The sequence below is a fragment of the Acipenser ruthenus genome, unplaced genomic scaffold (genome assembly GCF_902713425.1).
Source record: "Acipenser ruthenus unplaced genomic scaffold, fAciRut3.2 maternal haplotype, whole genome shotgun sequence".
In the NCBI taxonomy this organism is placed as follows: domain Eukaryota; kingdom Metazoa; phylum Chordata; class Actinopteri; order Acipenseriformes; family Acipenseridae; genus Acipenser; species Acipenser ruthenus.
In genome coordinates, this window is record NW_026708155.1 from 2,323 (window position 1) to 74,186 (window position 71,864).

A 71,864-nucleotide genomic window follows, 5' to 3' on the forward strand; every position below is an offset into this window, starting at 1 on the left:
CCATTTAGCAGATGCTTTTATCCAAAGCGTCTTACAGACGCTGAATGGGTTAACCCACTCTCTGATGCAAATTGTGAAAGGGTTAAAGACGCGTGCGCTCCGGCAAGCCCAAACCAAGACTACTCTCCTGTCTCCTCCTCCTCCTCTCCCCTTCTCTTTCCTCTTTTGAATCGATATTATTATTATTATTATTCCTTGAAGTTTTGAAGCTTTCGTCAGGTCTGGTTTCTATAAAGATATTGAATTCTGATTCTGATGATAATAATTCTATTGGTCTATTCTAGGATGTGTTATGTTGTGTAATTCTCTCACTTAAGGAAATGTGTTAATAAAAATTAATTCAATAAAAATAATGACTTCAACAGACTGTGTGTGTGTGTGTGTGTGTGTGTGTGAGGCTATGCTTTGAACCCGTGCTTTTAGGACCTCATCAGTCACTGCCGGTGCAGTGTCCTGCACAAACCCAGGCCAGCTGAGCACAATGTTATCAGACCCAAACTCTTCACTAGAAATGGGGAGCAGTTCAAGGGGTCCAGATCCGGTACCTGTCTGTCTGACAGCTGAGAGAGAAGTATACAGTTTGCAAATGATTATGAATGAGACATTTAGCAGACGCTTTTATCCAAAGCGACTTAGAGAGACTAGATCAACAACTGCTGCTGCTGCTGCTGCAGAGTCACTTCCAATAGGAGCTCGTTTGTTTTACATCTCATCCGAAGGACGGAGCACAAGGAGGTTCAGTGACTTGCTCAGGGTCACAGGCAGTGAGTCAGTGGGATTTGAACCTCCTGGTATCAACTTCTATTTAACCACTGGACCACCAAGACTCCCAAAATGCTGTCTGTATAAATAGAGTGGGTGGGTGAGCTGCTGAGTGCGACCCCCCCCCCCCCCACGCGCACATCACAGAGGGTCTCGCTCACGTGAACTCTCTGCTGTGGATGTATTGTGTGGCTCAGGTTGCATGGAAGAGCCCTTGCAGTGCTTCAGCAGTGTCTCTGCTGCGCGAGTCCGCGGAGTCCATTGCTGATGGAGAAGCTAGAGAGAGCCGGCTCAGCAGGGTGTGTGATGCACGTCAGGACACACACACACACGCACACGCACGCCAGGACACACACGCACGTCAGGACACACACACGCACGCACACAGTGACACACACACACACACTGACACACACACACACAGTGATACACTCACACACAGTGACACACACACACACACACTGACACACACACACATTGACACACACACACACACAGTGATACTCACACACAGTGACACACACACACAGTGACACACACACACACAGTGATACTCACACACAGTGACACACACACAGTGACACACACACACACTGACACACACACACACAGTGACACACACACACACTGACACACACACACACAGTGACACACACACACACACACACTCACACACACACAGTGATACTCACACACAGTGACACACACACACAGTGACACACACACACACAGTGATACTCACACACAGTGACACACACACACACACTGACACACACACACACAGTGATACACACACACTCACACACAGTGACACACACACACACACACACGACTGTTTATAGTGTTTATGAGGACTTCTCATCGACTATATATTTTTTATTTACTATTCCTAATTCCAGTCAAACAAAACTCCACACAGGGTGAAAGTCAATAAACAGTCATTGTTTATTTCCACAAGGACACACCGCACTGCTGTTCACTTTGAAACAAATAAAACATGATGCTGACTGTGCCGTCCAATCACAGAGCACCCCACGCACCGCCACCCCCCGCTGACCCCCCGCTGACCTCTCACCCCTGACCCCAGGGCATGGACGCTGCGTGGGGGCGGTGGGGGGAGCTGCACACCCACACCGCTTCAACAGAGTTTCCGTTAGCTCTTAATTAAGGATTAATTAAACCCACTTCCCCATTTCAATTCCCAATCCCATTCCTTCGAAGGGATCGGAGCTGGAATTGATATTTTTCCAGAAATCGGAAATTGTGCAGATTATTTCCACTGCTTTCGTTTTGAAGCCCCAGTTTAATTGAAACAGACAGAGACTTCGATTGGAGTCATTTGCTTCCACTGTTGTGAGAATCTCATTTTATTATTAATTATTATTATTATTATTATTATTATTTATTTATTTATTTATTTCTTAGCAGACGCCCTTATCCAGGGCGACTTACAGTCGTAAACAAAAATACATTTCAAGAATCACAGTACAAGTAATAATACAATTAAGAGCAAGATAAATACAGTGACTTTGGTTCTAGCAAGTACAAGTGTGACAAAATACGATTCAATATCGGAGCAGATAACAGTGTCAGTGATAGTTACATCAGGATATAATTAAATACAAAATACTACAGATTAAATAACACTTGTGACAGATTACAGTACTCTAAAGTACAGGATTAAATGCAGAAAAATCATTTCAAACAGAATGCTGCAGATTGCAATTTCGATCAATGATGTTTGGATCAATGCTATGGGACTGTGCTTGGGATTGATTAAAAGGAAACTGGAATTGATTTTAAAAAGGATTTGGAAATGGAATTAGAATGGCAAACTGGATTTAATGAACCCTTAAATAAGAGCTAATTGGACCAAACTGACAAACAGGGGCACAGCAGTGTGATCCATTCCAGGTTTCACTGTGAGTTTAATAATCAGACACACCAGAGCTTGTTGCCTAGACACACTGGGGCTGATCAAGCTGCTAGTAAAACCTGGGATGGATCACACTGCTGTGCAATAGGAGTCTGATTCCCAAGCCTGATCCCTGACACAGGGCTGCTGTTCCAATTTGGGTTTTAATTTACTTTTAAGAAATGTGTTGTTGAGGATTTCAGGGTTTAATGAAGGATTGAATTTGCAATTAAACAAAATTGAATTACTATAAACACTCTTTATTAACAAAACAACGACTGTGCGTCCTGAACGCTTTCACGCAGGGTGACTTTACACAAGGGTCTCTGGAAGACTAGCAAGCAGAGTCTTCCTGCTCCGAGAGCATTTTAAACAATCATTAATCGGACCTACATTATTAAAAATGACATTTCAAGTCAATAAAAGACTTCACTACAGCTTCTGTGTTATACAGAACCTGGGAGACCTGTATTCATGAACACAATAGTACTATGCGGAGAAATTATACCAACTAGCCTTTAGCTGTACATTTTAATGAATAAAAAACACATTTCATATCTGATCTGGTATTTTGGACTCTGGAAACAGTCGAAATTGGCTTTAGAGGTGGCTCAGTTGGCTAGTAACAGCTTTTGAGAAAGGAAGGGAGGACACTTTTTTATACTAATAACAAAAATACTTAACGCATGCGTTTCAAAGTCACGCCTGCAACGTAAGGGCGCGGTCGCTCCTCCCCCCCCCCCCTGCGGATGACGTCAGAGCGCCGTGACGCAACAGGCCCCGTCCTCGCTCTCCTCACGTCGGTGTCTCGAGCTGTTCGGAGCGTCTCTCGCTTTGCTCGCGCTGTCATCGTTTCCAGTCAGAAGAGAGAAACGGCGAAGCTTCGCGGCTGTACTTAAATTTTATAGACTTGTTTTAAATAAAAATAAAAAAAAAAAAGACGAAAAAGTTATATTATTTGTGATTTATTTTCTTTTTTTTTTTTTTTTTTTTTTTTTTAAATAAAGCGTTACCTTGCTCGCGGGAGTTGCCGGAGACATAAAGAGGTAAGCTTCGTTTGTGTTTTTTTTTTTTTTTTTTTTTTTGTGGAGTGAACGTGGTGGGCTGTTTTATAAACCCAGTCGCAAACATAAACAGCATAATAATTACACGTTTTTTGTGTAAATAACTAGATAGGTTTTTACGTCGGACGGCCGTGTGTGCATATAACTTAGCAGAAACTGTTTTATATAACTACATATCGCTCGTTAGAGACAGAGAGGGGAAGTTTACCTCACGTTTGCATTAAACATAATTATGTTTTTTTTTAGCGGCCGATAAAAATGAGCAGCGCTGTTTTTTTGTACAGTAATCAATGTACGCTTCGTACTGCCGGCTTCATGGAAAGGACAAACTGACGGGCAGCGGGGTTACCCAATAGCAAAGCAAGGACGTTTAGATTTGTGGGCGTTGCCGTCGGGTTACGCCCAATCATTGTCGGGATTCTGGTCGGGAATAGGCGAGGCGAGCGGCGTTGCTGTGCTTGGTTGAAGTCACACAAGGTCAAAACCGCAGCTGTGTCTCCGAAAAACTGCGAAACAAGACGAGAAAACCAACTACGAAACAAGACGAGAAAATGTTTTTGTGTAGCCGCTGTGCAGTAGCAAGCTGCAGTTGATTTTACACGCCCATATTTACGAATCAATCGATCAGTTTTTATTTTATATAGCGCCTTTCATAGCGGACCACCATCACAAAGCGCTTTACAAGATGCAGTAACAACAAGAAGATATAATACTTGAAATACAGAGAAATGCATCATACATGATATACAGTAAACAAACAAAAAATGCATAATACATGAAACAGTAGCAGCATCACAGCAGCTAATATTATTATTATTTATTTCTTAGCAGACTTACAATTGTTACAAGATATCACATTATTTTTACATACAATTACCCATTTATACAGTTGGGTTTTTTACTGGAGCAATCTAGGTAAAGTACCTTGCTCAAGGGTACATTTAGTGTAACGTGATCGTTACGGATCCTGTCCCCCACCCCGTCGGTGAGAAGAGCGTAAAAGCTCTAAAAACCACGAATGCAGTCGAGACCGGCTGTCTCGTGTTGCGGTTTAAGACGCTCGCTGTTAGTTTACACATCAGGGATGGCAAGAAGACTCCTGTTGCATGGCAGTGCGATCCATTCCTGGTTTCCCTGTGAGTTTAAGATGTCGCACCTGAGCTTGTTGGTTGTTGGTTGTGTGTGTGTGTGTTGATTTGTGCATTCTGCACAGAACAAGGAGTTTCGGGAGGGGATCCACACCCCTGGGGCCTGTGCAAACAGTGATAACAACTCAAATATTCAGACAGTAACAGATTCTGGTATAGTAAGCAAACTTGCTAAATTTGCAGACTACACAAAAATAGGAGAAGTGGCAAACACTGTTGCAACAGCAAAGGTCATTCAAAATGATCTAGACAGCATTCAGAACCTGGCAGACACATGACAAATGACATTTAATAGAGACAAGTGTAAAGTACTGCACGCAGGCAATAAAAATGTGCATTATAAATATCATATGGGAGATACTGAAATTGAAGAAGGGAACTATGGAAAAGACAGGAGTTTATGCTGACTCAGTAATGTCTTCATCTAGACAATGTGGGGAAGCTATAAAAAAGGCCAACAAGATGCTCGGATATATTGTGAGAAGTGTTGAATTTAAATCAAGGGAAGTAATGTTAAAACTCTACAATGCATTAGTAAGACCTCACCTAGAATATTGTGTTCAGTTCTGGTCACCTCGTTACAAAAAGAATATTGCTGCTCTAGAAAGAGTGCAAAGAAGAGCGACCAGAATTATCCCGGGTTTAAAAGGCATGTTGTATGCAGACAGGCTAAAAGAATTTAATCTATTCAGTCTTGAACAAAGAAGACTACGCGGCGATCTGATTCAAGCATTCAAAATTCTAAAAGGTATAGACATTGTCCACCCAGGGGACTTTTTTGACCTGAAAAAGAAACAAGGACCAGGGGTCACAAATGGAGATTAGATAAAGGGGCATTCAGAACAGAAAATAGGAGGCACTTTTTTTACACAGAATTGTGAGGGTATGGAACCAACTCCCCAGGAATGTTGTTGAAGCTGACACCCTGGGATCCTTCAAGGAGCTGCTTGATGAGATTCTGGGATCAATAAGCTACTAACTACCTAACGAGCAAGATGGGCTGAATGGCCTCCTCTCGTTTGTAAACTTTCTTATGTTCTTATGTTCTAAACCTAATAAGTTTCATGACCAACTTTTTGACTAGAAGCCTTTATCTAGGAGGCCTGGTGATCCAGTGGTTTAAAAAAGGCTTGTCACCAGGAGGTTCCAGGTTCAAATCCCAGCCACTGACTCCCTGTGTGTGTGTGTGTGACCCTGAGCAAGTCACTGAACCTCCTTGTGTTCCGTCCTTCGAATGAGACGTAAAACAAACGAGCTCCTATTGGAAGTGACTCTGCAGCAGCAGCAGCAGCAGCAGTTGTTGATGAAGCAGAATTCACCCTCCCTAGTCTCTGTAAGTCGCTTTGGATAAAAGCGTCTGCTAAATTACTAAATAATAATTTAAATACATACACACAATAACAAAAGTAACACATTTTTAATTAAGATAATATTATACAAAGCTAATTTATTTTTCTTGGTTACAGGAGAAAAAAGAGGACGGATCTTGGTGGAACGAGAGACTGCTGGCAGAGGGAGAGACGCATTTTTCTTTTTTTTCTGAAGAGAGGAAGAAACGCAAAGAGCGTTATCAGCGCGGTTTCAAAAGCATGCACCGCTTAAGGACTTGTGCAGCAAGGCTGAGGCCCCTGGCGGCCTCGCGGACTGTTCAGAATTATTCACACAAACAGCCGGCCGCGCCCAGGACGTTTCAGCCAATCAGGTGCTTCACCGCACCGGTAGCGGCCGAGCCATTCCTCAGCGGGACTAGTTCGAACTATGTCGAGGAGATGTACTTTGCCTGGCTGGAAAACCCCAAAAGTGTACATAAGGTAAGGAGAGAGGGGGAAAAAAAAATAATATAACGAATAAAGCAAACAGATTAGCAGTGCTGTTGTCAATTGTAGTAAATCACATTTTCCAAAAATAAAAAAACAAACGAAAGGATACTTCTGCTTTAGGACAAGGTAAGTCGCTACAGTCAAACTGTTAATAAAGGCCGCTCTGAATACTGGGCCTAGGTATTCCCCCAACATGAAAAACTGTACTACTGTCATGGCTTCTGGTAGACTTTTGCAGTATCATTGTGTAGTTTCTTTATTATTATTTATTTATTTATTTATTTATTTATTTATTTATTTATTTATTAAGAGACGCCCTTATTCAGGGCAACTTACAATTGTTACAAGATATCACATTATTTTTACATACAATGGCATGTATGTAAAAATAATTTAATTACATGATGTTAATAAAAAGATCTAAATTATGTTCCTATAGTTTTTTTTTTTTTTTTTTTTTTTGTCTCAGTTCTAAAATTCTAAGTGATGCCAAACTTTTGGCCACAGCTGTACAGTATACAGATGGTCTTTTATAGAGGTTTGACTGTGTAGCGTTTTAAAAGCCAACTAACCCAACCAACCGAGCTGCAAACCAAAAACGAAATAAATAAATGAATAAAAAAAAAAAAAAAAAAAGAAACGAAGCCCACGACCTGATCAAGAGGACAGACCTGTCTGGCTTTGCTTTACTTTTACTTGGGGGGGGGGGGGGGGGGGGGGGGGGGATTGTCGTTTTTTTATTTTTTTCCAACTTCTCTACGAGGACAAAAAGGAGGGAGACGCACACACAGACCCACACTCACGATTCTGGAATTAATCTGCGTTTCTGCGGCTCCTGGAACAGACAAACTGGTGTTTTTTTTTTTTTTTCGCATTGACTTCTGGTTTTTCAGCTGAATAGGAAAGAGAAAGGAAGGAAGGAAAATGAAAATCTGTACAGAGTGGCCAGTGAGCTGGCTGTCGACCGCAGGAAGCAGCACACGGTGGGGTGCTGAATTTTTAGAGGATACAAGCTGCAGCTTGGTGTTGGTGTTCTTGAAACTCGGGTGCTAATCCCGATGGTTTCCTGTTGTTGCCGTTTTAGGTAGAAACCATTTAAAAACAAAACAACAAATCTGTGTAGAGTTGTGTGAAATATACAGCATGTGAAATGAGGGGCCTGTTCACAAAACCACATGGATGGTTTTTAATTTTTTTTCTATTTTTTGGGAAAGTTTGTGGTGGTTTGATTCACTTTTTTTCAAAAGCGCTGTTTTAACCTCTCCTAGGGGAGGGGAAAAAAATAAATAAATAATTCCTTAAAAACCACCCTTGAAGTTTTGTGAGTAGAGCCCTAGATCCTCAAACTGTGTAGAGTTAAAATAAAAAAGACCAACCCAGCAAGGCTGTACTGATACCGTAATGTTAAAAATGAGACCAGGAGAGTGTGTATTCATAACAGCTATAAAACTTAAAACACACTGGTTCTTCATTCAAGGACCGCTCTGTGATCTACAGCGTGCTGTGCTGTGGTCTTGTGTTACAATACAAACGATACCGACCTCTGTTATAATACGCTGCATCATGTAAAGAAAGCATCGCGATTCATCCATACACAGCTGTGACTACAGTTCCCAGCATGCCTCCTGACCTGTGTCAGTGGCGAGGGATGCTGGGAGCTGTAGTTCTTTAACTACAATGCGCTGGGCTGTGGTCGTGTATTTCAATACAAACGATACAGACCTGTGTTACAACACGATACATCATGTAAAGAAAGTAACACGATTCACCAACACACAGTGAGTCAGTACAGCCCTGTAACTCAACAGGGAGCGTCAAATACGTTGTGATGTTTAGCTCAGTAGAAGAACCGTTTACTACAAACCAGGGCTGCCTAATGAGCACCTCTTGTGCCATAAGACTCCTATTGCACAGCAGTGTCACCCATTCCAGGTTTTACTACCAGCTTGATCAGCCACAGTGTGTCTAAGTAACAAGCTCAGGTGCATCTTATTATTAAACTGTTTGAATGGATCAAACTGCTATACAACGGGGAGTCTTATTTCCAACCCTGGGCTTATTGAAGTATTACCATGTAAGTTTTTTTTTTTTTTTTTTTTTTTTTATGATTTTGAATAGGCTGCAATCTGTATTTAGACAGGAGTACAGCCAAAATGAAGCAAAAACTGAGATTTAAACATGTGTTGTGTTGAATGAGTAGAAAACTACTTAAGCTATGTCAAAGTGTAGTGGCTTCTATCAGAGAGATGTTTTAGTGAATTATATATATATATATATATATATATATTGGTCAAATTATTTGATTAATTGGACACAGTTTAACACTTCTCTCCAGGACTCAACGTTTTTATCGGAAGTGTACCTTGAATCAAGTGCATTTTCTAAATCCTCAGCTGTAAAAGACCTTTTAAATACGTGTCCGATTTGAACAAACAGTGACATCCAGTAAGTTTTAATTGAGAGCTGAAGTTCAGGGATGAAAACCACAAGACCCTGCCTTCCCTGGAGGACTGGAGTTTGGCACCCCTGCTCTGTAAGGACTGCTTGGCAACGTACGACCCTTTCAGACAAAACGCCTCTCTGTTTCAAACCATCGTCCTCTCCCTATGCGACCACAGATCGTGCTGCCAGCCTAACAATTTAATGTGAACACGCAGCCAGAGAGAGGCAGTCTTTTTTTTTTTTTTTTTTTTTTTTGAAGAGGCTGCAGCAGCACCTGTTTTCAGAGGTCACGTTTTTGAAGTCCCCCGTGATTCCTCTTATTTATAGTGCACAAAAGAAAGCAGCAGGTCACAACATTTTTAGTTGTGTCTCTTTCTGTGTTTTCCGATGTGACTAGCTTAAGTAATTATTCATTGTCAACAACGTTTTTATAAAGAAAATGATGTATTAATAATATAGTGAGATGTTTTTTTTTTTCTATTCAGAAAAAAAGTGGTGAACTTTGCTCTCCACTAAACTTTGCTCCCTATGACATCTGATTAAAGATAAACGTATCAGTACAGTTAAATTAACTGCGATTACGAACCTGTAAAGCAACGTGGCAGAGAGTGACCTTAGTCAAGTCATGAAATGCAGGACTGGGTGCAGCACTAGTGGACTTTTTGTAACTCTTCAGACCCAGAGGGGGGTCAAACTCTGTTCCTGGACGGCCACAGTGTCTAATGGCTTTCGTTCCGCCCCGAGCTCTCACTTACTTAATTGGTCTAATTGTTTGATTAATTGGGACACATTTTAACACATCTCTCCAGGCCTCAGGATGTTTTATAGGCAGCGGAACTTGAATCAATTTTTTTTTTCTAATCATGAACTGTAAAAATGTCCAACTGAACGAATAATTAGATAAATTCTGTTTATTGAGAGCTTAACTTGGAATGAAAACGGCGCTGGTTTAGATAAAGCGGTCAGAAAAAAAAATAAATAAAACACACACATTGCTCTTTGACTAGTCGTTTTTATTTATTTATTTATTTATTTATTTATTTATTTATTTTTTTGGTCTGTTTTTCTGAATGTGCCAGCAGAGATGTCTTGCCAATTTCAGTTCCAACTCTCTAACTTGGACAGTGTGTGTGTGTGTGTGTGTGTGTGTGTGTGTGTGTGTCACTATTTTGAATTGGCCAAGTACTGAACGTTCTCTCTAGAGAAGAGTAACTATAAATAGTCACAGACAGCTGATCGCTCTCTCTCTCTGTTCTAGAATGAGGGCCCTGTGCCCTCGTAGTAATTCACTAAGAGTGTTCGACTCTGTGACACCTGAACAATCCCTGTTTGTCATCTCTGCTGTGAATAATGAATGCAGCTGTTTTTTTTTATATATGTGTATATGTTATGGAGAGCAGGATTCTAGTTAACTTCACCTGCTAATTTCATCCCATTGCTTTATGCGTTAGTCTTTTTTTTTTTTTTTCTCGTCCTGCGACGGGATAAAAATCTACCGAGTGAAACGTTGCTGCTGAAAATAAACTGCAGAGGATCGTCATGTGACGTGACATGTGATCAGAGAAGACCGCAGAGCAGTAAAAAGGGAGGGGGAGAGGAATGTAAACCATGTAAAAACCTGGACTGGCTGAAACCTGTCTGCAATGGGAGTATTTCACATTAGTAAGGTCACAGAATGATTATAAAACCTGGACTGGCTCACACTGCTCTGCAATGGGTGTGTAATTATTATTATTATTATTATTATTATTATTATTATTATTATTATTATTATTATTATTATTATTATTATTATCAAGTTCACAGAATTATTGTAAAGCCTGGACCAGCTCAAAAACATAAAGCAGCCACTAGACTAGAAAAAATATTTAGATCTTTTTTTTTTTTTGACGTGGTACAGATTGCAATACGAACAAGAGTCTGCTGTGCAAGTCCATAGTCCTCACTGCTTCTGTAACATGAGGGAGTGCTGTGTACTGTTAGTGTTTTATTCACCCTGTGTGTGTAACAATACACGGGATTAACAAGAAAATAGGATTAATAAAACTCAAGAACCCCCTGTTTATAGAAGTAATTAGCTGGATTGTACAGCAGTGTGTAAAAAAAAAAAAAAAAAAAAAGGCTGTTTGTTATTATTAATAATAATTTAGCAGACTCTTGTATCCAAAGCGACTTACAGAGACTAGGGGGGTGAACTCTGCTTCATCAACAACAGAGTCACTTCCAGTAGGACCTTGTTTGTTTGACGTCTCATCCAAAGGACGGAGCACAAGGAGGTTCAGTGACTTGCTCAGGGTCACAGGCAGCGAGTCAGTGGCTGAGCTGGGATTTGAACCGGGGACCTCCTGGTAACAAGAAGCCCCTTTTCTTTAACCGCTGGACCGCCAATCCTCCTGATTTAAAACTTGGTTGTAACAAGTAAATAAGAGTTAATAATAAAACTTGAAAACCCCCTGTTTTTAAAAAGTCATTCGCTGGAGTAGGGGGGGGGGGGTGGGGGCGGAGCTGTTTGTTGCACAGACAGGAGAGTGCTTAAGAAATTCCAAAACGATAAAAGGCCATTCGGCCCACCGATGCTCGCTTTTGTGCCAGCGTGGTCCGTTCGCACTCAGGAGAGGAACCCCCCCCACAACCAGGTTATTAGGGGAAATGAAAGCTCTGGGAATCCGTGGCTAGACGGACCGACCGTCCTTCCTCCAGGCGGCTAGCTAGTTTGAAGCTTACAGTCCATGTGAATCTAGTTGTAACTGTACACAGGGGTCCCCGTTGTTCCAAGATCTAGCAGGGCTTTTGTTTCAGAACCACACAGTTGACATCAACATTGAGTGAGTGGGTGCAGTGGCATTCTCTCCTGGCTCTGATCTAGCATTCATTACTGGAGGAATACAGTAGAGAGCTATTGGCTATGGACGTGGGCTTTTTTTGTATAATTAACTGGAAGGGTGTGCACATTCTTAAATGATTTATGTTTCTAGATCTATTAAAATAATAATAATTTTGGGGAGAGGGAGGCTGGATTATGCAATGACCACATCTTTTTATAATTGTTATTTTGGTAGTTTTAACCAGATGTGATCAGACAAGCCATGATGGGCTGCAATGGGTGTTTATTGCTTATATATTATGATTATGATTATTATTATTTATTTGGCAGACTTTATCCAAGGCGACTCACAGGTGTTACAGGGCACTACAGGGTTACAATGCAAGCTTCATATTTAAACACAGTGTAGTTTACAGTCAGTGCAAATAATACTACTAGAATACAATATGCATGGTTAGGATTATACATATACATTACAGGTGAAAACAAACTGTCATTGTTGATGTAATTTGTTGTAATCCTAACTTGCTGCATATTGTGCTCTAGTATTATTTTTTGTACTGACTGTCAGCTACACTGTGTTTAAATATGAAGCTTGCATTGTAACACTGTACTGCCCTGGAACACCTGTGAGTTGCCTTGGATAAAGATGTCTGCCTGATAAAATAATAATAAAAATAAATGTTTGTACAGCAGTACAAACACTGTGTTCTGGTTTGCATTCCGACCTGAGCTCTCAATTACTTGACTAGACCCTTAATTGAACCTTTTTAATTGTTTTCAGCTGTTAACAGCTGTCAAGTTAGCGATTAGCATTGTGTAAGTAACTTGAAGTCTGCAACTGTTTAACAGCTGAAAACAATTTAAAAAGTCTAATTAAGCAACTTATCAGTTCAATTAAGGGTCTAGTTAAGTAACTGAGAGCTCAGTTGGAAGGAAACCCAGCAAACACAGGGGGTCCCCAGGACAGGGGGTCCCCAGGCAGGACCAGGAACATAACAAGTGCTGTGGCTTTTCTGTTCCGTACCACATCATGGATCGTTATCGCTGTGTCGCCTGTTTGACAATGTGTGCAATAATCCTGACGCTATCGGTGCACTAGAGCAGACATCTTGAAAAGAGCTTTGAAACAGACTGTAAAGTTACAAGCGTAAAAAGTTGTCAGGATGTTAATGAAAAGAAAAGGTTGGTTATTTAAACAGTTTTAGCAACATGTGGGGGCATGCCACGCTGTATATATTTGAACCCTGTTACTCTCTAAGCAGGTTTACTAAATCTAAATAGAAGTGCAAGTAAAGTTTAATCTAATTAAGCAAAGAAACTGCTTTGGGTATTTTTATGTTTTAACATGTTAGTTGTAATTGTTGGACTGTACTCAGTTTCTTCCTAAAACAGCCATTTGTTAGTCAAGCTGCAGATATAATATTATGTACTGTTCAGAAACTAGGGTTTGCCTTTCTGTAAAGACAGCTCTGCACACAACTTGATGGGACATATTTCCAGCCTTTAACTTGGGTTTTTATTTTTTTGAAAGTGGAGAAGAAAAAAAAATCACCTGTTTACAAAACCAGTATCAAATGTCTTACAGTAATTTTAAATGTAGGGAATCTTAACCACTCTGTAATCTCTGTGAAGTGTTTCGGACAAAAAAAAAAGAAATCTAGTTCCATATACAAAGTAGCTTGTCTCATTTTTGAAAATGCTCGAGGCGTTTAGCCCCCAAGTTGCTTGTCTCTCAGACTTGGTACATTTTCCTGTGAATGTAAACATCAGTCTCTCTTATCTACTTTCAGGCGAAGAAGAGCCCTTTTGAGGTCTTGAGAGCTTGTGATTAATTATTGTTTAGTTAGTGCAGTAAAAGGCATCGCCTCTCCTTTGTCTAATATTTCAAAACAAACACAATAGGAGGGAATTAAAAAGACTGAAGTAAAAGCTTTGAAAATATGTCCTGTTTAACTTTTAAACTCGCAATAGTCGAGATACAAGAGGTGTAAATACACATGATCTGATGATTTGTTTCTTTTTGTTTGTTTGTTTGTTTGTTTGTTTGTGTGTGTTCGTTTGGTTCTCTTTCTTTCAGTCATGGGATGTTTTCTTCCGCAACGCGAATGCAGGCGCCCCTCCAGGCATGGCCTACCAGAGCCCTCCCCCGCTGGGCATGAGTCTGTCCGGCCTGGCTTCGGCACAGTCCCTGGTCTCGGCCCAGCCCAACGTGGAGAAGCTGGTGGAGGATCACCTCGCTGTGCAGTCACTCATCCGGGCTTATCAGGTGAGCTCCCAGCTCAGGGGTGTGAATCAAACTCCTGCTGCAGAGCTGTTTCACCCATTCCAGGTGTTTCAAATGATTAGCCCCAGTGTGTCTAGGTAACAAGGTCAGGTGTGTGTTTTATTATTAAACTCCTAGTGAAAACAGGAATGAATCAAACTACTGTGCAATACACAAAACGCAGGTTGCCTTGCTGTAAGAGCCCAGGCACCTGTAGAGCCTTTTTTTAAAGTCCTGCAGCCTTTTCTCGCACGTCTGCCACCTGAGATCGCATGGGGTCTGAGAACGTTGAAAAATGTCCACGTTCGCGGCGTTGTTGGAGTGAAGCTGCGCCGCTTTTTACAGCTGCCTGCTGGCCTGACGTGTCGCAGTCATCAGCGACTGCAGCGTGAACCAGCCCTTCTGAGCCAGCGTTTTGAAGGAGCTGCAGAGCCTGATAGAAACGAGATGCCCAAACCCTCCCTGTTTGGAGCAACGATGGCTTCAAATGACTTCTCAAATTTAACTACTACACTTTTTTTTGTTTTTTAATATGTTAGAAAAGCTTTATTTTTGTTTTTTCATGTTACTGCTTTGCTTTCTTGATTTTAAAGCCATGCCCTTGTATTAACTGCACTGAAGGTTTGAAAACTGAAGTTGTATACATGTGAAAAAAAAAAAGAAATCTATTTTTTTTTTTTGACCAAATCTACATGATTAATTCATTACACGACAATAGTAATTTTTTTTCGTTATAATTTTTTTAATTGCCTATAAAATAATTAAAAAAAAAAAAATATCAAATGCATATTTTTATATATATATATATACATAATAAAAAATTATATATATATATATATATATATATATATATAATTTTTTTTTTTTAATTAATAATAACAAGACAGAGAACTTTCCACCAACTTTGTCATTGTCGCTTTGCTTCTAGGTGAGAGGTCACCACATTGCAAAGCTCGACCCTCTGGGGATTAATATTGTAAATGTTGACGATGCCCCAGTAACATTCGGTGAGGAATTGTATTGAACTTCACTCAGCGATGAACATGTCTGTGTTAATGTTGTGTTTCCCCCACCCTCTTCTCTTCCTTTTTCTGTCTCCTCCCCCACCCCCCCCCCCCCCCAAAAAAAAAAAAAACTTCCTCTTTTGCTGTTTGTTCTTTTCCTGGTGGATCCGCATTCCCGTTTTTCCCCCTGTAGATTCGTGGGCACCACGTAGCTCAGCTGGATCCTTTGGGAATCATGGATGCCGATCTGGACTCGTTCGTCCCAGCAGATATAATCACGTCCTCCGACAAACTCGGTGAGGGACAGACAGACAGACAGACGAGTGTAAACTCTGCTTGAGCGTTCTGTCTCTGCCGTCGAGCTGCTGTCATTATTTGTCACCCCTTTCAGCCGGAATGAAAACTCTTTTTAGAGAATTCCTTCATTTCTGCCTCTCCGTGGTTTTGTTGGGTTGCTGCAGTACAGCGTTACAGTACAGTATTATTACAGCTCTGGCCAAAAGTTTTGCATCACCTAGAATTTTAAAATTGAAACGTAATAAAAAAAAAAAAAAGAAAGATAAAAAAAAAACAAAAAAAAACTATATGAACACAATTTTAGATATTAGATATTTTTCTCCCGGAAGCCATAATAGTAGTACAGTTGTATTTCGTGTTTAGATTTTGAAAGGTCACATTTTTCAAATTTCTTTTTTTTCAGTTTTTCGTTAAGTATGTGGGGAAACTACAAAGGGGTGTGCAATTCAATATGTTAACGTAAAATTATTCAGCAGGTTTAATTCGACTTTATGAATCAAAATTTGTTAATTCTCTTTTGGGAGTGCAATGCTTTTGGCCAGAGCTGTGCAGTGCAGCGCTCTGTTATTTCCACTGAATTCGATTCAGCCAAAGATAAGCCCCATCCCTTAAAGTACCCAGAATTACTGAATTGAATTGAATGTTCTTCATCATTAAATAACATCATTAAATAACTAGTCGGTTATTTAATGATGCCTATAAACCCTGGAGGACTCCGAGACTCATGGGCTGGCTTTGTGTACCCCTGGGGTGCAGTGCTGTACGTTCACTGCAGGGTTTGAAACCTCCCCGGAGCCTCCTTCAGAACTCCCCTGCCCTGAACGAACTGACCTCGCGTCTCATTGCAGCTTCAACAAGCCTCAGCTGCAAGTCTGTAGGAACTGTTTATTTAACTGGGGGCCTGATTGCTCAAACTCCTGGATCCTGATCACTTCAGTAACAGACTGAACCCCAGGGCTGGGTGCAGCAGCAGGGCTAGTGTGAGTTTAGAACCCTGCTCAAACTCCTGGCTCCAGATCATTGCAATATTAATAATAAAAATAGACTTCATTGAGGGGAGTTCTGAACCTCAGGACTTGGTGTGTACAATACATCATGCTTTTTTAAAAATAATTTTCAAATATATTGGAAATAACGAGAGCTGTGTGTTTCGTTTCGCGGTGCCTGCTGTCTGCTGTGTGCTTCTAAACAAATCTAGACTTTCAGTGAGGAAAGCATAGCTGTTGATCCAGCATTTCTGTCAGATAACATTACATTAAATAAAATAAAATTGACGTTAGTACTTGCATGCTGTATTAAGCCTTGTTAGGAAGTGGCCTTCAGGGGTTAATAAAAAAAAAAAAACATGGGATGGTTCATCTTAAAAATCTCAGTCCTGCCTGCACCTTCTTGCTTATTTGTTGCTCTGCATTTTTTTTTTTTTTTGCATTGTAAATGTATAGCACCTCTTGCTAAATGTTTGTTTAGCCAATATTTTATTTATATTTTCACCACACTGTTCCCCCTGATGTGAGTTTGAATTAGTTATTGTGCGATGGCCGTTAAATCATATTTTAGTTTTTTTATTTTCTATTATTTTTTTTCTATAACTCTCAATTTTTGTTGTTTTGTGACAAGTAGTAGACGTGTAAAATGCACAGTTTGGTTCACAGACCGCCTCGCTGAAGCAGCCATATTACTTTACATAGAATAGAGAGAGAATAGATATTTTCAAGACATCCAGACCCTGTGCACTGGATTGTGCTTCACCTGAAATACGATTTAAAAGCTTTCAATACAGCATGCATTCACGGCATCATGCATAGCTAATCTTGTTGCTTTTTCATAAAAAATAATACAATTCCTCTTATTTAAATTTTTGTATTATTTAATTGTAATGAGTGGTTGTTTTTTTTTTACCCATTGTAAAATACCACTGACCCTGAAGGCAGCCTCACAGTAGATTGCACAGTCATGTCATTTTGTAGCAGGGTTTTGTCATATCCCCCCGAATCCTTTCACTGGTTGAAGGTCTGCAATGAATGCAAATGCTGACTGCTTGGGCTTTTGTTGGCAGTAATTGGTCATTTAGAGACGCTTTTATCCAAAGCGCCTCACACAGACTAAGTGACTTGCTCGGGGTCACACACAGCGAGTCTGAGCCGAGATTGCAACCTCATGGTATGAAGCCCCTTTTCTATTAACTACTGGACCTCCAAGCCTAATTTCCAGTTAAATCTCCCAGTTTGCAGGATGAAAAATGCATGTTCTTTAAGAGTATAGGGGTCGCTTATAACTGTTAAACACACAACAGGGCTGAATTAAAAACTACTTAAACGCAATAAATTCAACGAGAAACGTAACAACGAGGGAGCAAATACAACTTGTAGTCGAAAGGTTTGTCATTTTGAATTTATTAGGTTTCTTTTTTAGCTGTCTCTATGGAGTAACAGACGTTGTTAAAGAGAGTGAAGTTCTAGTATAATTGTTTGACCAAGTTTTATATAAGTCATGATTTATCATTGCAGCGCATTGGGGAAAAAAAGTCCCTTATCACTAGCAACATTCCCCCCCCCCCTCCCCCTGTTTTTGTTTTTTATTTTAGCAGATGCCTTTATCCAAGGCGACTTACAGAGACTAGGGTGTGTGAACTATGCATCAGCTGCAGAGTCACTTACAACTACGTCTCACCCGAAAGACGGAGCACAAGGAGGTTAAGTGACTTGCTCAGGGTCACACAATGAGTCAGTGGCTGAGGTGGGATTTGAACCGTGGACCTCCTGGTTACAAGCCCTTTTCTTTAACCACTGGACCACACAGCCTCCTTAGGAGTGTGTGTTTTCCTTTCCTCTTCCCGGCACTTGCTGAAACGTTTTTAAACAAGTTCCCATCCAGCTCTCTGCACAGGGGAGCTGGGAACCAGCTTTTGCAAGTGAAAATGAGTACTAACATGTGACTGGTTATGCAAAAGTAATCTGATACCTAACTCTGAGATGAAGTGAGTGAGAGTGTGTGTGTGTGTGTGTGTGTGTGTGTGCTTGTTGCGCTGTACTCGCTACAAAGCATAGACCTGCAGATATTTCCACGATGTAAAAGAAAAAACGCCTGCAAAACTACATTTTATTCTTTTTCTTTCAAAAAAACAAGAAGAAAACAGTATTCAGACTTTGAAAACCTATTTTGTGTGGGGGGGGGGGGGGGCAGGGGAAGGATGATCCATGTCTTTTAACAGCCCAGTGCAAACGTTGTTGTTGTTGTTGTTATTATCACATAGTTGGCTCGCTCCCGGACTGAACTTCCCATTTCGACATTCTGCAGTTCACTGGGTCCGTGTTTGTTTGGCTGCTTCCTCTGTTGTTGGTTTTGTATTCTGCACTGTGCGGATGTTGTGCTATACTTTTATGGCCCTTTGCTCAGATTAACCTTGGCGACCAAGGAGGTTAGGAAAGGGAACTTTTAATAAGTAAGCAATCCTAGATGTGAGGCTGTTTTTATCATTTGTATTTAATTCTACAGCTGCATTTGGGGGAATTCAAAGAAAGGTTAAGTTTAAAAAAAAAAAAAAAAAAAACTGCATGCGATTTCCCATAATTGTACAAGCAGTCCTAACTTGCCTTAAGTACTTAACTCCCCTATTGTATTAAGATTTGATCATTCACAGATGTGCATGTCAACAGTGAGTATCTACATGTGCTGTACTGCGTGAAGACCATTAACTAATACACTGCTGTCTGCGTGTGTGTGTGTGTGTGTGTGTGTGTTTTATTTGCGAAAGTCACAGAGCGAAACTAGAAAGGGGTTTGGCTGATTTGCAGTGTTAGGCAATGTATGATCGCAAATCCTTCTGCTTGTACAGCGATAGCCAAGAGCTACTCATCACCCTGTAGAATTAACTGATTCTGCTTCATGAAGTGGAATGAAACCTGCTGAATAATGTTACGTTAACATGTTGAATTGCACACCGCTTTGGAGTTTTCCCCACACACTTAACAGAAAACTGACAAAAATTGAAAAATGTGACGTGTCGAAATCTAACATGAAATACTTACTATGGCTTCCGGTAGACTTTTTTTTTTTTTTAAATATATAAAGAGATCATTTTGTAGTTATTTTTGATTACGTGATAAGTAAAAGATCAAAATTATGTTCATATAGTTAGTTATTTATTTTATGGATGAGGTGTAAAAAAAGCGAGGTCCTATTGGAAGTGACTCAACAACAGCAGCAGCAGTTGTTGATGAAGCATAGTTCACCCCCCTAGTCTCTAAGTCCCTTTGGAGAAAAGTGTCTGCCAAATTACTAATTATTATTATTAATAATAGTAATAATAATAATAATAATTGTCTCAATCCTAAAATTCTAGGTGATGCAAAAGTTTTGGCTGTAGCTGTAGTTTGTGTTTCTAATCGCCAGGGTAGGATAGAGTTCTCTGTGTTCTCTGCAGGGTTGCCAGATTTCTGACAGAAAAATAACGACCTCGTTCATCAAAACAAGCCCAAAACAAACGCAACCCATGTTAGAGTATGGGCATTTATGCAAATTCCAACCCGCGACTCCAAAAAAAACAAGCCCAGTCCCACTTATTATAAGCGGACTTGGCAACTGTGGTTCTCTGTGTTTTGAGGTAGAACGCTTTGTTATATCAGTTGTGCTTACAGCCTTAGTGTTTCCACCTCCCGCCATCTCGAATGCGAGTACGAAGTTAAAATTAATCCAACAAGCCTTCACAAGTTAGTCCCAAGCTTTACAGCAACACACAAAAAAACAAAACAATATATACAGCGAATGTATCGGAACACCTCCCGATCTGCCATCGATATCCTTCATATACCCGCCTGCATGGAAACCTGGGTGTGAGAATTTCAATCTCCGCTCAGTAATCAGTGATATAGAAACACACTCGTGTGTGAAAATGTCAGACCGCTTTGTGCTTTAATCAGGCGTCTTAAACAACTTCTAAAAAGTCTCCTGCGTTTTATCGCATGTGGCTCTGTGTTCCTTTTCTCGTGACTATTTTAAATGAATCGCACGTGTGGTCTGTTAAAATCATCCATTAAATGAGACAATCGCTCACTTGCCTGTTTTGGAGTTTCATCTCCAGCGGTTTGATTTCAGACGCACAGCAAATCAGAACTACAGAAGCGATGGGGTGTTCTAATACACGGGCACGCTGCTGTGTAGAAGTGCTGTGAGCCCGCGCACACAGTACAATGTGGGAGCTTGCTTGCTTGCTTGTTTGTTTGAACCATGTGTTCTTCCGCATGTATTTCTATCTCCTTCCTCTCCTTCACTTCCTCCTCCTCCTCCTCCTCCTCCTGTTCCTCACACTGGTGGCACTAACTGTCCCTCTCCCTCACTGCTGCCTCCTCAGACCTTTCCCTGTTCAAGAATCGGCTGGGGATGTTAACCGTAGGAGGTACGCACCTACCTGCTCGCACCTCTCTGTCTCTATCTCGGTCTCTCTCTGTCTTTATCTCTCTCTGTCTGTATCTCACTATCTCCTATCTCTGTCTCTATATATCTCTCTCTGTATCTCTCTGTATCTCTCTCTCTCTCTCTCTCTCTCTCTCTCTCTCTCAAGTTCAATTTAAGTTTAAGAGGCTCCTGACACTAATCGACGACGCTGAAATGACGATGCTTTGCCTGGCTGTAGTAAACTTGATACCTGGTGATAGTAGTGTTCCGTTAGCCTCACCAAATCCGGAGTTCAATTTTAGTTTTGTGTTCTGTGTTTTTCTTTCTTTTTTTTTTTTAATCTTACAAATATATATATATATATATATATATATATATATATATATATATATATATATATATAATTTCCACCCCTTTTTTAAGTTCAAAATTTTGAAAATTAAAAAAACACTGCAGGCTTCGATCAAGGCCAGCCCTTTTATTTTATTTTATTTACCTGGGTCTGTCACTTTTTCATTCATTTGTTTTGTATATTATTTCTCTCTCTCTCTCTCTCTCTCTCTCTCTCTCTCTCTCTCTCTCTCTCTCTCCTGCCACATGTATCCCTTCACCCTCCCTCGTGTCTCCCTCGTTTTTTTTTCCAGCAGACATGTTCTGTGTCTTCCCTGCATCATCCCCTTCTTAGCTGATTCCACTTTCATGTGTTTGTCTTTAGTACTGCAGTGCTGAAGCAGAATAATCCAGAGATGCTGCTATTCAGTAGCAACAGGATCAGGGTCAATTCCTGTTTTATTACCCCATTTCTAATTCCTTTTTAAAATCAATTTCCAATTCCTTCGAAAGAACTGGCATTTGATATTTCAGAGACATAACAATTGCTGTCGCGATCGTGCAACTCCTTTCGTTTGAAGCCAGTTTAATTGACTAACAAACAAACAACCAATCGAAGTCATTTGTCGGCACTGTTGTGAGAAGCTCATTTTAGCAGAACGCTTTCAGATTTGCAGTTTCTGAACAATGATGTGCTGGAATTGATTTATTATTATTTTATTATTAATTTATTTAGCAGACGTCTTTATCCAAGGCGACTTACAGAGACTAGGGGTGTGTGAACTATGCATCAGCTGCAGAGTCACTTACAACTACGTCTCACCCGAAAGACGGAGCACAAGGAGGTCAAGTGACTTGCTCAGGGTCACACAATGAGTCAGTGGCTGAGGTGGGATTTGAACCGGGGACCTCCTGGTTACAAGCCCTTTTCTTTAACCACTGGACCACACACAGCCTCCTAAAAGGGAATTGGAATTGGGAATCGATTTTTAAAAAGGAATTGGAAAAACAGGGATTGATCCCGACCCTGAGTGTCAATAGTGTAATGTTGTTGAAGCTGACACCCTGGGATCCTTCAAGAAGCTGCTTGATGAGATTCTGGGATCAATAAGCTACTAACAACCAAACGAGGAAGATGGGCTGAATGGGGCCGCCTCTCGTTTGTAAACTTTCTTATGTTCTAGTGTTAAGCTGAGTGCGTGTTTGTGTTCTGTGGTACAGTGGGGGTAGACCTAGCTGCCTGGTGGTGTTGTAAAGTCTTTACGAAATGAACTAGAGATCCATTCAGTGTCCTGTACAGCTCGCTCGGGACAGGAGAATCAGATTATGCGCAGCAAAACCAGAAGCCCTCTGCGCATTTACAGTGAAATGCAATAATACAGCATGTGGACTTGGTGCTTAAGAAGTGGATTTTAACATCAATGATTATGTTTTTTTTATTTTTTTTTATTTTATCCTCTTTTTACAAAACCCAATGCCTCTGATATTTCCCTCTCTGTGCTGTGTGTGTGTGTGCAGACAGGTATTACTATCAATGTGCGGAGAAAAATTTGAGAAAATGTCCCCACAAAGATAGTAACTCCTGAAAAAGCTAGGGCTTGTTTGTTAATCAATTAAACTGGTTAGGGCTCTGGACTCTTGACCGGAGGGTCGTGGGTTCAATCCCAGGTGGGGGGACACTGCTGCTGTACCCTTGAGCAAGGTACTTTACCTAGATTTCTCCAGTAAAAACCCAACTGTATAAATGGGTAATTGTATGTAAAAAATAATGTGATATCTTGTAACAATTGTAAGTCGTTCTGGATAAGGGCGTCTGCTAAGAAATAAATAATAAAAAGCGATGTTTTGGGGAGTTGGAAAAACACCTTTGAGAACTAAATATGCCTTCCAAAAAAAAAAAAAGTTCCAAAATATTTAGTTTGTTGTCGACTTTCACCCTATGTGGAGTTTTGTCTGACTGGAGTTAAAATATATAGTGAGAAGTCCCCACAAATATAGGACTGTGTGTGTGCGTGTGTACTGACCCCTCTTTCTTCTAACACTTTGTGCCCCCCCCCACCCCCCCCTTTCTGTGTCTGCACGGATTTGCCTTTTATAATTAAAACCATCCCAAATTAAAACCATTCCACATTACTCAATTGCATTTTCTACTGCTGCTGTGCAATAATGTGGCAATGCAAATCCAATATGGACTTTTTATATGTAAATACTGTGTGTGTGTGTGTGATTTTATATAATATATATATATATATATATATATATATATCACATTTTATCATTTCAATGCCATTTAATTGTTACCTTGATCATTATTATTTTTTATTTATGCATGTGTTACTGTGTTTGCTAACCTTGTGTTTTTTATTTTTTTGTTTTTTTCTTTAAATCTTTTTTTTATTATTATTATTTTATTCTTCCGGTTCCCTGCTCCGTGTGTAATTTGTTTTTTGGTCTGGCTTTGCCTTGGTCCCTTCTGCTGCCCTTCCTCCACTGCCCCTCCCACACACCTGCTGTCCCTGCTCCCGTGGCCCACCTGTCCACGTCCACGCAGGGTTCTACGGGCTGGACGAGTCGGATTTGGACAAAGTGTTCCGGCTGCCGACCACCACGTTCATCGGTGGCAGCGAGAGCGCCCTGCCTCTGAGGGAGATCATCCGCAGGCTGGAGGTAGAGCTGGCTGTCTGTACCCTTAGAAAAGCAAACTCCTGCCCCTTCGCATCCAACATCCTGCCACATGCCCCTACAGAATGAACTAATGTTGCTTCATAAAGTGGAATGAAACCTGCTGAATAATGTTTAGGTTAACATCTTGAATCGCACACCGCTTTTGTAGTTTTGCAGATACTTAAAGAAAACTGACAAAAAATGTGACATTTCAAAATCTAACATGAAATACTACTGTACTACTATTATGGCTTCTGGTAGACTTTTTTTGCAATGTCATTTAGTAGTTTCTTTGATTACATGATTTTAAATAAAAGATCTAAATTATGATCCTGTAGTTTTATTTTTTATTTTTGATTGTCTCAATCCTAAAATTGTAGTTGAAGCAAAAAAGTTTTCCAGAGCGGTACACTGACAAACAAACACACACACAAACACACACACACACACACACTACCTGAATTAATGCACTAACTTCTGTTAAAAAAAACAAAACAAAACAAAACACGTTATTGTGATTTACATGGGTGGCAGTCCCGTGGCTTCGATACGTGGTCAACATGCAAACGCTGTGCCCTGAAACCACGTGACCACAGTTCACTTCTTTCCTTCCCAGTCTAGTTTTCTGTGATCATGACATACGCTGTTTTACATCTCTCTCTCTCCCTCTCCCTCGCTGTCGCACCTCCACTCCTGTAGATGGCGTACTGCCAGCACATCGGCGTGGAGTTCATGTTCATCAACGACCTGGAGCAGTGCCAGTGGATCCGGGAGAAGTTCGAGAAGCCCGGGGTGATGCAGTTCACTCTGGATGAGAAGCGGACCCTGCTGGCCCGAATGGTCCGCGCCACCAGGTCAGTGTGTGTCCCGTTCACGTAGAGCCGCACCAACCCCAGTGCATTCTGGTAAGTGTAGTCCCGCTCGGTGCATTCTGGTAAGTGTAGTCCTGCTGTGAAAGGAACCCGAGACGAGTAGAAAGGTAGAATGCATTGAGGTGCGAGTTGAAAAACCTGACATGACCCAAACTCTCCCAGTGTACCTGGAGTCACGTGGGAACCCGACACAAACTGGTTATTCGGATCGAGCTGCCACAGCGTGGGGGGGAGGGGGGGCTGTAGTTTTAAACGTGAACTGAAAGCTATAAAATGGACTTGGGTAAATTTACCCTGATCGACACCAGTGACCCTCACCTGATTGTCAGAACTGCTCTGAAGAGCTCAGTCTGAATAACCATATAACAATACATTTGTGCTGCACTAGTTTCCAACATTATTATTATTATTATTATTATTATTATTATTATTATTATTATTTATTTGATTTGACAGAAGCCTTTATCCTTTATCTAAGTGTGTGTCTCTGTCCGTTAATTCATTAACTCAGATACAGAGCAATGATACAAGAGGACTTCTGTGTTGCATCTAGAGAAGCACAGAACCTCAGTCCCTGGGTGGGAGTGTGGGAGTGTGTGTGTGTGTGTGTGTGTGTGGAGAGGGGAGTCACCCTGGCGTGTTGTTGTGTGTCTCAGGTTCGAGGAGTTCCTGCAGAGGAAGTGGTCATCGGAGAAGCGCTTCGGTCTGGAGGGCTGTGAGTCCCTCATCCCGGCGCTGAAGACCATCATCGACCGGTCCAGCGCGAACGGAGTGGACAACGTGATCATGGGCATGCCGCACAGGTACGCAGAGACGCCCCCCCCCCCCCCCCCCAGCCCGAGGAACCAGTATTCAGATATATTGGTTCCCCTCCCGAATATTTGTACCCCCTTTATTTGTTTTGTAACAGTTGTCTTTCTTTGCATACTTTATCCTTGCATTTTCAACTGAAATTAAACTTATTTTTTTAAGACCACTTTCTGTAACCCCCAACCCTGTACCATCCAGTCTCCCAACCCCAAACCCTAAACCCCAACCCTATACCATCCAGTCCCCCAACCCCAACCCCAAACTCCAACCCTGTAACATCCAGTCCCCTAACCCCAACCCCAAACTCCAACCCTGTACCATCCAGTCCCCTAACCCCAACCCTAAACCCCAACCCCAACCCTGTACCATCCAGTCCCCCAACCCCAACCCTGTACCATCCAATCTCCCAACCCCAAACCCCAACCCTGACCCTGTACTATCCAGTCCCCCAAACCCAAACCCCAACTCCAACCCTGTACCATCCAGTCCCTCAACTCCAACCCTAACCCTAAGGTCCAGTCTCACCTACAATAATACATGATAACATTTACAAGCATTACTCAAGCAACGTTTACATCAAAATAGGATAAATAACAAACATGCATCTGGGGGAGGGGAACAAAGACCAGGAGTGGAAGGGCCAGTTATACGACCTGGCATAACATTCTGTGTCTCTCTCTCTCTCTCTCTCTCTCTCTCTCTCTCTCTCTCTCTCTCTCTCTCTCTCTCTCAGGGGTCGTCTCAATGTTCTTGCCAATGTGATCAGGAAGGAGCTGGAACAGATCTTCTGCCAGTTTGATTCCAAACTCGAGGCTGCTGATGAGGTGAGTCTGTCCAGCTGAGAACAAACGAATGAGAAAAGATCTGGAACGAGAAAAGACCCTTCGTCCCATCAAGGCTCGTCCCTTGTTGGCGCACCATTCTCCCCTTACTGGGGTGGAGTGGGGGGTTGGACATATTTAAAAGCACAAAGACCAGGAAGACCAGTCTATATCAAATACAGGAAACTCCTTGTTCATGATACTGGGTTTTTTTCATACTGGTCCACCTTTTGAGTATTTGAATTCCAGGTTGCTTTATTTTGTTTTTTTCCACGAAGAATTTTACACTAGGTTTAAAGTGTTAGAGACTTGCAATTGAAGACTGGTAAGTGCAGCACTACAAAACCTAGCGTAATTCAAATGCAATATTCTTTGCTAAAGAAAACGAATTCAACAAGGACCAACTTTACATTAAAAACCTGTAATTCAACACTGAAAAGCTGACTTTGTTTTTTTTTGTCGTCAAATAATTTGAGATGTTGTTAATACTATGTGTTAGTCCACTTAGTGTTTGAATAAGAGGCTTCTAATGTAGTGTTGGTCCTCTTTATAGTTTCATTTATATAATAGAATTTGACTAAGTTAAAGCATTGTTTATCCTTTATTAACTAAATTGTAAAATCAGAAAAAAAGAAGGGAAAGTGATAGTGTCTTCTGCTAATAAGAGGTAAAAAAAAAGGATTATAAAGCTGTGGTTTATTGTACAGTAACTGGTGAGCAGTTTTTCAGTGAGCTCATCCCGTTGATGTTTCCAGTAGTGAGCGTCCAGTTACAGGAAACGCTCGCTCATCAACAGCAGCAGCAGAGCGTGACCCCGGCCAGCGCGAGCTCTCGTCGCACTGAAAGGAGTTCCACCTGTACCTCACACAGCTGCTGTCTTCTCTCGCTCGCTCGCTTCACTTGCATGACTGTCGTCCGTAACCCCCGTACCCCTCTCCCTCCCCGCAGGGCTCCGGCGATGTGAAGTACCATCTGGGGATGTACCACCGCAGGATTAACCGCGTGACGGAACGTAACATCACGCTGTCACTCATGGCAAACCCCTCCCACCTGGAGGCCGTGGACCCCGTGGTGCAGGGCAAGACCAAGGCAGAGCAGTTCTACTGCGGGGACACGGATGGCAAGAAGGTGTGTGTCAGCGTGTGTGTGTGTCAGCGTGTGTGTGTGTCAACGTGTGTGTGTGTGTGTGTCTCTGTTTCTGTGTGTCTCTGTCTGATCTGTATGTGATACTCTCTGATTCTGTGTGTGTGTCTGTGTATCTTTCTGTGTGTGTATCTCTCCGATTCTCTGTCTCTTCACTCTTTCTCTGTATATGTGTATCTCTCTGATTTTTTCTGATTCTCTCTCTCTCTCTCTCTCTCTCTCTCTCTCTCTCTCTCTCTCTCTCTCTCTGATTCTCTCTCTCTCTCTCTCTCTGTCTGTGTTGCAGGTGATGTCTATCCTTCTGCACGGCGATGCTGCGTTTGCTGGCCAGGGCATCGTGTACGAGACCTTCCACCTGAGCGACCTGCCCTCCTACACCACCCACGGCACGGTGCACGTGGTCGTCAACAACCAGGTAACCACACACGACAGCCAGAGCCACGTACAGAAACAGCACTGAAGTGGAGGGAAAAACATTAACTTACAACTAAATCAGCTTTTAAATCACAAGTCTTTGTCATTTCAAAGCAGAAGCGACTCTTTATTAATCTTTATTAACGTGAGTACAGTCACCCGCAATGATTGTAATAAAGTGTGTCCAGCATAAAACTTTATTTTTTCATTATTTCAGAGGGCTGGATCGCATCAATATCAGGGTTCTAGTGCTGTATATTATAAAGACATTTCAGAGGGCTGGATCGCATCAATATCAGGGTCTAGTGCTGTATATTATAAAGGCATTTCAGAGGGCTAGATCGCATCAATATCAGGGTCTAGTGCTGTATATTATAAAGACATTTCAGAGGGCTGGATCGCATCAATATCAGGGTCTAGTGCTGTATATTATAAAGACATTTCAGAGGGCTGGATCGCATCAATATCAGGGTCTAGTGCTGTATATTATAAAGACATTTCAGAGGGCTGGATCGCATCAATATCAGGGTCTGCTATATAATGTACAGAAGTAAACCCCAGTTCACTACCCCCCCCCCTCACCTCCAGATTGGCTTCACCACGGACCCCCGAATGGCTCGCTCGTCTCCCTACCCCACGGACGTGGCCCGCGTGGTCAACGCGCCCATCTTCCACGTGAACGCAGATGACCCAGAGGCCGTGATGTACGTGTGCAACGTGGCCGCGGAGTGGAGGGCCACGTTTCACAAGGACGTGGTCGTGGATCTGGTGAGCCCCTCGACACCGTCGTCTGGTAGCTGTGTTGTTTGGAGCGGCACAAACCGATTATTCTGATCAAGCTCTCCACAAGGGAGGGTCTCTGGTGTCGATCGGGTTGATTTACCATTCAGAGTGAATTAAGAGACAGCTGCTGGGGTTTGAGTGGATTGCTGATCTCCACAGTCTGAAGAGAAGCAGCGATCATCTCAATCCCCAGCAGCTGTTTCTTAATTCACTCTGAATGGTAAATCAGCCTGATCGACACCAGCGACCCTGAACTGATTCTCAGCAGCTGATTTCTGTGGAGAGCGCCATCTGGATAATCCAATAATTGCTTCATGCAGCTCTGGTGGTGGTGGTTTGTTTGTTTGTTTTGAACACAAGAAAATAGGAAACATTTGCGGACGAGAAAAGGGAGTTCAGCCCATCGAGACTCGCCCCTTCCTGGCTCACCATTTTCTCCTGAAGAGCTACAGGGTCTTCTGATTTTCATTTCAACCGAGCTCTCGGTTCATTAATTGAATTTAATTTCTGTCTTAATTAGTCCAGATTAATTCGTGTCCCAGGTCTGTAGCCACTGATGATGTAAAGACACCTATAAAACCTGCAGGATTGGGGCTCTCCAGGACCAGGGCTGGGGACCCCTGCCATAGGGTCTGCAGCATTTTTTATAAAAAGTGTTGACATATTTTAAAGTTGTTGGTTTTTTTTTTTTTTTTGACCGAAAGAGGATTTCAAAGCATGTTTCAAGAAAGGTTGCTAACAAAAAAAAAATAGACATGCACTCCCCGCTTCCCTCCCAGGTGGGATACAGACGCAACGGCCACAATGAGATGGACGAGCCCATGTTCACCCAGCCCCTGATGTACAAGCAGATCAAGAAGCAGAAACCGGTGCTGCAGAAATACGCAGAGAGACTGACATCCGAGGGAGCTGTGACCCAGCAAGAGTACGAGGTACAGTGACACACACACACACACACACACACACAGAGACTGACATCCGAGGGAGCTGTGACCCAGCAAGAGTACGAGGTACAGTGACACACACACACACACAGAGACTGACATCCGAGGGACCTGTGACCCAGCAAGAGTACGAGGTACAGTGACACACACACACACACACACACACACAATCTCATTCGCACACACTTACACACAAGGCACAGTAACACAACACACCGTACATTGAACCAGCGATTTTTTGACCCATGCCATGAGTGAATAATGTGTCTAAGCAGTTGAGATCATGTTGCTACATGTGTACGCTGCTGTGGTGCAGGCAGCACTGGACACAGTTGTGTGGCTATTCTGTTGATTTTGACCAGGGCAACACTTGGGCGCAGTTGACTAGCTGTCTGTGTCCCTCTTCTGTTTTCAGGAAGAGATTTCGAAGTATGATAAGATCTGCGAGGAGGCGTACGAGAGATCCAAGGATGAGAAGATCATGCATATCAAGCACTGGCTGGACTCGCCCTGGCCCGGTGAGCAACAACATAGACACAGCCGTCTGTCCATCCATCCGTCCGTCCATCCATCCATCCGTCCAACCATCTGTCCATCCATCCATCCGTCCATTCATTCATTCAGCTTTCATCTTCCTATCCATTTGTGTAGTCCTTCATTTATTACTTAATTTGTGCATCCATTCATCCCCCCATCCGTTCATGTATTCATTTGTGCATTTGTTTGTTCCTTCATCCATTCACTTGGTTCTTCATGTCATCCGTCCATCCATTCATTCATTCATTCCTTCATTCATGTGTTCACTATGTTACAGGGAGTCCTATAACTCAGGCACCCCAGGCACTATTCTCTGTCCTGCAGTATTATTGCAGTGTGGAGTAGTGGTTAGGACTCTGGACTCTTGACCGGAGGGTCGTGGGTTCAATCCCAGGTGGGGGACACTGCTGCTGTACCCTTGAGCAAGGTGCTTTACCTAGATTGCTCCAGTAAAAACCCATCTGTATAAATGGGGAATTGTATGTAAAAAATAATGTGTAAAAAATAATGTGATTTCTTGTAACTATTGTAAGTTGCCCTGGATAAGGGCGTCTGCTAAGAAATAAATAAATAATAATAATAATAATAATAATAATAATAATAATAATAATAATAATACAGCATGTGTTCAGTATGCTGGCCCGGGTTTCGCACGCAGAGCTTCACATCACATTGAAATGGATTCCTCCTTCTTTGCTTGAAGAAGTTTCTTATTTGAATTGTAATAGCGAGACGGTCGGTATTAATAGCCGTGCCAGCGATGCAGAACAGTATGTTCGTGTGCGTTTCTCGGTTTTAGAGCTACGTTGTGATTTTGGTTCCAGGTTTTTTCACCCTGGATGGCCAGCCCAAGAGCATGAGCTGCCCCCACACGGGGCTGAGCGAGGAGGACCTGACTCACATCGGAGAGGTGGCCAGCTCTGTGCCTGTGGAGGACTTCACCGTTCACGGAGGTGACCAACGCAAACCACCACCCTCTCTGTGTCTGTGTCTTCCCCTCTCTCTCTCTCTCTCTCTCTCTCTCTCTCTCTCTCTCTCTCTCTCTCTCTCTCTCTCTCTCTCCTCCTCCGTCTCTGTTTCTCTGCTTGTCTATTGTTGAGAACCTCATGTTGAGAACCTCACCCTTCACTTGTATTGTTTGTGGAGGGAGGGGGGGTCTCGTCTGTAAACCTGCTCTGGTATTCTGTGTGTGGGTGTGTGGCTCTCGTCTGTAACCCTGCTCTGGTATTGTCTGTGTGTGTGGGAGGGGGGGGGGGGGGAGGGGGGTCTCGTCTGTAACCCTGCTCTGGTATTGTGGGGGTGTGTGTGTGCGCGTGTGTGTGGGGGTCTGTCGTCTGTAACCCTGCTCTGGTATTGTGTGTGTGTTTGTGTGGGGGGGGTCTGTTGTCTGTAACCCTGCTCTGGTAGTGTGTGGGGGGAGGGGGTCTCTCGTCTGTAACCCTGCTCTGGTGCTCTGTGTGTGGCTCTCGTCTGTAACCCTGCTCTGGTATTGTGTGGGTGTGTGCGTATGTGTGTGGGGGGGGGATCTCTCGTCTGTAACCCTGCTCTGGTGCTCTGTGTGGGGGTCTGTGTGTGGCTGTCGTCTATAACCCTGCTCTGGTAGTGTGTGGGGGGAGGGGGTCTCTCGTCTGTAACCCTGCTCTGGTGCTCTGTGTGTGGCTCTCGTCTGTAACCCTGCTCTGGTGCTCTGTGTGTGGCTCTCGTCTGTAACCCTGCTCTGGTATTGTGTGGGTGTGTGCGTATGTGTGTGGGGGGGGGGATCTCTCGTCTGTAACCCTGCTCTGGTGCTCTGTGTGGGGGTCTGTCGTCTATAACCCTGCTCTGGTGCTCTGTGTGTGGCTCTCGTCTGTAACCCTGCTCTGGTGCTCTGTGTGTGGCTCTCGTCTGTAACCCTGCTCTGGTATTGTGTGGGTGTGTGCGTATGTGTGTGGGGGGGGGGATCTCTCGTCTGTAACCCTGCTCTGGTGCTCTGTGTGGGGGTCTGTGTGTGGCTCTAATCTTTAACCCTGCTCTGGTATTGTGTGGGTGTGTGCGTATGTGTGTGGGGGGGGGATCTCTTGTCTGTAACCCTGCTCTGGTGCTCTGTGTGTCTGCAGGTCTGAAGCGGATCCTGAAGAGCCGTGCAGACATGATAAAGTCCCGCACGGTGGACTGGGCGCTGGGGGAGTACATGGCTTTCGGCTCCCTGCTGAAGGAGGGGATCAACGTGCGGCTCAGTGGGCAGGACGTGGAGAGAGGCACCTTCAGGTGGGGGGGGGGGGGGGGGTCATGTTTTAAAAGTGTTAACGGTTGAACCTATAGATACATTTTATTTTTAATGCAAACCTGACAAATACAGAGCAAGATCCAGACAAGCCCCTGCTCAGGTCTGTCCTGCTAAGCGAAGCCTATGATCTACCCGCTCTGCACGGGGGGGGGGGGGTCGTGCGTACAGTGCATGTCCTGTTCCGTGTCTTCAAAAAGACTTCTATCTCAACATTCTTTGTCATTTAATTTCTCTAATAGTATTTCTAAACTTAACTATTGAGTTGTTTTGTTTTTTTCCTGGAGATATGGATGATTTAACGCTTTTTTTTTCTATCTCTCCTCTCCTCTCCTTCACCCCTCCCTTTCTGTCTCTCCTTCCCTCCTTCTCTCTCTCTCTCTCTCCCTCCTCAGCCATCGTCACCATGTGCTGCATGATCAGAATGTGGATAAGAGGACCTGCATCCCCATGAACCACCTCTGGCCCAACCAGGCCCCCTACACTGTGTGCAACAGCTCCCTGTCTGAGTACGGAGTGCTGGGTGAGTCCCTAACCCTAACCCTAACACTGTGTGCAACAGCTCCCTGTCTGAGTACGGAGTGCTGGGTGAGTCCCTAACCCTAACCCTAACACTGTGTGCAGCAGCTCCCTGTCTGAGTACGGCATGCTGGGTGACTCCCTAACCCTAACACTGTGTGCAGCAGCTCCCTGTCTGAGTACGGCATGCTGGGTGACTCCCTAACCCTAACACTGTGTGCAGCAGCTCCCTGTCTGAGTACGGAGTGCTGGGTGAGTCCCTAACCCTAACCCTGTGTGCAGCAGCTCCCTGACCTATACACACTGTGTCTAATCAAGCTGGTGTTAAAACCTGAAGGAATGGGTGAAACTGCTCTGCAATAGGAGTTTATTTCAATCCCTGTTGTAAACGTTCTAGGTGTATTTCCTGCGCACGCAGGGCTGTGATACAAAGGGTGCAAGAAAAGAGAAGGCACACTCTCGGTTTGTTATAATTATTACTACCGCTGTTATTTATTGCTGTTTCTCTCTCTCTCTCTCTCTCTCTCTCTTTCTCCCTCCCCCTCTCTATGTTCAGGGTTCGAGCTGGGCTTCGCCATGGCCAGTCCCAATGCGCTGGTTCTGTGGGAAGCTCAGTTTGGGGATTTCAACAACACAGCCCAGGGAATCATCGACCAGTTCATCTCCCCGGGCCAGGCCAAGTGGGTCCGGCAGAACGGCATTGTGCTGCTCCTGCCCCACGGCATGGAGGGCATGGTAAGAGACCGAGCCACTGCATTGCACACAGTGACACCCACAGCCACTCTCAACCATTGCACACAGTGACCCCCACAGCCACTCTCAACCATTGCACACAGTGACACCCACAACCTCTCAACCATTGCACACAGTGACACCCACAATCACTCAACCATTGCACACAGTGACACCCACAGCCACTCTCAACCACTGCACACAGTGACCCCCACAGCCACTCTCAACCACTGCACACAGTGACCCCCACAGCCACTCTCAACCACTGCACACAGTGACCCCACAGCCACTCTTAACCATTGCACACAGTGACCCCCACAGCCACTCTCAACCATTGCACACAGTGACCCCCACAGCCACTCTCAACCATTGTAGTACGGGGGGGTGAGGGGGGGGTGAGAAACGAGTCAATTGAAGCTACTAGCTATACTGTGTAGACGTTGCCTGAATTGGTGCACGATCTTCTACTGGTAAAGATGCGATTGTGAGTGACTGAACCATTTCTATTTATTTAACCAGGAGATTAACCCACTGAGGTCGAGGTCTTGGAAAACAATAAAAAAAGACGATTTACAATGTGTGAAAAAAAACAAAAAAAAAAAACAATCGTGAAGTATAAACAACACACAATAAAAACTTGTGTGGTTCAAACTTTACAGAGTTTACAGAGATCAATAAGGCGTGTGTTTGTGAAGGGCTGCAGGAGAAGCATTGGCAGGAGGTTCAGGGAAAGAAAGATGATCAAATTCCATCTTCACACTGATGAAAACAGTTCCACGTCTTCGGGGGGGGGGGGGTCGATGTGCAAAAGAGAATTCTCCCGTTGTGCGTTCGAACCCTCAGAGCAGCAAAATATTACTGATTGATTGATTTGATTGATTGATTGATGGATTGATTGATTTCTCCAGGGCCCCGAACACTCCTCCGCTCGGCCGGAGCGCTTCCTGCAGATGTGCAACGATGACTCGGACATGTTCCCGGTGAGTGAAGCTCAGCACGGATACCAAGAATCATCCCGCTTTCAGAGCTACGGGAAGAGGAGGAGTCCCTCGTGGTTTATTTGTTCTGTTTTGATTGAAGATTTTGCGGTCTCTGCAGTAGGAGTCGTATTCCCATCCCTGTTTTTATAGCACTCACAGGACACTAACTGATAACAGGCAGGAAGACCGCAGACCTTGGTTAGCCTTTCTTCGTGTGGCTTGTATCGATGTCATATTAAAGCCTGGAATGGAGGTTGCAATAGGAGTCTTATTACCATGCCTGATGTAAACTTGATAGGGCTGTCCGATGGGTGTCTTCTGCACTGTACTGTATGTAGCTTATTGAGCTGTCAGTGACTCTGCAGCAGCAGCAGTTGTTGATGAAGCATAGTTCACCCCCTAGTCTCTAAGTCGCTGTGGATAAAAGCGTCTGCTGAATGTCTAATTAATGATGTATCTTAAGTGTTCTGTGGCTAACTCCTGTTCTGTATATGAGTCTCCATTTGTTTGTTTTTTTATAGAAAATCACGGATGATTTTGCAGTGCGCCAGCTGTACGACTGTAACTGGATCGTGGTGAACTGCTCCACCCCAGCCAACTACTTCCATGTGCTGAGACGCCAGATCCTGCAGCCCTTCAGGAAGCCTGTGAGTGCCGGCGGCCCTGCCTCGCACATTTTATTGGGCGGTTTCTGTTTTATAATGCTTTTTGTTATTTTTTTTTCTTTTCAACGTTTTGGCAGGGCCCTTAGAGTTCACACAAACTGTTTTAAAACTTCTAAATATGTAATAAAAAAGTCATGACAAGTGGATTAGATATATCTAACTGCTAGTCGTAGACAGACATGCCACTGCTTAACAAAATATATATATATATATATATATATAATGTATATATCTTTGTTATAAACTTACAGGACTAATTCATGCTGTTTGTAAGTTCACGAGTACAGCTCTGGCCAAAAGCATTGCATCCCATATAGAATGAACTGATTCTGCTTCATGAAGTCGAATGAAACCTGCTGGATAATGTTACGTTCACATATTGAACTGCACACCGCTTTGCAGTTTTCCCATATACTAAACAGAAAACTGACAAAAATGTGACATTTCGAAATCTAACATGAAATGCTACTGTACTACTACTGTGGCTTCCGGTAGACTCTCTTTTTTTTTTCATTTTGCGATTTATCAGTTTGTAGTTTATCTTTGATTTACATGATGTTAAATAAAAGATCTAAATTGTGTCATGTAATTATTATTTTTTCAATCCTAAAATTCTAGGGGATGTTAAACTTTTGGCCCAGCTGTGTGCACACAGCAACATTATTAGTGGAGCTGCTGCCAATAGTTTCCAATGGGGGGCGTGACTTCACTAAATTTCTGGAAGTGTCTTTACATAGTTTTTCTTTTCCAGCTCATCATCTTCACACCCAAGTCTCTGCTTCGTCACCCTGAAGCCAAGTCCAGCTTCAACGACATGAACTCAGGTGAGCCGCACGACCTCCATCACCGCCAGCAGGGATGCGAGTAAGACTCCCGCTGCACAGCAGTGTGATCCATTCCTGGTTTCACTAGGAGTTTAATAGTCAGACACACCTGAGCTTGTTACCTAGACACACTGGGGCTGATCAAGCTGCTAGTAAAACTTAACCTATTGCACTAATATGTCACTGTAGATGTTGGAAAACATGAAACAAGTATTGAATAGCAGTTTGCTACGCATGACCAATGACGGCTGTATTCATGTTATTTTTCTGAAAAGTGATTTAACATTGGATAGAAAAAACTGTTAGTTCCAAAAATGCAAGCACTGCTGTGATAGATGAAGGCTGCAATATGGTAGAGAAGTTAAGATTATTTTGTGTCAAAGCAAATGGCTGGCCAGCAGCACACGGCTGTATAAACAAGTCCTTTGATCTCCAGCCCTGACATGAAAGAAGTTTGCTCTTCGGGAGTCCACTGGGGTATAAAACTAGTTAACAGGTTTTTGCTTAGAAAATACAGCTGGTTTATGACGGGGTCATAAAGCTAATTTTCAAGGGGACCAAAGAGCCAGGCTCTAAGACTTCAGAGAGATCCAAAGAGATAGTGCCACTGAGATCAAAGGGTCTAGAGATAGGAACAAGGAAGATGACAAAAAACAGATGTATGGACCTTTGGGGCACTAGGGTCTGAAGACTGCACTGAGTTCAGAGATCTTCACACTAGATCACACACACACACACACACACACACATAATGATAATGAGTTGTACCTTTTCTATTGGTTAAGTGTCAGAGAAAGAGGAGGAGAGAGACACCTATGCAGAAGGGTATTTAATGTCATGCAACAATTGTAAGAACGAGTATTCTGTGTCCTGTACCTGGGACCAGACTCCCTGCATATTTCAATAAACCTAACAACTGACTGAAGAAAATGACTCTGTGCAGTTTCTTGAATCTACTTACTCACCATCCTCTTTTTTTAAGTTACATCAGTAGATATAACGATAACTTGCTGTGATCCTAACTGGCTGCATCCTAGTTCATATTTTATTCTAGTAGTATTATTATTATTTGCACTCAGTGTAAACTACACTGTGTTTAAATATGAAGCTTGCATTGTAACCCTGTACTGCCCTGTAACACCTGTGAGTCACCTTGGATAAAGACGTCTGCCTGATCAATAATAATAATAATAATAATAATAATGTTTGTTTGTTTGTTTCTCCACAGGGACTGACTTCCTGCGGCTGATTCCGGACGTCAGCGCGGAGTCGCGGAGCGCGGCCTCGGTGAAGCGGCTTGTGTTCTGCACCGGGAAGGTTTACTATGAGCTGAATCGCGAGCGAACGGCCCGTGGCATGGAGGCCGACGTCGCCATCGCCAGGATCGAGCAGGTCGGTGCAGCCGCGGCGCTGAGGCAGAGCTGCACCAGCCCGTTATTCCATTCATTGATTGGTTTATTATGCAACTGTCATGTGTTATGCATGGTTTGTTACTGTATATCATGTATGATGTATTTCTCTGTATTTAAAGTATTATGGATTTTCTTGTTATTACTGCATCTTGTAAAGCGCTTTGTGATGGTGGTCCACTATGAAAGGCACTATATAAAATAGATTGATTGATTGATTGATCGGATCACTCTGTGTGATTGATTGATAGTGACTGTGTGACTGCAGTAGTGACTGTGTCTGCAGTAGTGACTGTGCATGCTGTGTGCAGTAGTGACTGTGTGTCTGCAGTACTGACTGTTTGCTTGCGGTTTGCAGTAGTGACTGTGTCTGCAGTAGTGACGTGTGTCTGCAGTAGTGACGTGTGTCTGCAGTAGTGAGGTGTGTCTGCAGTAGTGACTGTGTTTGCTTGCTGTCTGCAGTAGTGACTGTGTGTCTGCAGTACTGACTGTGTCTGCAGTAGTGACTGTGTTTGCTTGCTGTCTGCAGTAGTGACTGTGTGTCTGCAGTACTGACTGTGTTTGCTTGTGGTTTGCAGTAGTGACTGTGTCTGCAGTAGTGACGTGTGTCTGCAGTAGTGAGGTGTGTCTGCAGTAGTGACTGTGTTTGCTTGCTGTCTGCAGTAGTGACTGTGTGTCTGCAGTACTGACTGTGTCTGCAGTAGTGACTGCGTTTGCTTGCTGTCTGCAGTAGTGACTGTGTGTCTGCAGTACTGACTGTGTCTGCAGTAGTGACTGCGTTTGCTTGCTGTCTGCAGTAGTGACTGTGTGTGCTTGCTGTTTTGCAGCTGTCTCCCTTCCCCTTCGATCTGGTGAAGGCGGAGGTTGAGCGCTTCCCCAATGCAGAGCTGGTGTGGTGCCAGGAGGAGCACAAGAACCAGGGATACTATGACTACGTGAAGCCGCGCATCCGGACCACCATCAACCGCGAGCGGCCCGTCTGGTAACTCCACCCTGCTTTCTCATTCCCCTCCTCCTCCTCCTCCTCCTGCTGCTATTGGTGGGGGTTGTATTGGTATTGCTAGCATCATTGCGATTAGTGTTATAATTTTTTTTTTTTTACTGTGTTAGTATTAACTGTTTCAAAAAGACGCAAAAAACAGGTCTCTAGCCGAGAAAACCATTCAATGGCCGAGTGAGACCGATAGGAGCTGAGAAGCCGAAAAAAAATAAAAATAAAGGGCGTATCTCATGAATACTGATAGACCCGACACCACATAGATAAGACGGACATAAACAAACAAGATAGCTGCTTCCGCATCCAGCTCACATTTACAGAGCTTTTTTTAGATGTTATAGTAATAAAATAACGACTTGGATCGCATTATTGAGGAGTTTGGTGATAAAACGAGTGATCAAGAGATGATTGATCGGTATGTACTATTATTAAGAGGCATTTGAAAAATATAGCAAACGGGGTGGGGCGGGGCTGGAGATGCAGTACTGAGTGTCCTGTTGATATGCAGAGCCTTTTAAACCTGTTTTACTGTGAAAAAAATACTTTTAAACAGCGCGTCTAAAATAAACTGCGCGTGTGAAAATAAATTGGACCTGACGCGCCTGAGACGTGCTGAATAAAAGGACCGCTAAGGGTTATATCATTTTGTTATTACTTACACCTCTCTCCCTTCTCGCTCTCCTCTCTCGTTTCGTCCTCAGGTATGCAGGTCGTGACCCCGCCGCGGCCCCTGCCACCGGTAACAAACACACTCACCTGCAGGAGCTGAAGCGCTTTCTGGACACAACCTTCAACATGGAGGCCTTCAAGGGGCTGTCCTAGAGGGGTTCCCCCTCCCCCTCCCCCATACTGTCCACGCTCAGTCTTCAACGTGGGGGCCTTCGAGGGGGCCCCCCCCCACACACACTCTCCACACTCTGCAAACTCGCCTCCACTGCTCCTGTCAGCCTGTCCATCCGCCCAGAAAAAATAAAACTGCAAACGAAGACCTAAGGTGTGATTTGAAGCTCTTGGAGCTTCGGTTTCGTTCCCCTCGACAGTGTCTGCTGCCTCTAGAGCCTACGGGACATCAGCACTGTAGTCTGTGCATGCTACTGACTTCTCACATCCTGCTCGTGAATCATCTGTATTAATATTATTGATATTATTGTTTTGTTTGCTTTCTTTTCAAAAACAAAATTTATATTACGATGGGATAGAATTAAAAGAAATTTAAAAACGCATGAAAAAAAACCCAAAGAAAATATGACAGATGGATAAGACTTTTTTCGCAAATCAATCAGTCATTAAAATCTACCAATGCAGAATTAAAAAACAATACATTAAAAAATAAATCATGTGAAGGTTAGAACGAACAGACCGGCCACTGGGCAGGCAGAGGTGTCTCCTGCTGCCTCTCCTTCCACGACCTGAAACGCATCGTTTTCATGACGGAAGATCATGCATTTACACACACAGAGTACACGTGAGCTGTTAACAGGCAAATCTAGCTATCTATCTATATCTATCGATTGGATAGAGAGAGAGCTGTCTATATATAGATGGATATAGAGAGATATATCTATATTTCGGAGTGCAGTTTGTACATTTTGTGAATTAGGGAATTTTTTATTCGAGTGCAAAATAGAAAACTCGTACAAAAAAACAGAACAGAAAATAAAAAGTAAAAAGTAGAAGTTGAGTTGACAGGATTTGTAGCGAGGGCCTGGATTGAAATCCGTGCAGCACGGCTGCCATGGAGCAGAAGAGGAAAAATGAACCGGCGCTTTCAAAACAAAGGAAAAATAAACAGAGGTTTTCGAATCTGTAAGAGCTGTGCCGTTGCCTGCATGCTTAAAGACGGCTTTGATTTGAGGTCTGGGTTACAGAGCGGTTCACAGCGTGTGTTTATCACCGGTACAGCTCTGTGTGTCTGTCCTCAGTGTCGCCCCTGTGCCAAACCCAAGAGAAACTAAACAGGGCGGCTTTAAAGGAAAACAAAAGATATCAAATAATCACCACTCGTGTTATGAAAAGATCTCTCTGGGATAAAAGCTGATTTTATTTATTTTCATATATAAGTGATTTAAAGGTGTTTTTTTTGGGTTTTTTTTTAATTGTAATTCTTTTTCCTTTTTTTTTTTTTTTTGTGTTGCTTCATTCAATAAAGGCATTATCTTCTCCACCGGCATCCGTGTGAATTTGTCTTGCGTTACTGTCGATATTGTATACCAATAATTAGCTAATTAAACACCTCCCCTCAGAGAGTGTATTTACAGAAAAATGCAGAGAGAATGAGGCTGCATGTATTTACACAGTGTTGTTTATTTGCATGGATAACACCACAGTGTACAGCACACAGTTACACACATACAGGAGTTCTGTGTAGTTGATTGGAGGCAGTGATCGCTTGAGAAAATGAATCTGCATCCTCCCTATACCTTACCCTTATTATTATTATTATTTATTTCTTAGCAATACAAGTCAAGAAGCTTCATTAAATCATGAAGTTAGTGGATATTAGTATTTATTTATATATATTTATATCAAAGAATAAAATGTAACATGAACAGAAAATCAAAAGCATCCTGTCTCTGTCTGTGTACTGCAGTCATGTATGCATTATCTGTTATTTCTTCTCCTTCACAAAGACTCCTGCGCCAAAGCATTCAGGTTTTAAAATAATCATTCATTATATATTAATATTGCCCCCTCTTTTTTAATGATTTATTCCCAGTCAATCATACCGGTTTAAAATTTGGAAGTAGTTTAGGGTTGTCAGGGAGTAGCTGTATCTTTAAATGTTCTTTCAGGCCATTTCTTTTTGACCGCGTCGAACCCTTTCGGTCGGGTCACTTGACCCCCCGGTTCAGTTATCAAACCCAGACCCGGACACTGGCATTCAGAGGCTGCGTGTTAACTGGCTGGCTGGGATTGCCTGCTGTTTTAATGTTTGCTTTTCAAATCCGCGTAGGAGTGGTAGATAAAATCATACAGGTCCCCTGCTGAACAGGAGCGCTTTCTTTCACAGTACGTCTCCAGTACACTGTAGAGTTTACCTGAGAGAGGGCGAGAGAGAGGGGTGGGGGGTGAGTACTGTGTTGTAAGTCCTATAAGAGTAACAAGGCTCACGTCTCTAATTCAGTTCATGGAGCTTGCAGTCTTTCGGAGCGGTTCTGTTGCTCCAACGGTGAGTTATTACATTTTTGTTTTCTATAGAGCTGCTTTGAGCTTGTCTGGAGAACCCCAAGCCAGGGCACTGAACATCCTTCCTCATGCTATTCAAATCACGGGACGACAGACAGACAGACAGACAGACAGATAAGGTATGACTATTGGAGTAGCAGGAGCCACAACCATGCAGAATGATTATACCAAACAATCAAGATGGGCTGAAAGGCCTCCTCTCGTTTGTAAACTTTCTTATGTTCTTATATCAAGGGAAATGTGAAGAACACATTTTTTTTTAATAAATGACATTCGAAGCAGACTCTTGTATCCACTGACGCTGTCAGTGTTTCCACCCTACAGCAACAGACCCCCCAGAACACCACATGCCTTCTCTGAGTTTGGCTTACCGACTGTGAAGTGCTGTTTTTGCAGGAAGTTGTGCATGTCCCAGATCTCCTGCACCAGCTCCTCGTTGCCGAAGGTAAAGTACACGATGTCTCTGCTCGCCTTGGAGGCCGCCATTATCTGGATGAGAGCTGGAGGAAGAGGGCAGAAAGACCAGTCCATCACGTTGCTGAAAGGACATGAGGAGCTTCATCTCAGGAAAGTTAGTCTCTGCTGAATTCTGCCGTTCTGATTTTAGGCTTAACATACGTAACTATTAACCCTTTGCGGTCCATTGTCGGACTGGGTCCGACATTGCAATTATTCCTCACAGGTCCTTTGTCGGACTGGGTCCGACATCATTATAGCAACGCAATAAACGGGTGTTTAGTCGTTTTTTCTCCGGAAAAAGACGAGAAAACCATTCAATTGCCGAGTGGTAGCGACAGGAGCCGAGACAGGTCGGAAAAAAAAAAAAAAAAAAAAAGGCGTATTTCATGAATAGTCATACATGGTATCAGGTATCAGATAATGGGCGTCCATAGTAAACAAGCTGGCTAAGTGCGTCAGCGCACTGAGACTATCATGGACATTTGCAGAGCTTTTTTCAGATGTTATAGTAATAAAATAATGACTTGGGTCGCATTATTGAGGAGTTTGGTGATAAAACGAGTGATCTGGAGATGATCGATCGGTATGTACGACTATTATTATTATTATTATTTATTTCTTACACAGCTGAACGCTATAGCAAACAAAAGGCTGGGGAGGGGCTGGAGATGCCTAGTGTGTGCTTTGTTGATATGCAGGGCCATTTAAACCCGTTTGACTGTGAAAAAAAATACTTTTAAACAGCGCGTATAAAATTAACTGCGAGTGTGAAAATTAATTAGACCTGGCGTGCCTGACGCGCGATTAATAAATGGACCGCAAAGGGTTAAACACTCAACAGCGCTGAATTTAAATAAATTCAATGGCAAATGGTTTGACTAGAAGTTCTTTCTCAATGTCTTCAAATGAAGACAACTTTGTCAAGGGAAAGTGTGTTTGTGATGCGGTGGTGCCCACACTCACTCATGTCTGTTTAAATCCATTAACGTGCTTGTGATGTCATTCACTACATAGTCAATGATGTAACAATCTGCTATTGCTTTGTTTAACCCTTCAGGCATCGTGGTATTGAGTCTATTCATCCATTTATTTTCCTTATATATATAAATATAAATGTGCTGAAACTTCCGCACCTTTCAGCTTGATGTCTCCATTGAAGGCTCCACAGCCCCAGTTCCCAGTCGCCACAGGGAGGTAGCACTGTGCTTGAACTCGGGGTTTGAACCCACAGTACGCCTGGGAGAGACAAACACAAGAACAGCACGTGGTCCATTACAGAACACAGACACTCTGAATCGGCTGGACATGTTCACTGATATGATAGACAGGGTCAGCTGGACATGTTCACTGATATGAGAGACAGGGTCAGCTGGACATGTTCACTGATATGAGAGACAGGGTCAGCTGGACATGTTCACTGATATGAGAGACAGGGTCGGCTGGACATGTACACTGATATGAGAGACAGGGTCAGCTGGACATGTTCACTGATATGAGAGACAGGCTTGGCTGGATATATTAAGTTCAGTATGAAGCGTCACAGAGGCCCGCAGCCCCACCTTGTTGAGCTCTCTGTCCACGTTTTTCATCTCAAACTGCTGCTGTTCATTTTTGAATTTGATGGCGTCGATGGCAACGATCTTAGTGCAGCGTCTCATCCACCTGTCCCTGCGTGGATCAGCAAGAGGAGACCGAGATCACACACTGAGACACTACACACACAGACAGAGGTACATACGCACACTAGGGAGGGATAGTGAGAAGTGTGTTTACCTGTCTGTGGTGTCTGTGTGAGGCCCGTCCCAGCTGTACGTGTCGCTGTAGCCGGAGTACTCGCTGTAGCACTGGGGCCCTGGAGAGATGAGAAACACTGAGACAGAGACTCTGAGAGAGAGAGAGGCAGGCAGAGAAGCAGACACACACACACACAGACAGACACACACACACACAGACACAGACAGACACACACACACACAGACACAGACAGACACACACACACACAGACAGACAGACACAGACAGACACACACACAGACAGACACACACAGACAGACACACACACACACACACACACACACACAGACAGACAGACACAGACAGACACACACACAGACAGACACAGACAGACAGACACACACACACACAGAGGGTATTGCCCCTTCTAGCAGAGCTGTACCGGTGATGCACAGCGCGTCACAATCGCCCAGCTTCTCAGTGAAGAGTCGAGACACGATGAGCTCCGTGTGGGTCAGGAACCGGATCTCCTCCTGAATCAGACCAGAACCCAGAACCCCCCCGCCGACCATCGCACAGGCAAAATCAACCTGCAACAGAACCGAACCGAGACACAGACAGACCGAGTCAGAACAGAACACAGAACCAAATCCACCGCACAGGCGAAATCAACCTGCAACAGAACCGAACCGAGACACAGACAGACCGGGTCAGAACAGAACACAGAGCCAGGACCACCCCCATCGACCATCGCACAGGCGAAATCAACCTGCAACAGAACAGAACCCAGAACCAGACACTCACACCCACACTCTCTCACTCACCTGGAGCATTCCCGTCCCATCCTTCTCAATTGTGCCCATTGAAGTGATGTGAAGTTTACTGATTTTGGAATCACAGCTGAAAGAGGAGGAACAAAAACATTTGAATAAACGGCATCTCCCCTTCCCTATACTGACATACTAAAGAAAAAACCCACCACTAACCAGACAGACAGACACAGTGTGCTGCCGTATCAGGACCTCTATCTCCGCTGAGCAGTATATCAGTATGTAATGCAGACCTGGAGGTCAATTATCATTACAATTGCAATGACAGAAGGGGTGGGTCACTGAAAGCGGCTGAAGATACGAGAAGGAGGATCGCTCGGTGTGACACACATGGGACTGAGAATGATTCAGCTTGGAAAGGGGTTTGCTTGAACTGCAGTCCATCAGTCATGTGGTCGCAATTCCAATTATGCAGGTGTGCCAAGACTCCACTACCATTACAAATTACACAATTCCGATTGTAACTGGACCCCAGGGCCTGATGCAATGCCAATGGGAATAAATCTTGTATTTATTATTTTGATATAAACATGACATTAAAGTGTTCTATCCTGCCTGACCTGTTGTTTGACGAAGCCAATGTATTTATGAAGAAGAAGGAGGTGGTCAAATACTACGACTACAACCACTACTAATAACATAAGGCAGTTCTTGAAAGACACGAGGCTCGCTGCTCACCGTTTCCAGTCACATCGTCCCGCAAGGCTTCGTCTCTCGAACGTCACCAGACCCTGCGGAGGCTCCTCTATGTGAGAGGAGAGAGGAAGCACAAGCAGGGTCAGTTCACTGGTCTGGCCCCTAGAATCAGAATACACGTGCAGGGTCATTTTGTAACTTTCCTACATGCTTTTCCCATGGTTACTGTGACTTGGTTTACCCTGGTTTAATATGCTTTACTACACCTATCTGGGCTTCACAGTGCTTAACCTATTATTTACCATGCTTTCACAGTTTAGTACACTGTGCCGTGCTTTCAGTGTTTATTACACTGTGCTGTGCTTTCCCTGTGTTTATTACACTGTGTCGTGCTTTCCCTGTGTTTATTACACTGTGCTGTGCTTTCGCTGTGTTTATTACACTGTGCTGTGCTTTCAGTGTTTATTACACTGTGCTGTGCTTTCACTGTGTTTATTACACTGTGCTGTGCTTTCGCTGTGTTTATTACACTGTGCCGTGCTTTCGCTGTGTTTATTACACTGTGCCGTGCTTTCACTGTGTTTATTACACTGTGCCGTGCTTTCACTGTGCTTATTACACTGTGCTGTGCTTTCACTGTGTTTATTACACTGTGCCGTGCTTTCCCTGTGTTTATTACACTGTGCTGTGCTTTCACTGTGTTTATTACACTGTGCTGTGCTTTCGCTGTGTTTATTACACTGTGCCGTGCTTTCGCTGTGTTTATTACACTGTGCCGTGCTTTCCCTGTGTTTATTACACTGTGTCGTGCTTTCGCTGTGTTTATTACACTGTGCCGTGCTTTCACTGTGCTTTATTACACTGTGCTGTGCTTTCACTGTGTTTATTACACTGTGCCGTGCTTTCCCTGTGTTTATTACACTGTGCCGTGCTTTCACTGTGTTGTGCTTTCACTGTGTTTATTACACTGTGCTGTGCTTTCGCTGTGTTTATTACACTGTGCCGTGCTTTCACTGTGTTTATTACACTGTGCCGTGCTTTCACTGTGTTTATTACACTGTGCCGTGCTTTCCCTGTGTTTATTACACTGTGCTGTGCTTTCACTGTGCTTATTACACTGTGCCGTGCTTTCGCTGTGTTTATTACACTGTGCTGTGCAGTACCTGTAACACTCCTGAAGTACTGGAAGATTGTCTTCAGTTTTTGTTGCTTCCTTTTTGAACTTTCTCCAAACAGCCTGTTGAGAAAGATTTTCTTTATTCATACAGTGCACTGCATTACTGAAAGGCTGGTCTGGTGCATTAACATGAACCCGCTAGCGCCACCTAGCCCCCGAGACTGGAGCCCAGACCTCCAGTGGAAGCTGAAAGGCTGGTCTAGTGCATTAACATGAACCCGCTAGCGCCACCTAGCCCCCCAGACTGGAGCCCAGGCCCTGCAGCAAGCTGAAAGGCCGGTCTAGTGCCACCTAGCCCCCCAGACTGGAGCCCAGGCCCTGGAGGAAGCTGAAAGGCTGGCGTCTCGCTGTCTCTGACCTGTTGAAGTTGATGTCGGGGTAGTTGCTGTACTCGGCTCGCGGGTGGGTGGAGTTACGGTGAGGGAAGGTGCAGAAGAAGGCGTTGGCCAGGAGGCAGGAGATCTGTTCCTGGGACAGGGTGAGGGAGTGAGACGTGCCCTGCTTCAGGAGGGGGATAGCCTGGGAGAGAGAGAGAGGGTGAGATACAGATGGAGATATAAATCAGTATATAAATAGGACACAAAATGAAAATGAAACATGTGAAACGTTACTTTGGGGCAGATGTCTGGTAGCTTGAGAGCCAGTTCAGCCATGGCCTTCACAACTCTAAACAGCTCACGCTTAGGCTCCTCAGTCTGTGGAGAGAGGGAGAGGAACTGAATTGAACTGAATGACTTTATTATTATTATTATTTATTTCTTAGCAGACGCCCTTATCCAGGGTGACTTACAATTGTTACAAGATCTCACATTATTTTTACATACAATTACCCATTTATACAGCTAGGTTTTTTAATGGAGCAATCTAGGTAAAGTACCTTGCTCAAGGGTACAGCAGCAGTGTCCCCCCACCTGGGATTGAACCCACGACCCTCCGGTCAAGAGTCCAGAGCCCTAACCACTACTCCACGCTGCTGCCCACTTTAACATGGAGAAAGACTTCTAGTCAAAACGTTAGTCATTGAATTTAATATGTTTAAAAATTTCTAATGCTACCAACCTCAAAGTATTTGTGCAGCGCATCAAACTTCCACTCGGTCTTGTAATTCACATTGTAGGACTTGATCACCTCCTGCAGAAGACAGTCCAATGAGACAAAATACAAAACTAACATGAAGACCTGGAATAATGCACTAGACCAGCCATTCACCTTCCTCTGGGGGCCTGGGTTCCAGTCTGGGGGGCTAGGTGGCGCTAGTGGGTTAATGTTACTGCACTAGACCAGCCTTTCACCTTCCTCTGGAGCCCTGGGTTCCAGTCTGGGGGGCTAGGTGGCGCTAGTGGGTTCATGTTAATGCACTAGACCAGCCTTTCATCTTCCTCTGGAGGCCTGGGTTCCAATCTGGGGGGCTAGGTGGCGCTAGCGGGTTAATGTTAATGCACTAGACCAGTCTTTCAGCTTCCTCTGGAGGCCTGGGTTCCAGTCTGGGGGGCTAGGTGGCGCTAGCGGGTTAATGTTACTGCACTAGACCAGCCTTTCAGCTTCCTCTGGAGCCCTGGGTTCCAGTCTGGGGGGCTAGGTGGCGCTAGCGGGTTAATGTTACTGCACTAGACAGACCAGCCTTTCAGCTTCCTCTAGGTTCTATTCTGGTAAATGACCCGTTCCCTCCCTCGTTGCTTTCTCTTACCTCGATGGTTTCAGATTTAGTGACGTTTGACAGCTTGCTGAGCTTCTTTTTTATCAAATCCCAACGAAGTTTTTCGTCACTCCCAAACTAAAAGGAAAAGGATAAAAGATGAAAAGACGTCGTATTGAAAGACAGTTTTCCAACCCTGAAGAAGTTTGTGACTTCTCGGTCGCTGCGTGACTCTCCTACCATCCCTTGCTTGTTGAACGTGTTCCTCGTGGAGTTTGGCATTTTAACGTGGTCACTGTTCCACAAATTGGATCCAGGCTGCGGCCGCAGCTTCTTGTCCTTTTTGAAATCCAGAAGCTGCCCAGGCAAAAAAATAATAATAATAATAACTAGAAGTTGCAAGCAACTTTACAGCTTGCAAAGAGTTCTTGTGACATGTAAGCATTTTGATTGGTTGCCATTCACTCAGTTGTAGAAATCACTTTCCATAGGCCTTTTTCTTTTTGTTTGTTACAAACTTGACATTAATAGTAACAGCATAAGCTATACGTACAGTTCACTTCAGGAATGTACATCAAACATGGGTGAATGAATAAGTATATCTATGTGGTGTGTGTATAAACCTCCTTATTGTACAGTTTCATATTGGCATTCGACCCAATTCAGAAAAGCAACTTTCAGTAGAGTCACATGGAACTGCAAGCTTTGACTAAAATTTCTCTATGCTTTGCACATAATAGGCATCTGACATTTACATTCATAAATTGATTCTCTCTCTCTCTCTCTCTCTCTCTCTCTCTCTCTCTCTCTCTCTCACAGCCTGGGCCGTATGGTTTTCACCTCAATAGCATCACAATAATTTCCACAGCACACCCCTTATTTTATGTATGTGTGTATGTAGTCATGAATTGTGTCTATATGCTTGTCTATCAGGCTTGGCTTTTTGGTTTTGTGTCCTTCCTTGCTTCCCTCACCGTCTCCAGTGCTGCTCACACTGTCTGAGCAGGTCTAAAAAACATTCAGGAGCACAACAGGATTGCAGAATCGCTGTGGTGTATATGTTAATGAGGTGACGCCTCATATTGTGTGCTTCGTTGAGAGGGTAGATCTGCACTCAGAATGACAAGGGATTCTAAACGTTTAAACCACAGCAGAATCGAAGTGTGTTCACATCAGCCTTCGTCTGTGTTTTATTCAGATTTAATGACCTGTAATACGTTTGTAGGTGTGGGTTGGCTGGTAGAACGAAATACACTCTCAACTTGATTGGCCACCATTTAGAAACGTGCAGAATAATATTGTGTTAGCCTACCATGTCAATGAAACCAAGTCAAGTAGACAAACTCTTCGGCTAGTCCCTTCTTTCGCTAACAATATAAAATATATAGCAGACTCTCGAGTGTGGGGTGGCTGTATTGGATGGTAAGTTAACTCAGTGAATGCCTTACGTTGATGAGCACGGTGTGCCTGGGTCCAAACTGCAGCTCTCCTGGGTCCTCTCTGTACTCGAGGCCTCTCCTCATCAACGCCAGCTCCTCCCCCAGCCACACTGCCCCCCCGCTGGGGCTGACCCCCACTTCCATCGGCTCCTCCCTCTCTCTCGTCCGCTCTTCCCTCTCTCTCGTCGGCTCCTCCCTCTCTCTCGTCCGCTCCTCCCTCTCTCTCGTCCGCTCCTCCCTCTCTCTCGTCGGCTCCTCCCTCTCTCTCGTCCGCTCTTCCCTCTCTCTCGTCGGCTCCTCCCTCTCTCTCCTCGGCTCCTCCCTCTCTCTCGTCGGATCCTCCATCTCTCTCCTCGGATCCTCCCTCTCTCTCGTCGGCTCCTCCCTCTCTCTCCGCGGCTCCTCCCTCTCTCTCGTCCGCTCTTCCCTCTCTCTCGTCCACTCCTCCCTCTCTCTCGTCCGCTCCTCCCTCTCTCTCCGCGGCTCCTCCCTCTCTCTCGTCGGCTCCTCCCTCTCTCTCGTCCGCTCTTCCCTCTCTCTCGTCCACTCCTCCCTCTCTCTCGTCCGCTCCTCCCTCTCTCTCATCGGCTCCCCCCTCCTCTCCCCCTCCTCTCCCCCTTTCTTCTCTTCCTTGTCCCTGTCGCTCTCCTCTTCAGCAGCGGACCCCTTTGGGGGTGGCTTGCTGTTTTCTCCCCTTGGTAAATCCCCTGGCTCCTGGGGCCCGGACGACGGTGCGTGGTTTAACAGGTCCCGCATTTGGTTGCTGTCGTTTCTGTCTCTTACGTTTTTCAAAGACATTCCTGTAAAAAAATTAAAATAAAATAAAAAAAATCAACCAGTTTGATCACTTTTCAAGTTTCAATCAGCACTTTCATACTAAACTTGCAGCGGTGGGGGGTTATAGATATCATTTACAAGACCTGACACCAACAAAGTAAACAAACAAATGAACACGTGCACATAGATGCTGTCTTTCTCTCCTGGCAATACTTACCTGCATATCGACAGCTTAAAATGTTTAAGAATTGACTCATAAGATATCATGATATAAATATTACAAGAAAAAGGTAATGCAGGAACACAACAATGTGAATAACTGATTTAAAAAAAAAAACGATATCAGGACGTTTAGGACAAAAGCCCTCCTTCAGCTGTGTGGAAAGGAAACGCAGCGCGGTACACTTGGTATGCTTCAAGAATTCTGTGGTTAATGATTGTCAAAATGAAATGTTCTTCCCAGAGGTTCCCAAGTGAACTGCGCTGTGTTTACTGCTGTTTCGACTCAGCTGAAAAAGGGATTTGTCTGTAACACCCTGCAATAAATAAGTGGGGGGGGGGGGGGGGCGTGTAAATCGTCTTTACACTTAATGAATTGAACCCCTTCCTGTTCACATATGTATGCATGGTGCTGTTCCCTTTTGGACAATATAGCACTCTGCCTTTAATGCACTTTAATTTATCTGCTCCATATTTCAATGTATTTAATCCTGCACTGAACCCAATCTGTAGTATCTTGTATTTCACTTACACTCGTATCTAACCCTGATGTAACTATCAACACTGTTCTCTGCTCTTGAACTGCCCCGATATCAAATCATACTGTGTTTTGTATTTGCTCTTATTAGGACTGAAGTCATTGTATTTTGTATCTTGCTCTTAATTGTACTGTAATTCTTGATCTGTATTTTTTGTATACAACTGTGAGTCGCCCTGGGTAAGGGCGTCTGCTAAGAAATAAATAATAATAATAATAATAATAATAATAATAATAATAATAATAATAGAAAGTAAGTTTACTACATCAACGCACCGCCCTGTATTTGTAAAACGACGTCAAATTGCTTCGACTTGCCTGTCTCTCTCGCTCCATTTCAATGGAACTAGTTTTCAATTACTTTTGGTTTCATTTTCCACGAAACTCAACGTTGCTGTTTTTTGACATTATAGCGCCACTTAAACACCAGCACTTACCGAATGCGTATAATAATAATAATAATAATAATAATAATAATAATAATAATAATAATAATAATTCTCTATACTCGAGTCTGTTTCTACCTGCGTTATTATTGCATACGTACCTGGTTCTTAGTTTCGCAGAACGTCCTTTTAGGCTGGGCGTGCACGGCCGCCTCCAAACACGACAAACTTTACTAAAACAAGCGCAGTTTGTACTAAAATATGCCAGGTTTTTCCTGAAGCGAAACTTTTACTGCCACCAACACGGAGCGTCTTTGCAATGCAAGCACCAGCCCTACCGAGAGTGTGAGAGGAGCGCTCAGCCAATAGCAGAGCAGGGTCAGCGGGCAACACTGAAAGCGAAACGACATGCGCCATAATAACCTGTTTATATTACAGCGTGTATGTAGAAACACGCAGGACATCCACATTAACTCCTAAATAGAGATTCGGCGTGTAAATGAAAGCGTTGTTCTGTTTTCACTGGACTTGAATGTGTTCTTATCACTGCAGCAGTGATCATAAAGAAACCACGTTCGTGTCCCGATGCATTTGTATGTAGAAGCTGCAATGTGAACAAGGTCTCCCTGCTTTCGTTGTGATCTGGTCGAGCGCACAGCAAGCTGCTGAAGCGCGTTAGTTTGAGTGATGCGGTTTAAAAACGAAAAAAAACAGAAACTGCTCTGAAATGAGGATGTCGGAGACAGCAAGGGGTGGTGTTTGAATGCGTTCTTCACTCAGATTGCGTTGCGGGATATTTCTGCACGTTTAATTGTATTTGTGTGTGTGTGTGATCGCCTCGCCCAACACTGTGTTCTTTGACATTGTGTGCAATGGAGTTCAACACAAAGACACTAGGTGGCGCCACACTCCAGTGTTCCGATCCCTGAAACCCGTATCGATTGAGACTGGAAATGCAATGAAAAAGAAAAGCCTCTCATTGATCAATTCTGCATTCTACACATTTTAAAATATATTCTAAATATGATTACCAAAAAGGGGGAAAAATAAATAGTCATGCAAATAGTTACAATATTCTAATATAATTCTTATATAATTTATATGTATTAAAATGATATATACATATTCTGAACTGACACGATGAACAACAATATTCCATGTTCATAAGCATTATTCAGAGTTTCATAAATAGCGTGTTAAAAAATATCTGCCTCAAATAGGCTCGAATGAATGCACCTGCAACAGAGAGAGAGAGACTTGACTTTTAATTTTACTTTATTTTCATATAATTATGAAATATATTTCATATAATCAAAATAACACAACCCCCCCCCCCCTTATACAAAAAAAACCCCTTAACCATACACACAAATCAACTTCAGATTTTTAATTTTTAGAAATTAAAACTCAGTCGCTCTCCATCTAATTCACACAAAACATCATTACAACACCACGCCTCCTCAAAACTCTCCAGATCTTGCATCAATTTGTAGTGATTATAATCCAGCTGAACTCTGCATTTCACCAGCATGTTAAACACAGTCATGACATTCTCATCCCCATTCACTTTCTTTCCTGCTTTTCTACACAGTCAGTTTAGCCTGGCCTAGCAGGAAATTAGCTAGTTGGTCAATGTTTTTTGTTTTTCTCTTATACCTTATACCATAAATAAAAACTGTCCCAAGAGAACCGGGATCCAGCAGGATGCTCATCAATCACTAGAAACACTTCACGAAGAAAAGTCGTTGATAAACTGGAAGCTCTATGTTTTAATGGCGAGCTATTTGAATTATTAAAATAGTGAGCTGTTATTGTATGAGTTTACTTTTCATCTTCTTTATATAATATATTCTCATAAGGTTTCAAAGAATTAAAACAGCAGGCAAACAAAAATAACTGATCAATGTTGCTGTTTGTGTCTCTCTCTCTCTCTCTCTCTCTCTCTCTCTCTCCTATCATTTGAAGCATGCATATCGTTAACATAGGGGCAGCAGTGTGGAGTAGTGGTCAGGGCTCTGGACTCTTGACCGGAGGGTCGTGGGTTCAATCCCAGGTGGGGGACACTGCTGCTGTACCCTTGAGCAAGGTACTTTACCTAGATTGCTCCAGTAAAAACCCAACTGTATAAATGGGGAATTGTATGTAAAAATAATGTGATATCTTGTAACAATTGTAAGTCGCTCTGGATAAGGGCGTCAGCTAAGAAATAAATAAATAAATAAATAAATAAATAAATAAATAATAACATGTTCACCTCTATCACATAGCACACGTCACCACTCTCTCTCTCTCTCTGTGCGTGTGTAATACGAGACGACTGTATCTCTGCTAATTTACACATTGCACGTTGCCATGGTGATCTTTGTTCTCGTCACAACCGGTCTCTACTGCTGCAGTGACGTAAGCAGAAAGCTGATCTACGCGAGCTGCTAAAAAAAAAAAAAAAAAAAAAAAAAAAATGACCCTGTTCCGTGAATTGCTGCCGTGCGCGTCTAATGTGTGCACTGCAAAACAAATAGACAGGTACAAAATACACCCTGAGGTTACAAAACACGAAGCACACACTTACACGAAACAGATTCGTTTGACGTGCAAATGGTTTCTGTCCGCTCTGTTTGTAACACGGCTGGACGGATTGAGGTTCTGAGAGCGGTTCTGTCCGATCTGTTTGTAACACGGCTGGACGGATTGAGGTTCTGAGAGCGGTTCTGTCCGATCTGTTTGTAACACGGCTGGTCGGATTGAGGTTCTGAGAGCGGTTCTGTCTGATCTGTTTGTAACACGGCTGGTCGGATTGAGGTTCTGAGAGCGGTTCTGTCTGATCTGTTTGTAACACGGCTGGACGGATTGAGGTTCTGAGAGCGGTTCTGTCTGATCTGTTTGTAACACGGCTGGTCGGATTGAGGTTCTGAGAGCGGTTCTGTCCGATCTGTTTGTAACACGGCTGGTCGGATTGAGGTTCTGAGAGCGGTTCTGTCCGATCTGTTTGTAACACGGCTGGTCGGATTGAGGTTCTGAGAGCGGTTCTGTCCGATCTGTTTGTAACACGGCTGGTCGGATTGAGGTTCTGAGAGCGGTTCTGTCCGATCTGTTTGTAACACGGCTGGTCGGATTGAGGTTCTGAGAGCGGTTCTGTCCGATCTGTTTGTAACACGGCTGGTCGGATTGAGGTTCTGAGAGCGGTTCTGTCCGATCTGTTTGTAACACGGCTGGACGGATTGAGGTTCTGAGAGCGGTTCTGTCCGATCTGTTTGTAACGCGGCTGGTCGGATTGAGGTTCTGAGAGCGGTTCTGTCCGATCTGTTTGTAACACGGCTGGACGGATTGAGGTTCTGAGAGCGGTTCTGTCCGATCTGTTTGTTATACGGCTGGACGGATTGAGGTTCTGAGAGCGGTTCTGTCCGATCTGTTTGTAACACGGCTGGACGGATTGAGGTTCTGAGAGCGGTTCTGTCCGATCTGTTTGTTATACGGCTGGACGGACTGAGGTTCTGAGAGCGGTTCTGTCCGATCTGTTTGTAACACGGCTGGTCGGATTGAGGTTCTGTCCGATCTGTTTGTAACACGGCTGGTCGGATTGAGGTTCTGAGAGCGGTTCTGTCCGATCTGTTTGTAACACGGCTGGTCGGATTGAGGTTCTGAGAGCGGTTCTGTCCGATCTGTTTGTAACACGGCTGGACGGATTGAGGTTCTGAGAGCGGTTCTGTCCGATCTGTTTGTAACACGGCTGGACGGATTGAGGTTCTGTCCGATCTGTTTGTAACACGGCTGGTCGGATTGAGGTTCTGAGAGCGGTTCTGTCCGATCTGTTTGTAACACGGCTGGACGGATTGAGGTTCTGATAGTTGGCGCTCGGTTGGCATGTGTTTCTGTTTCCAAAACGAAAAACAACAGAGAAAAAAAACGGGGGGGGGGGTTATAATAGTGTCAAAGGTCAGACCACAACCCAATGCCACCCATATGCTGCCGCGTGGCATGGCATTGTGGGTAAATTCTCTTTGATTGGGTTAAATAGACAAGAGGAGCAGGAGAGAAGGACTGAAAGAGAAAGGAGGAGAGGAGAGGAGGGAGTAGGCAGCAGCCCCCCCCCCCCCCCCTCCCCCTCAGACGCCGATGGCTGCCCAGGAATGTTCTTGGCTGCGCGGAGTGTCGCAGTCACTGCAATGGAATGCACTGCGCTGAACCCAAAACATAAGATTGACTTAAAAAGGCTAGCAAAACGCAAGCAGCTCTCAACCTTGTGTGTGTGTCTGTATCAGTGTGTGTGTGTGTGTGTGCGTGTCTGTCTGTGTGTATCAGTGTGTGTGTGTGTGTATCAGTGTGTGCGTGTCTGTCTGTGTGTATCAGTGTGTGTGTGTGTGTATCAGTGTGTGTCTCTATCAGTGTGTGTCTGTATCAGTGTGTGTGTGTGTGTGTGTGTATCAGTGTGTGTGTGTCAGTGTGTGTGTGTGTGTATCAGTGTGTGTGTGTATCAGTGTGTGTGTCAGTGTGTGTGTGTGTGTGTGTATATCAGTGTGCGTATCAGTGTGTGTGTATCAGTGTGTGTGTGTGTGTATCAGTGTTTTAATGATAATATTAATAAGAAGCCTCGCATTGCAGTCCAGTCTGTTACTGTATTTAATGACTGCAGAGAGACAGAGGGAGGGGAATCAGGCACCGATATGAAGTCACAAGCGGCGGCGGGATCTGTGTCTGTTTCCACAGCAACGTGGGTGTCTGCCTCGGGCGCGCTAATGAGCCTGAAAGCCCGACAGTGAGACAGCCACGCACCGCGAACAGCGATTATATACATGCATACATGCGTACATGCATGAATACATACATACATGCATGGATGCATACGTACATACATGCATGCATACGTATATACATGCATTTATTTGATTACCTAACCTTATTTAAAACATAATAGTAACTGCAATGCTTCCACCCATCGCTATTTCCACGTGTCATGCTGTATTGCCTAAACGATATAATTGCAGGTATAATTATGTCACATTTTAAACACACACTGTACTAGGGATGGGCGCGGCTCACACATCTTTATAGAAAAAAAAGCAAAGAGATGCCAAGGTCAGAGCGGATTTGATTTGAAAAAGTTAGCAGTGGGCTCCGGGAATACTCAACTGAAATGCATCGTCACTTCCTTTCTCTTTAACTATGTTGTTTTGATAACTTACTCTAATTTCGTTAACCACAAAAGTTACGTCTCAATGTAACGCATCAAATGACATCCGTACATACAGCTTGCGTGCGGATTGTTTACACAGAAAGATGTCTTTGGTACTTGATGGGTTAACAGAGATGGTCTATATTGAAATGAATTCTGCATTGAAAGCAAGACTTTATTATTATTATTATTATTATTATTATTACTGACGTGGCCTAAATGTTTTTGTGTTTGTTTTTGTTTTATGAATAAAATTCACCCACAACTATAAAAATACAAATTTGTCAAAGAGTTTGATACGTTTATTTTAGTTCCGCAGTTATATGAATTCAACGCAGTTCGTTTGATACTCGTGAAACTTTTCTATGAAATTCATCAAAAACAGAAGAAAAAAACCCCAGCATTCTTTAAATAACTCCTGCGTTGATGCTTTCAGAATACCACCCTTAAAACAAGAGGCTTTGGTGCTTCCTTTGCTGCTATCTGAACCCAAAACTCGTTTTTATTTTTGCCTCGGCTAATTCGCATGATGGACGACTCAAAGACAGGGCAGCTCAAGTACAGGCAGGGGAGAGGTGGGGACAAAACTCAGAGAGTCGAAACCCTTCAAAAATCTGCAATACCTGAAGAATTCGTTTGTAATATTTAGTGTATAGATCTGCGGAAGAGACTAGCAAAAGTGTCTCTTCCTTTTAAACTACAAAAGAAAGATAAGGTCGGGTGTTACAATGTTCTGATCCGCCCCCCTCCCTGCTCACGCAGTGGTGCTGCCCGTACTGTCCTTGCTTGGCTAAGTGTCTTATTGACTCAGTGTCTTAACGACACAGTAGGGGGTGGGGTGTTTAAGGTGGAGTAACAATGCGGTCATTTAATTAGCAAAATGTATTTAAAGCTGCCGATTCCTCTGTGTCGTGTTCAGTTTTAAACCAAAATAGAACTCCTTTAGAAGAGGCTGGTTCATTATCACCTCTGTGCTTTACTACAGAAGAGACTGAACCAGCCCCTTCTCAAAGTGTAGTAAAGCACAGAGAAGAGACTGAACCAGCCCCTTCTCAAAGTGTAGTAAAACACAGAGAAGAGACTGAACCAGCCCCTTCTCAAAGTGTAGTAAAACACAGAGAAGAGACTGAACCAGCCCCTTCTCAAAGTGTAGTAAAACACAGAGAAGAGACTGAACCAGCCCCTTCTCAAAGTGTAGTAAAGCACAGAGAAGAGACTGAACCAGCCCCTTCTCAAAGTGTAGTAAAACACAGAGAAGAGACTGAACCAGACCCTTCTCAAAGTGTAGTAAAGCACAGAGAAGAGACTGAACCAGCCCCTTCTCAAAGTGTAGTAAAACACAGAGAAGAGACTGAACCAGCCCCTTCTCAAAGTGTAGTAAAGCACAGAGAAGAGACTGAACCAGCCCCTTCTCAAAGTGTAGTAAAGCACAGAGAAGAGACTGAACCAGCCCCTTCTCAAAGTGTAGTAAAACACAGAGAAGAGACTGAACCAGCCCCTTCTCAAAGTGTAGTAAAGCACAGAGAAGAGACTGAACCAGCCCCTTCTCAAAGTGTAGTAAAACACAGAGAAGAGACTGAACCAGCCCCTTCTCAAAGTGTAGTAAAGCACAGAGAAGAGACTGAACCAGCCCCTTCTCAAAGTGTAGTAAAGCACAGAGAAGAGACTGAACCAGCCCCTTCTCAAAGTGTAGTAAAACACAGAGAAGAGACTGAACCAGACCCTTCTCAAAGTGTAGTAAAGCACAGAGAAGAGACTGAACCAGCCCCTTCTCAAAGTGTAGTAAAACACAGAGAAGAGACTGAACCAGCCCCTTCTCAAAGTGTAGTAAAGCACAGAGAAGAGACTGAACCAGCCCCTTCTCAAAGTGTAGTAAAGCACAGAGAAGAGACTGAACCAGCCCCTTCTCAAAGTGTAGTAAAACACAGAGAAGAGACTGAACCAGCCCCTTCTCAAAGTGTAGTAAAGCACAGAGAAGAGACTGAACCAGCCCCTTCTCAAAGTGTAGTAAAACACAGAGAAGAGACTGAACCAGCCCCTTCTCAAAGTGTAGTAAAGCACAGAGAAGAGACTGAACCAGCCCCTTCTCAAAGTGTAGTAAAGCACAGAGAAGAGACTGAACCAGCCCCTTCTCAAAGTGTAGTAAAGCACAGAGAAGAGACTGAACCAGCCCCTTCTCAAAGTGTATTAAAACACAGAGAAGAGACTGAACCAGCCCCTTCTCAAAGTGTAGTAAAACACAGAGAAGAGACTGAACCAGCCCCTTCTCAAAGTGTAGTAAAACACAGAGAAGAGACTGAACCAGCCCCTTCTCAAAGTGTAGTAAAACACAGAGAAGAGACTGAACCAGCCCCTTCTCAAAGTGTAGTAAAACACAGAGAAGAGACTGAACCAGCCCCTTCTCAAAGTGTAGTAAAGCACAGAGAAGAGACTGAACCAGTCCCTTCTCAAAGTGTAGTAAAGCACAGAGAAGAGACTGAACCAGCCCCTTCTCAAAGTGTAGTAAAACACAGAGAAGAGACTGAACCAGCCCCTTCTCAAAGTGTAGTAAAGCACAGAGACTGAACCAGCCCCTTCTCAAAGTGTAGTAAAACACAGAGAAGAGACTGAACCAGCCCCTTCTCAAAGTGTAGTAAAGCACAGAGAATGCACCAGCCTCCTTCTAGCCCCCTCTCAAAGTTTACTGCTTTGACCTCCCCCGGTAAAAGCTCAGCAAAGTTGAAGACACTCAAACAGGTTTGTCCTTGAAACGGTTCTCTTAATTGCTACTGGATTTCATTTCAGTGCATCACTTCACTGTGTTTAGAATCGGGCTGCTATGCAGATACGGTAGCCATGGCGTTTTGAGGTCTTAATTATTCCAAAGTGCAGTCGATAGAGAGGAAAATAACGTCCAACGGATGGAGGTTTATCATAAGCGAATAAGAGATTATGAAACTGTGTCCCGCTGTACGCCATTCCGGCTCAAGGGTCCGGTACTTTACTATACGGCAAAGGCTGCATGTTGGAGCCAAAATGACGTCAGTTTCACACCAGCCGGTCAATTCTCTCTCTAAAAAAAAGAACCAACAAGCCCCTCCTTTTATGGGCGGGTCTCTGTGTCGTAGCGTTATCGCGATAGGCTCTCAGTTACTCCAGTCTGCGGGCGAAGACAAGCAAGCAGCAGGCAAGGAAAAAAAAAAAAAAAAAAAAAAACCTGACTGCCTTGTCCTTTTCTCCGATCCAGCACCATCGACCTCATGAATAAATTATCGCAGCCCATTGTGCAACCACCAAACCTGGATTCACAGCCGTAGTATCGGAGCGCAGAGGAGCAATCCAGCGAGGCGAGCGCAGCAGCTGGGAGACTTTTCCTTGCAGTCGCACCGCAGTCATTTTTTTCTTATCATAGATGCAACGAGACTTGGGGCTAGCAGCTGCTACTGCACTGAAAACCACAGCGTTTGCCAACGTGTGCATGGATGGTAGTCTTTTGTTTTAAAAAAAGAAATGGAGGCCATTATTAATATTTCTACTATAACATAAGCACTACCCCCTTTTTTTTTTGGAAAAGAAAGGCGAGGGGGGGCTAGTATTGTGTGGACCAGCTAGGGTTGCAAAAACTGCTTGATAACGCCTGCTTGAGACGCGTTTCTGTACCGGATCCGTGTGGTGTGGACCGGCCGAGGCGGCTTCAGTCAAGGTAAGCGCCGCTTTTGCTGTTTCGTTGTTCTCTGCCCCGGGTTGCCCCGCTGCCGCCCCCGGGCTGCCTTACCTACCATCGCCCGCTGGCCAGCGTCTCCCGCAGCTCGGCTTTGTCATGCTGAAGAGCTTCGGCCGCTTGATGGAGGACAGCCAGAGTGTTTTATTTTTCTGGTCGGTGGTCAGCGCTGTGCTGGGGGGCTGGGGGGGTTGTAATATACAGTAAATGTATCCTAATGAGAAAGGGGGCTGGGAATGCAGCCATGCATCAGATATTTATTATTATTTGTTGTTATTTATTATTGGTGGTTTTAAGCGAGCAGGATCCGTGCGGCAATGCTGATGTATCCTCATTATTATTATTATTATTATTATTATTATTATTATTATTATTTGTTGTAGGCGCCTCTGTTGGTGCTCTCGTAGTGCAGACTGTACCACACTACATACAAAATGTCTGCCGCTGTTTCACCTCATTGGGAAAGCACTGCCTGTACTTGAGCGTTTGGACCGTGGTGTATTTTCGCTTTTGAAAAAAAAAAAAAAAGTAATTTGCATTTTCTTTGTTGTTGTTGTTGTTGAGGGATGGTGTTTCGAATTACTTGCGGCGTTTTGTAAGAGTCGTCGTCGTTGTTGTTGTTGTTGTTGCGGATAATTATTTTGATTTCTTTATTCGGTGTAGTATCGAGGTTTATCGTGTCTGTGTTTTTATTAATCTTTTTTTAAATACCGCACAACGAAACACAGCTTTTGTATTGTGAACGTGCCCCGAGTGTGTGTTTGGTATTACACTAGCGCTACTTTTAAAGCATTTTTATAAAACATTACGAACGATGCTCGTCCAATAGGCTATTTTTTGATACTGATTGGAACTAATGGCTACCAAACTTGCTTATGATTTTATGAACTGTAGCCCCCGGCATTTAATATTACAGTATAACCATGGTTAATGTTTAATGTACTATTCAAGTAAAGCGCAGTACATTTTTAAGAATCGCGATTTGGAGAGACAAGGCCGCAGGGATTTAAGTGTAAGTAAGAAATTTGAAGTTTTTAAGTCCTGTTGTAAATAGCGCAGTGTCTTATCAGGGGTGTTTTTTCATTCATAGTACATTAGCTCTCTGTTTCATGGCTCGGTCAAACTAATACAATCGCATCCCCCGAGAGTCTGCTATCTAGTTAATCAATGGGATTGTGACTGGCCGTTTCGCAATTCATACAGGGGGTCGGTTTGTTTGAGAGTGCTGGCGGTTGAAATTCAAAAATGGGAACGTTCTAAAATTTTAAAAAACGTTCCACGGCAGTTGAAGCCACCAGAAGACGTTGCATTCGGTGGCTATCTTGCCACACGACCCCCCCCCCCCCGCTTCACAATTCAATAATATTTGTACACTCCAATATATTTCCACTGGACCTACATTTTTTTCCCCCATCTAAAATCTAAATTTGAATAGTTGCCTGGAGTTTTTATTTGTTTTTACCTGCAAATCAAATCTTATGGCATAACAATTCGTATCGTAGCTTCCTGACGGTTGCCGCTTCCCTGGTTCTCTCGGCATAAGACGATGAGTTTCTCTTATCGCAACACACTTGTGAAAACCATCCAATTCATTTATCCTGTTTTCCTCACAGTAGTAAACGTTGTCCCCGTTTCTTCGTGGCGTTTCCCTTCAGCACAAATTCTTATGACAGTTCGCTCCTTGACATTCGGTCTTTTAATAAAATTTCCAGCCAGTATTGTCCTTCCTTTTCGCGATATTCATCCTCACAGTACTTAACCACGTTGGATACAATTTCTCTTCGCCTGACCTTTCTTTTACCTGATAAAACTGTTTTGTGAGAAGCCATTTCCTTCTATATTTAAATAAAACTAATAACCATCTACATTGTTTGTGGATGTCTGTTTACCTCAAACCACCGCGGGAACAAACTTGCGTCCGCCCCTTATCTGAAAGAAATGAACTCGTCTGCGCGAGACTGCCTGATTCAAGCCAATTCTGAGCTGCTACGGGACGGTAGTAATTATAATTCAAAACAGGGGGTGCTTTTAGGTGAGACTGACTGGGTGGCGGTTGGAATTCAAAAACGGCGAAAATTTATAAAATTTGAAGAAAAAAAAAAACGTTCAAGGCAGTTGAAGCCACCGGTATCGCTGCTGTCTGTTTGCCATTTTACCACACGACCCCCGCTTTTTCAGAAATCAGAGAGAGAGAGAAAGAGCATCTCACACAACAGCCCTTCAGTAAAAAAATAAAATAAACTGGAGAATGACAGTGTAGATATTTGTGTTGTGTGGGAGCCCGTACCTGCTGTATGCCTACCCCTCCCCACCTCCCCTCAAATTAATAGAAAACAGGGATGGGAATAAGACTCCCATTGCATAGCAGTTTGGTCCATTCCTGGTTTTACTATCAGACACCCCTGAGTTTTTTACCTGTACGCTGTGACTGCTCAATCTCCTATTAAATCAGTCTTATTTACATCCCTGGAAGGTCAAGTTTTCAAAAAAAAAAAAAGGTGACCCGCTTGTCTCAACAGTTACCATACTACGCGATGCCAGTTTAATTTTATATAGCGCCCTTCATGCGCAAGCACCCCAGGGCACTTCAAAAACAAACTCGCTGGAGAGAATGTAAACAGTCTGGAGCGTGGACAAAGCCTGCCGTGCGATGCGAAGACTCCCAAGATGGTGTGTAGTGTGTCCCACTGCATCGTAGTTTTGATCCGTTCCACGGTTTTTACTGTGAGTTTTAAAGACACCCCTGAGCGTATTACCTCTAGATCAGACTGCTGTGCAACGGGAGGCTTGTTTCTGTCCAGTATTCAGAATAGCTTTATCTTGTGGAGATTAGTTAGCAAACCCAGAAGCTATGTAAGCAGAGCTGGGCTCCCTGGCTGTGATGTGAGGTTCTTAAGGAATTTCTGCTAAGAAATAAATAATAATAATAATAATATTAACTACCGCAGGCAAGCAGAGAGCCTGTTGGGAGCTCAAAGCTGCAGACTGAGCCTGTCCACAGCAGGGAGGGCAATAAGACTCCCACTGAATAGCAGTTTGATCCGTTCCTGGTTTCACTGTGAATTCAATAAGACGCACCTGAGCTTTTTATACCTACACACACTGGGGCTGATCAAGCTCCTAGTAAAACCTGGAATGGGCGACACTGCTATGCAATAGGAGTCTCCTGCATCTGGTTCAGTTTGACACCATGCTTATCCCTTCCTGAACTCAAATCCAGTTTTTCAGGAACAGCGGCTTGAAACCTGGTTGCAGGAGCCCCCCGAAGGACCTAGTTTGAGGGTGCTGCAGACAGACAGACAGATAGTGTCCCACGATCAGGTTCTACAGTGAGTGAACCTTGTTGACGGTCCATTTTGTTTACATTCAGAGACTCAAGATCGTTTTCCCCCCTCGATCGTCGCTTCCTGCCTCCTCACCTGCGCGCTCCTGCTATTGCTTGCAGCAGTATGGGGTTATAAACCAGGGGTGCGTTTTCGCGCTATGACCAGGTCGTCGGGTCGTGTGTTTTCGCGGTCAGGTCACTGGACCTAGCGGTCATTGGTCTACTGAACCGGGTTTGTGGCACGGTTTATGGTTGTAACCACGTGAAATAACCTCCCCCGAACCTCTCCGTGGTCCGTGGTCAGCCGCTTCTGTCCATCTTGCTAGTCTAAAGAAAGAGAGAAAAGGCGCAAGAGTTTTCCCCTTATTATTATTATTGTTATTATTATTATTATTATTATTTATTTCTTAGCAGACGCCCTTATCCAGGGCGACTTACAGTCGTAAACAAAAATACATTTCAAGAATCACAGTACAAGTAATAATACAATTAAGAGCAAGATAAATACAATGACTTTGGTTCAAGCAAGTACAAGTGTGACAAAATACGATTCAATAATACAGCAGATAACAGTGTCAGTGATAGTTACATCAGGATATGATTAAATATACCAAGGCTGTGGAAAAGATTGCCATCTGACGTCAGGGACGCTCGACTCGCGTAATGTTTTTAAGTCAAGGTTACATTTTTTTTTAAGATTAGCTTTTGAATCCTGATTTTTATCAATCTATTCATGTTGTCATTTTATTTAATAATTTTATTATCTGTTTTTCTTTCACCACCGTATTTATTTTTATTTATTTATTTTCTTTTAATTAGTGAATTGTTCTTCGGTAACCGTTATTTTTACTCTTGTCAATCTTACAATTTTTTTTTTAAATAACCAAATCGATAAACTTTTCATCTTTAACCAGAGAGGTATTGTGGAGTAGAGGTTTCCTGTCAAGATGGCGACGCTTGTTTCTGTACGCGTTTCTGAAAAAAGAAGGACAAGCGCGGGAAAAACGTATTCAAGGCGGCTTTAAGTTTCACTGAAGAATTCTTTGATATACCCCCCAAAAATAAAAACGTGTCATTTGTAGTTTACTGCATATATGTTAGATTTCACAGAGTCACAAAAGGCTGAGTGGAGACGATTGTGTAAATGTGTTTAATATTTGAATGCAAGATGGCCTGTGTAGATTTAAAGTCACGTATAATAATGGAACTTATATATATAAAATCACACACATACTTGAGTGAAATACAATTTAAAGCACTTGGAACAAACTGCCAATAGTCCGTTTCCATAGCAATGCAGTGTAACATGTATGGCGGAGACGTCTAGAGATATATTTTGTATGGTGTATTGATATTGAACTTCTGACAGACCTGTCCGTGATATTTAGGCAGTGTTATACACATAACCAACCTGCTGGTTCATCGATAACACCCCGGAGAGCTGCGACTCCGTTTTCAAGCTCCGCCGGTTTTAATGACCGGGTCCGCTCTGGCGTTGTGTTCACGGTTTCTTGGTCAGCAGTGGTCACTTAACCCGGTTCTGTTGCGGTCAAAACGCACCCCAGGCTGTATGGAGATAAGCGCTGACCGAACATAACAGCGTTTCACTCAACGTTTCACACCAAAGGTCCTGACCCATTAGTCTTAATGTGTGTATTGCTATTTTAAACGTCGTATTTATTATTATTTGTTTATTTAGCAGACGCCTGCTTTATCCAAGGCGACTTACAGAGACTAGGGTGTGTGAACTATGCATCAGCTGCAGAGTCACTTACAACTACGTCTCGCCCGAAAGACGGAGCACAAGGAGGTTAAGTGACTTGCTCAGGGTCACGCAATGAGTCAGTGGCTGAGCTGGGATTTGAACCGGGGTCCTCCTGGTTACAAGCCCTTTTCTTTAACCACTGGACCACACAGCCTCCTACTTATCGTATCTATGAAAAAGACCTAGGAGTTTATGTTGACTCAGAAATGTCTTCATCTAGACAATGTGGGGAAGCTATAAAAAAAAGGCCAACAAGATGCTCGGATATATTGTGAGAAGTGTTGAATTTAAATCAAGGGAAGTAATGTTAAAACTTTACAATGCATTAGTAAGACCTCACCTAGAATATTGTGTTCAGTTCTGGTCATAAAAAAGGATATTGCTGCTCTAGAAAGAGTGCAAAGAAGAGCAACCAGAATTATCCCGGGTTTAAAAGGCATGTCGTATGCAGACAGGCTAAAAAATTGAATCTGTTCAGTCTTGAACAAAGAAGACTACGCGGTGATCTGATTCAAGCATTCAAATTCCTAAAAGGTATAGACAATGTCGACCCAGGGGACTTGTTCGACCTGAAAAAAGAAACAAGGACCAGGGGTCACAAATGGAGATTAGATAAAGGGGCATTCAGAACAGAAAATAGGAGGCACTTTTTTTACACAGAGAATTGTGAGGGACTGGAACCAACTCCCCAGTAATGTTGTTTCACGGGACAGAGTCTTCTTTCCATCCCGGCTGCTCTGTGGCACAGACTGTACTTTCCAATTGAAAGAACGAACATGAAAAACACGTGCCATGCTTCCTGGCAGCTGAGTGTGCTGCGAGTGATACGAGATCTGCACCAGGAACACACTGTGCTTGTTTTTTTGTTTTTTTTCCCACTCTGTGCCTTTTTCTTTTCTTTTTAATTTGGATTCAGTTTGTTTTTCCTGTTCTGCACGGATATCTCTTCCCTGCCAGCAGATTCTTGCCTTTTCCCCACGTTCTGTGTCCCACTCTGTGATTTGCAATGCCGTCTGCATTTCTGTACAGTGCAGCCTTCGTGTTTTTAAAAAACAAAGTATTGAGTTCAGAAATCCAGTTTTCCAGTGCCTTGCTAACACCCACCACCTGCTTTACCAGGCTGCTGAGAACAGCATTTTGCTGCGATCCCAGGGAAGGGAATAAGACTCCTATTCCACAGCAGCGTCACCCAGTCCAGGTTTTACTACCAGCTTGATCAGCCCACAGTGTGTCTAGGCAACAAGCTCAGGTGTGTCTGATTATTAAACTCGCAGTGAAACCAGGACTGGATCACACTGCTGTGCAGCAGGAGTCTCGTTCCCATCCCTGAATCTGGCTGCAGTAAATCTTTCCAATGCAGCCCTGCTGCTAATCTGGCTGCCATCTGCGGTTGCCTTTGCTGTTGGTCACAGGCTGCCATTGAGCCGATTTGAGGAAACGTGTCACTGAAGAGGGGTCACCCACCCCCCCCAAATCTCGCCTCTTGCACCTCGTTCTGATGGCAGCAGTGTGGAGTAGTGGTCAGGGCTCTGGACTCTTGACCGGAGGGTCGTGGGTTCAATCCCAGGTGAGGGACACTGCTGCTGTACCCTTGAGCAAGGTACTTTACCTAGATTGCTCCAGTAAAAACCCAGCTGTATAAATGGGGAATTGTATGTAAAAATAATGTGATATCTTGTAACAATTGTAAGTCGCCCTGGATAAGGGCGTCTGCTAAGAAATAAATAATAATTGCACTGGGTAGGGAGCCCCCACACACACACAGGGAGGAATTTGAGCAGTCGACAGCCCCCTTCTTAATCTACTTCTCATCACTGCGTACGCAATCAACACCCATTGAAACCTGCCACTCAAATTGGGGTCACCTTCTCTACAGGCAGTGTGAATAGCACACCAGTCTTGGGGTCACACCTTCTCTATAGGCAGTGTGAATAGCACACCAGTCTTGGGGTCACACCTTCTCTATAGGCAGTGTGAATAGCACACCAGTCTTGGGGTCACACTTTCTCTATAGGCAGTGTGAATAGCACACCAGTCTTGGGGTCACACTTTCTCTATAGGCAGTGTGAATAGCACACCAGTCTTGGGGTCACACCTTCTCTACAGGCAGTGTGAATAGCACACCAGTCTTGAGGTCACACCTTCTCTATAGGCAGTGTGAATAGCACACCAGTCTTGGGGTCACACCTTCTCTACAGGCAGTGTGAATAGCACACCAGTCTTGAGGTCACACCTTCTCTATAGGCAGTGTGAATAGCACACCAGTCTTGGGGTCACACCTTCTCTATAGGCAGTGTGAATAGCACACCAGTCTTGGGGTCACACCTTCTCTATAGGCAGTGTGAATAGCACACCAGTCTTGGGGTCACACTTTCTCTATAGGCAGTGTGAATAGCACACCAGTCTTGGGGTCTAATGATTTATCCAGAAGACTGAAACAACGCAGCTTTGAATCAGGGTTGGGGGTCGGTTCGCCCTGTTTTTTTCCCCGATTTTTAATTCTTTCTTAAATCGATTCCCAGTTCCTTCAAAGGAATTTGTGTTGGAGACGCCATAGTAACTGTGGCGATTGTTGCAGCTGCTGTGGTTTCGAAACTCGGTTTAATGGACTAACAAACAAACAGACATTTTTTTTCTTTGATCGTGATGTTGGAATTGATTAAAATGCAATGGGACTGAGGAATTGATTTTAATGAGCAGGTCCTTATTCGTTAGTATAACTTTCTAACTGTCTGTCTGTCAAACGGCAGTTAAAGAACATTGCAATGTGCCTTGACATTGTGAAATAACGTGCCAGGAGCTCCAGCACCCAGGCAGGCAGGGAGGGAGGCAGGCAAGGGGGCTTTCTCTATCAATAACAGCTGCGGCTGCATTCACGGCCTATTTGCATTTATGGGGAGAAGCAGAGGGCTGTGATTTGAATCTTTCAGCGTGTGTGTGTGTTTAATTTTAGTTCTTGTTTTTTTGGAAGCTAGGTATGATGCTGAATGGGTTTATCATGCAGACGCAGTGTGTGTGTGTGTGTGTGTGTGTGTGGTTCTGCTCCTCGCTTGGTGTGTGTGGTTCTGCTCCTTGCTTGGTGTCTCTGTGTGTGTGTGTGTGTGTGTGTGTGTGTGTGTGGTTCTGCTCCTCACTTCGTGTCTCAGTGTGTGTGTGTGTGTGTGTGTGTGGTTCTGCTCCTCACTTCGTGTCTCAGTGTGTGTGTGTGTGTGTGTGTGTGTGTGTGTGTGTGGTTCTGCTCCTCACTTCGTGTCTCAGTGTGTGTGTGTGTGTGTGTGTGTGGTTCTGCTCCTCACTTCGTGTCTCAGTGTGTGTGTGTGTGTGTGGTTCTGCTCCTCACTTCGTGTCTCAGTGTGTGTGTGTGTGTGTGTGTGTGTGGTTCTGCTCCTCACTTCGTGTCTCAGTGTGTGTGTGTGTGTGTGTGTGTGTGTGTGGTTCTGCTCCTCACTTCGTGTCTCAGTGTGTGTGTGTGTGTGTGTGTGTGTGGTTCTGCTCCTCACTTCGTGTCTCAGTGTGTGTGAGTGTGTTTGTGTGGTTCTGCTCCTCGCTTGGTGTCTCAGTGCAGAGTTCCTGCAGAGTCATTGTCAGTGAGGGGGATGAGGTGAGCAAGCAAGTCTGAAATGTGTCACAAAGGTTACTGACTGCCTGAAGCAGAGGATGTGGGGCTGTTTAAAATGAGCTTCATTCAGCCAATGCTGGGAGCAGCTCAGCCCAGACCAGCTTTCATCCCTGTGTGTGCCTTTATAAAAGTGGATCACATGTTTGCAGTTTCTCCAATGCACTTATCATAGTGTACCCTGATTTGCCATGTTTATTAATATGCTTTACCAGACCTCTCTGTGCTTTACAATGCTTCCCTATGCTTTACCAGACCTCTCTGTGCTTTACAATGCTTCCCTATGCTTTACCAGACCTCTCTGTGCTTTACAATGCTTCCCTATGCTTTACCACACCTCTCTGTGCTTTACAATGCTTCCCTATGCTTTACCACACCTCTCTGTGCTTTACAATGCTTCCCTATGCTTTACCACACCTCGCTGTGCTTTACCATGCTTCCCTATGCTTTACCATATCTCTCTGTGCTTTACCATGCTTGCCTATGCTTTACCAGACCTCTCTGTGCTTTACAATGCTTCCCTATGCTTTACCAGACCTCTCTGTGCTTCACAATGCTTCCCTATGCTTTACCAGACCTCTGTGTGTTTTACAATGCTTGCCTATGCTTCACCAGACCTCTCTGTGCTTTACAATGCTTGCCTATGCTTTACCATCCCTCTCTGTGTTTTACAATGCTTCCCTATGCTTTACCAGACCTCTCTGTGCTTTACAATGCTTCCCTATGCTTCACCAGACCTCTCTGTGCTTTACAATGCTTCCCTATGCTTTACCACACCTCTCTGTGCTTTACAATGCTTCCCTATGCTTTACCAGACCTCTCTGTGCTTTACAATGCTTCCCTATGCTTTACCAGACCTCTCTGTGCTTTACAATGCTTCCCTATGCTTTACCAGACCTCTCTGTGCTTTACAATGCTTCCCTATGCTTTACCAGACCTCTCTGTGCTTTACAATGCTTCCCTATGCTTTTACACGTTGCTGTGCTCGGACTCTGTTGTAAGGGGTGCAGTGAACACCGCTTGTACCCCCACAGCCTGTGCAAAGGCTTGGATTAAACTCAGGGAGGCGTTTAGAGAGAGACACCTAGTCTAGTTTAAAAACGACACTGATCACTTAGCAGTGCGAGGTATAAAGACTCCTCGATTTGCAGGGATGTGCTTGAGGAATTCATTCTAGATGCAGTGTATCAATGGATGGCAAGAAGACTCCTATTGCACAGCAGTGTCACCCAGTCCAGGTTTTACTAGCAGCTTGATCAGCCACAGTGTGTCTAGGCAACAAGCTCAGATGTGTATTATTATTAAACCTCATATTAGTGAAACCAGGAGCGGATCAAACTGCGGTGCAACGGGAGTCTGCAGCCAGGTTAGCTGTCTCAAAGCTGGAAATGCAAGTGAATTTACAGTAAATGCAAAAGCATTGTGCGTGTGTGTGTGTGTGTGTGTGTGTGTGTGCGCGTTTGTGTGTGTCTCTAGCCCCCCCAGCAGATACTCTGCTTGTGAAACAAATTATCAAAGTGACTAAGACCCTCCCTCCACTGCTGGGCAATGCATCATCCCGGCCCACGCGAGCCTCCGACACGCTGGGGCTGAGACAGGCCTGGAGACCGGGGGGGGGGTGGGGGGGATGCATGCAGAGCATCACGATTTTGCAGCTCTGACTTTTTACTGCTGAACCGCAGAGCGCCACAAAACGAATTTTGGATTACTGGGACAGAGCGCTCCACAGAAACCAGGGGCTCCGGCAGTCAGGGGGAGGGTCGGGGCTGATTTTTTACCATTCAGAGTGAATTAAGAAACAGCTGCTCGGGTTTGAGATGATCGCTGCTTTTTCTTCGGTTCTGGAGATCAGCGATCCACACAAACCTAAGCAGCTGTTTCTGTTTTCACTCTGAACTCTAAATCAGCCCGATTGACAGCATCTGTGGACACTTGTTCGAACTGAATAATGCTGGGATGTGAAGCTGTACCACAGGGAAGGGAATGAGACTCCCATTGCATGGCAGTTCAGTCCGTTCCAGGTAACAAGCTCAGGTGTGTCTTATTAAACTCCATTGTAAAAACCAGGAACGGATCAAACTGCTCTGCAACGGGAGTCTTATTTCCATTCCTCTAATATTTTAAACCGTGCGACACATTTTAAACTGTAGAATATTTTCAGGGCAGTGTTACACCCTCGCCTAGACTCTTACACTACAGTGGCTCGCTCTCTCGCTTGCTGTCTGGCTGTCCTTGAGTGACCCCAGTCAGGGTGTGCTCCATGCAGGAAAGAATCCGGATCCACAGCCTCCCTGTGGCTCTGTGGAGCTGCACAGCCCCCTGGAATAACACCGCAATCCACAACACAAGCTACACAAACGGAAACGAACTCAGGGACGTGAAACCTTTTCCACCTGAAGTCTTACCTTTTAAAAAAATATACATGTATATTTGCATTGTGCCCATTGTGATGCATGTAAAATATACTTCAATCAATCAATCAATCAATCAATCAATCAATCAATGAATGCCAAGTGTTTCGAACTGGAGTCTTGTTGCGTCATGTTGTGCCTGTCGTTGTGTTAAATTTAGAAATGCTAAGAGAAGCTGCAAGCAATCCTTCCCAAACATTGTATGTGCGTTTTTTTTT

The 71,864-nt window shown here is 43.8% G+C and overlaps 2 protein-coding genes across 5 annotated transcripts; one reads left to right on the plus strand and one right to left on the minus strand.

The window, feature by feature from the left end:
• Positions 1-6,355: 6,355 nt before the first annotated feature.
• LOC117397744 (2-oxoglutarate dehydrogenase complex component E1) lies at positions 6,356-40,807 on the plus strand (the record flags this gene model as incomplete). Of its 4 annotated transcripts, XM_059020102.1 has the most annotated exon segments (24): positions 6,356-6,700; positions 14,056-14,244; positions 15,170-15,258; positions 15,978-15,979; positions 20,893-20,937; positions 23,818-23,933; positions 24,630-24,784; positions 25,459-25,605; positions 26,346-26,436; positions 27,382-27,561; positions 27,863-27,991; positions 28,579-28,758; positions 29,553-29,705; positions 30,133-30,235; positions 31,079-31,207; positions 32,351-32,501; positions 32,913-33,040; positions 33,593-33,771; positions 34,677-34,748; positions 35,270-35,395; positions 36,165-36,237; positions 37,466-37,629; positions 38,474-38,628; positions 39,345-40,807. In XM_059020102.1, coding segments are annotated over 24 exon segments (3,222 nt in total), but the record flags the coding sequence as incomplete, so codon positions are not given.
• Positions 40,808-40,927: 120 nt separating this feature from the next.
• Positions 40,928-52,049, minus strand: LOC117397791 (poly(ADP-ribose) glycohydrolase). Its single transcript, XM_059020103.1, has 16 exons — positions 51,821-52,049; positions 49,749-50,539; positions 48,541-48,657; positions 48,352-48,438; positions 47,724-47,795; positions 47,276-47,359; positions 47,023-47,183; positions 46,651-46,724; positions 45,530-45,596; positions 44,846-44,921; positions 44,464-44,611; positions 44,062-44,140; positions 43,848-43,956; positions 43,422-43,524; positions 42,201-42,329; positions 40,928-41,681 (listed from the first exon to the last, which is right to left on the minus strand). Exons 2-16 carry the CDS (start codon positions 50,535-50,537, stop codon positions 41,569-41,571), a joined length of 2,208 nt encoding a protein of 735 aa, XP_058876086.1. The 5' UTR covers positions 50,538-50,539; positions 51,821-52,049; the 3' UTR covers positions 40,928-41,568.
• Positions 52,050-71,864: the final 19,815 nt, after the last annotated feature.

Excerpts from the sequence above, each read along its gene's own strand:
- LOC117397791 (XM_059020103.1), bottom strand. The coding sequence starts at position 50,537 with ATGTCTTTGAAAAACGTAAGAGACAGAAACGACAGCAACCAAATGCGG. Across the intron at positions 47,796-48,351 it reads CTAAATCTGAAACCATCGAG|GAGGTGATCAAGTCCTACAA; the intron begins GTAAGAGAAAGC and ends TGTCTTCTGCAG. Across the intron at positions 47,184-47,275 it reads TACCAGACATCTGCCCCAAA|GCTATCCCCCTCCTGAAGCA; the intron begins GTAACGTTTCAC and ends TCTCTCTCCCAG.